General features: G+C 40.7%; 1 protein-coding gene across 1 annotated transcript; it reads right to left on the bottom strand.

Annotated features, from left to right (window-relative positions):
* Positions 1 to 16,694: 16,694 nt before the first annotated feature.
* Positions 16,695 to 60,764, bottom strand: xirp2b (xin actin binding repeat containing 2b). Its single transcript, XM_060930085.1, has 9 exons — positions 60,614 to 60,764; positions 56,549 to 56,703; positions 41,976 to 42,104; positions 40,467 to 40,538; positions 39,904 to 39,967; positions 38,936 to 39,030; positions 28,499 to 38,645; positions 18,947 to 19,077; positions 16,695 to 16,774 (listed from the first exon to the last, which is right to left on the bottom strand). Exons 2-8 carry the CDS (start codon positions 56,603 to 56,605, stop codon positions 18,986 to 18,988), a joined length of 10,656 nt encoding a protein of 3,551 aa, XP_060786068.1. The 5' UTR covers positions 56,606 to 56,703; positions 60,614 to 60,764; the 3' UTR covers positions 16,695 to 16,774; positions 18,947 to 18,985.
* Between the last annotated feature and the right edge of the window lie 11,325 nt (positions 60,765 to 72,089).

Genomic DNA, 72,089 nt, shown 5'->3' with positions numbered 1-72,089 from the left:
TATCTCTCCTGCTGCCCCCCCTTTTTTTCTCCCCCCCCTTCCTCTCTTCCCCATATCTTATTCTTTTTATATTTGTATATGTAAATACTTAATTTAATTTATCTAGAATTTTTTTCTCTATTTTCTATTCTCTGTTTATCCTGTAATGATGCTGCTAGAATCTTAATTTCCCTGAGGGAACCCACCCAAAGGGATCAATAAAGTTCTAGCTAATCTAACCTGTGTCTGTGTCCGTCCCCCCGTCTGTCCCTCTGAGTTACATGTCAATCCAGAGATTGAGGTGCTAACCTCTTCTGCTCCTCGGACCTGCCTGATCCATCCTGATGCCCTACGTCTGGCTGGAGTCTCATCACATCGCTCCTGTGGAGGATGTCCCTATATGGACAGTTGAAAGTCGCACTTGGAAGATGCTCTGGACACTTACAGTAATGCTGTTATGGCTGAGGAGTACAGTTGACTTGCTAACTTTAGGACTGCAGTTGTCATGAACAGTTTTGCACTCTAAGTTTCCATCAATGAACAGTTTATAATGTCAACAAAACAGACTTCATGTTAAAACTGTTAATGTTATAATCACACTATCTGTTATCACCCAAATGAGGATGGGTTCCCTTTTGAGTCTGGGTCCTCTCGAGGTTTCTTCCTCATGCTGTCTGAGGGAGTTTTTCCTTGCCACCATCGCCACAGGCTTGCTCACTGGGGCTAGACTAGGGATAGAATTAACTCATGTTTAAAGTCACTAAAATTCTGTAAAGCTGCTTTGCGACAATGTAGATTGCTAAAAGCGCTATACAAATAAACTTGACGTGGTTGATTTTCTAAATGGCTGATGCACAACCAAGCCAGACCTAGCTTTAATCTTTAGCTTATTGGATGTATTTTTTTCATGCCAGCTCATATTAAATCCCATCATACATTGTTTTGATCAATATATCTTTAGTTTGGCTCCAAAATATGGAACTTCATTCTTGTCAAAAATTGGCAAACTAATTGTACTGTTTAATACCATTGTTTTTCCAATGGCTCTTGTTCTTTCTTTTATTTTACCGAAAAAAAAACAGCTGTTGGTGTATGCTTTGTTATTGTCTTCTTGTATCATTTTCACAAGTATCTGGAAGTTTCAAACTTTCGTATGGTCGTGTTGTTAATCCTGTAGTCCACTTTGCTGGTCAAATAATGACCAACAGTACATATTTCTTGACTTGACCAGGAAAACACTGATGTAAACAAAGAGCTGTGTACTTATGTACATGGAGGGAATTGGAGACCTTCCAAAAACCAGGTTTCCTTCACCACTTAAATTTGTATCCTTCTTAGGCTGAGTGTATACTTGAAATGCATGTGGCAATGCAAGCATTGTTCACATATTTGCCTGCATACCTTGTGTATATCTAGAAGAATAAAAGTGGCATCTACGATCTGGCAGATCAGAGATGAAATACCTGCCTGGCATATTTTCATTTCAAACTCTAAAATGTTTAGAGATTTCATGGCAAGTATTCCAGAACACACATCTGTCTCTGTGCAGCAGCATGGAGATGTTAAACACAAGAACAAGCTCTATTAGTTTGTCTTTCCACCACCAAAATTGTTCATGACCTGCATCTCAAATCAAAAGCTATCACATTACAGTACTATTAAATGTATTTACTAATCTAGAAGATCCAGACAACTGGTATGCAGAAGAGACTTAAGTAGGTTTGAAGGCTACATGAGAGGTTTTTGACATTCAAATACTAATCTGGATAGGGAAATCTGTAAATGTTAATAGTCAGAAATATGCATACTGCATAAAATCTGCAATGTGACCTTTAAATGCATGTAAAGAACAACATTTACCCTGTGTCTGAAATCACTCACTACTCACTATATAGTGGACTATATAGTGAGTTTGCCATTTTGTAATGCTGTCCGAATGCATAGTGAGAATTATTACACCCTATATAGTGCACTCAAGGTAATCCACAATGCATCATGAAAAGCAGTGTACAACCGATGGTCACTAACCAAGCAATATATACCATCATGCATTGTGATCGCGCTGAAAAGAAAGAGAGGGAAAAAAGTGTGTTGGGGTGAATGAACAGAGGACGAAACACATTATAAACGGACATTCAAGTACAATTAAAAATAGTAAGAGAATAGAAAATAAGCTAAAATAGAATAAGACAGATTAAATTCAAGAATAAGAGTTACAGTGCAGAGTGAGGAATTAATCAAAAGCCTCAAATTTGATTTACTAAAAGGCAGCGGCAAAGAAGAAAGTATTCAGCCTTGATTTAAAAGAACTGAAAGATGCAGCAGACATAGTACTTTGTATTTATTAATGTGGGAAATGCGCTTAGTATAGTATGTATTTATTATTTTGAAAACCCACCAGCCGACTGATCTGGCACGTTTTAATTGTAATGATGTGTAATGATTAACAGTAATGATGTGAATAACAGCGTGGTGGAGTAGTGTCCAAAAGTGTTTCCCCTATGTTATCAATGAGCTCACTATATATAGTCCTCTATATAGTAATTCTCTATACAGTGAACAGGGAGTAGTGAACGAGTGAGTGATTTCGGACACAGGGTTAGTGTCATCCTAGAATTCGTGTCCCACATTATTCTGTTGAAGAAATATTATAATTAAAACAACAAGAACCACCATGGAGGGATGGGCCAGGATTTTTGTTTTTGTGAGCCAAAACTCACTGCAGTCCAAAAGCAAAGACTTTAATGGTGTGCGTGCATTCAAATTTTCATGCATTAATTATTCTTCTATTTAGAGATCATCCACCTTGTTGACTCCGATAACAGCACCATTTGTAGTGCCGTTTGGTTTATTCCAACTGAAGCGAAGTTTGTTGTTGTTTTTTCCCCCCAATTCTGATTGAGCTATTTGTAATTAGACTGCATGAAAACATAGTTAACAGCCAGGCAAATAGGCTACACATTTACAGCTGATTTATCAATTTTATAATCTAGGACAAGCTAAGCAATGGCAGGCAGCAAGTTTTGTACAAACAGACACTGGTGGAACTTCTATGTAATAATGCAAACTGGAGACATATTGATCAAAGGCATGCAGTCTTCAGTGAAATGGCACTGTGTGATGCCTTTCATTCATGTCATGAAGGAAGACGGTGTGGTGTGGTGCAATTGACTGAAGTGGAAAAGTCACTAGATTGGTTTTAGTCAGTATTCACTAACCTGGCAGGACAATCTCAAAATGCAGACATATTCATCAATGCAGGTTCATCTCATCTCATCTCATTATCTCTAGCCGCTTTATCCTTCTACAGCAGGGGTCACCAAACTACGGCCCGCGGGCCAGATCCGGCCCGCCACCCCCCTTTGACCGGCCCCCCAGCCCCTCTGCCCCCCATCACTTGAACCGGCCCTATGAGGCAATCCCCAAAAGTGGTCATGGCCTATTTTTTTAAATTGCTTTTTGGCAAATAATAACATGTCTGCATCTTGTATTTTGTTGATTTTATCAATTAAAATTGATATTTAGTTATAAAATGAACTATTCATATTTTCCGAATTTTCGTCATATGCTCGCGATCAAGCAGTGACAGGCAGCGCATGCGCAAAGAACTGTCAGTGTTCAGGACAGCAAAATGGCTAGCGGTAAGCGAAAAGCTGACAGAGAGTGCAGAGTTTTTAAACAACAGTGGACCACCGATTATTTTTTCGTTCAGTGTAAGGACCGTGCAGTTTGTCTTGTATGTAAAGAAAGTGTGCCGGTTTTCAAAGAATATAATCTGCGTCGTCACTATGAAACCCGCCACAAAGCAGGGTTCGAATTATAAATTTGACCCTATGGGGTTTCTATTTAAAAAAAAAAAAAAACAATGCATACTCGCTCTCCTGGACCCAGCGCACTTTTGCGCACTGCAGTGCACAGCTTTCACACACAGGCGCGGGCATGCACTCACGCACGCACACACACACACACACGGTGTTGCATATATACATATATATATATAGTTAAACAAATTATATATATATATATATATATATATATATATTGTTAAACAAAGGAAGATCGTTGTGAGCTAGAGGACAAGTCTTCTTCGGACTTAACTTCACATTCGATTTCGCAGGATGCAAATTTCAGTTTGCGCGCATAGTGGTGTGGTGGTGAAGTACAGCCGTACATGTTGCGGTTTAATAACACGTTCAATACAAAGTTATGGCTGCATGGTGATCGGAAATGAAATGAGTTTTATTTATATGGTGATATAGGCTATTCAAGCTTATTATGGTGATATATGACGTATTTGAGAGACTTCCACAGAAAATTAAGTTTGCTTCTTTCATGGGAGCCTGAGGGAATGGGAGCTCAGCTCCCATTGGCTCCCACATAATTCGAACTATGCCACAAAGAGTATGCTAGTTTGCGAGGGCAAACAAGAGAAGACAGGATTCGGAGGATGAAATGCGGACTGGCTGCACAACAGAATGTATTCCTTCGCCAAACCCAGATCAACCAGGCTGCTGTCCGAGCTCGCTATAAGGCAGCTCACCTACTAGCTACCCATGGAAAGCCGTTTACTGATGGGGACTTTGTTAAAGTATGCATGCTTGCTGTGGCCGAGGAGGTGTGTCCCGACAAGAAGGATGCGCTCAACGCGGTGAGTATCTCCGCACCTGCTATGACCAGGCGAACCGAAGATTTGGGGGACAACGTGTATGACCAGCTGAATGAGAAAGCGTCAGAATTCGAGTTTTTTGCTTTGGCCATGGATGAGAGCAATGACGTGCAGGACACAGCACAACTGCTGTGATCTATTGATCTATTGCTCATATTATTATAATTTCACTGTTTTTTTAAAATGTATTTATTTTATAGGCCTATTTATTTGACCTTTATTAAGTGCTGCATACAATTATTATTAATATTATTAATAATATCAACAGGCATACCTACAATTTATAATTTTCCACTCACCTTTGCCAGTGTCAATCACCTCAACTAGGCAGATGTTTCTTACCTTGACAGCTTTGATATTATTTTTATTAGAAAATAAATAAATGGAATATCAGTGGTATTTCAAATTAAAACAAAGTGTGAAGACTTGATTACTACTTTTGCAAACCACTAGTAAAGATAAACAAATATGTGCCAGGAATCAAGTGTTGATATAGTAGTATGGATACAGTAGTGGGGATGGCCGTGCCAGGCTAGTAATCTCTACTACACAATGAGGCCTGCTGGTGGTCATATTTGTCTGGGTTATACAATTCTATGTGATATAGCTGACCCGACCCCGGCCCCCCATCACAGTCAGGAACGACAATGTGGCCCCCAGAGAAAAAAGTTTGGTGACCCCTGTTCTACAGGGTCGCAGGCAAGCTGGAGCCTATCCCAGCTGACTATGGGCGAAAGGCGGGGTACACCCTGGACAAGTCGCCAGGTCATCACAGGGCTGACACATAGACACAAACAACCATTCACACTCACATTCACACCTACGGTCAATTTAGAGTCACCAGTTAACCTAACCTGCATGTCTTTGGACTGTGGGGGAAACCGGAGCACCCGGAGGAAACCCACGCAGACACGGGGAGAACATGCAAACTCCGCACAGAAAGGCCCTCGCCGGCCCCGGGGCTCGAACCCAGGACCTTCTTGCTGTGAGGCGACAGCGCTAACCACTACACCACCGTGCTGCCCTCAATGCAGGTTATATTTCTAAATGTAGATATATCAGCAAAAACTACATGTGTTTGCTTAGGAATAAATGCATGCATTTTGTAACCTGTGTACTTTTTTTTTTTATGAACGAGATTCTTCTGACTCCAGTGTGGCTCAAAGTGACTTGTGGACCCGAATCTGGAAGTCTGATTTTCACCTTGCTGTATCCAAGATCATGGAGAGCGAGCACATCTTCCGTCTCCATTTCGAACGCAGCACCTTTCCTACCTCATTGCTGCGGGTTAAGCCTGTGCACAGGGCTGCAGGGGTGACACTCAGATGCATGCACTTTAAAACAAGGCAGGACATCAGGCATATTTCACTAACAAAGTTGATAAAGGAGAAATAATGCACGCGTGTCCAGTATCCCCAGCAACTCCGTTTTAACTGAAAACCATCAAAGTCCAAACTACAGCCTGCAGGTCTTTCATTAACCAGGAAAACCACAGAAAGAAAAAAAAACATCTAAAACAAACCACTGTTACTCCATCAACGCTCATTTTATCATCAAACCAACCCAGAGATTTGAACATGACCCGACCCAATCACCGAGTCCTCCTCTCTACAGGTATTCGGATTTAAGCCTAAGCTTGTTTTTACAAAGCACTACTATACAGCAGGCATGCACGTACAGAAAGTGTGTCTAAGTCATTACAGCGGTGAAAAGAATATAGAATTTACCAGACAGATCGGTGCGCGTGCCGCCGCCGCCGCTCTCCTTATGGCGCCCTGCGCTCCGTTCGGCATCTCGGAATGACAGACACGCTGCGCGCGAGGAATGCTGATAGCGCGGCGCCCGCGACTCGCCCAGACAAGAACCTCAGCCAATCAGAATCGCTCCTCAAGATATTGCGGCCAATCCGCTGCTTTGAAACCTTAGCTATTTTGCATAGCAAGGTTGATTGGCGATGTGAAGTAATTCAAAGAAATTTGGAAGGTACTAGCTTATTTCCAAAAGTGTTCATTTAGGTTATGCAAAAAAAAAAAAAAAAAGTGAATGTGTTTATAACCTTACTGACGAAATGTACCCGATCACATGCCCAATTATAGTTTTATTTGACTACAGAGATCATCGCTATGGTGTGCTATTAATTCAGTAATACGAATAGATGTGCCTAATTGTACCAATGTCTGTTAGGTGAAATGAAGAGTTCAGCAGACTTCTTCAGATTAAACCACACTAATCTAATTAGGACACAGACAAACCTGACAGTGATGTCAGCCATCTTAAAGGAATAGCTCAGCTGAAAATTACATTCTGATTGAAATTTTCAGACTTCTGTTCCTTGTTTAGCCTCATAACACCAGCACAAAATGAAGAAGTAAAATATATTGGGCATAACATTTTAGTGAGCGGGCGGCACGGTGGTGTAGTGGTTAGCGCTGTCGCCTCACAGCAAGAAGGTCCGGGTTCGAGCCCCGTGGCCGGCGAGGGCCTTTCTGTGCGGAGTTTGCATGTTCTCCCCGTGTCCGCGTGGGTTTCCTCCGGGTGCTCCGGTTTCCCCCACAGTCCAATGACATGCAGGTTAGGTTAACTGGTGACTCTAAATTGACTGTAGGTGTGAATGTGAGTGTGAATGGTTGTCTGTGTCTATGTGTCAGCCCTGTGATGACCTGGCGACTTGTCCAGGGTGTACCCCGCCTTTCGCTCGTAGTCAGCTGGGATAGGCTCCAGCTTGCCTGCGACCCTGTAGAACAGGATAAAGCGGCTACAGATAATGAGATGAGATTTTAGTGAGCAGCATGAAGATGTAGTGGTTAGCACTGTCTCCTCGCAGCAAGAAGGTTCTGGGTTCGAACTTGCTGGTCAACTGAGGCCTTTCTGTATGGACTTCGTATGTTCTCCTTGTGCCTGTGGGTTTCTTACACAGTCCAAAGGTTAGGCTAACTGGCAGCTCTAAATTGACCTTAGGTGTGAATGTGTGTGCGAATGGTGGTTTGTCTCTATGTGTCAGCCTTGCGATGATTTGGCAACTTGTCCAGGGTGTATCCTCCAGCTTGCCCGGAAACCTGCACAGGATAAGCGGTTACAGATAATGGATGGATGATGGTATAGTGGTTGGCACTGTCTCCTCACATCAAGAAGGTCCTGGATTCGAACTTGCTGGTCGACTGAAGGCCAATTTATGCTGACAACCCAGTCCTCGCAGACGGTGTCGCAGACAGTGTCTGCGTAGCCCCCCCACCTTCGCAGACGCTCTGCGCGCACCTCCCAAAAATTGTGACCACCGCAGAAGCCTCGCAGACAGCGCCGCAGACAAGAGGGCTCTGATTGGTCCACTCTACCCGCTGTACACGCACTTCCGCTTCCCTACTTTCCCGGTTTTTGTTTTCACGACCGGCATTTTTAAAAACATGAGCGAAGATGGAGCAGCACGAAGAGCGGTTGATTGAGGAAGTGAGGAAGTACGTACATCTATACGACTCCAGTTCTAGTCATTATAAAAAAAAAAGTTCTAGTCATTATAAGTAACCGGAGGATAAACACTCCACTAACCACACCCACCAACTACTCCTAGCGACTTCGCGCCCCCTTGCGTTGTGCCAGTGAATAACATCGCGCACGCCTATTCCCCCGCTCAACAATAAATTACAACTGTCTGCGAAAAGCTATCTGCGAAAGCCTTGTCGCAAGAGCACGCAGAGGCCTTGAGGCTTTTCTGTATGGACTTTGCATGTTCTCCTTGTGCCTGTGGGTTTCCTACAGGTGCTCCGGTTTCCTCCCAGTCCAAAGACATGCACTTTAGGTCAAGGGTTACTCTAAATTGCCCATGAATGTGAATGGTTATCTGTCTCTCTGATTTAGTCCCACGATCAATGCTACTCACCCAAAGTCAGCTGGGATTGGCTCCAGCTCATCTGCAACTCTTCGTAAGATTAAGCAGTATAGAGAATGGATGGGATAGATAACATTTTAGGAAAATGGATAACATTGAGGCTCCAAAAGTCCAACCCCACATCCTCATGGAATCTCGTAATGACATTTTGTCAGCTAACAGAGAAATGGTGAAGCTGGAGGACCATCACTGGGTTAACTTTAGCGACAGAAACAACCATACAAGTTGTAACTCTTACTCATCTTAGACTAGCCAAAGATAGAAAGAGATGGAAGTCTGCTGTGGTCACCCTATGTCCCGACTGGGATGGGGTAGATTAAGTTAAGTAAATCAGGATAGCATTGCCACCTTACAGATCCAGGGTTGCCAGTTCGATCCTGAGCCCAGAATACTGTCTGTATCCAGTTTCTGTGCATGTTCTCCCTGTGTCCATGTCATTTTCTTCCTCTATGAATGTGTGCATGCACGGTGCCCTGCACTTCCTAAAGATAATTCAATAAATGATTGTAAAGGGAAACAAAGAACCTAGAGAACAAAATTTGTCTGTTGTGGGCCAAACAGCAGCACCAAAAGACTGGCAATTAGACTGTTCACAGTCATGTTTAATCTAAAGTGGAACAGGGGACATTGTGAGGATAATTCTATAATGAAATTAAGCTGCCTGATTGCATTTTTAATGGCTTTGATTCATCCACCTGTGAGTTGAAATAATACTCTTGTTCGTTGTGCTCCTAATTCATTCAAGGTAGAAGGAACAAGTGAATTACAACAGTGTTTTGGTGAAGAATTATCTGTAGTAATGTTGCACAAGTTTACAGACCGAGAGGGGAAATTGTATTGTACTGTACCCACTGTCAGGAAATTGCAGATACATGAAACTTTATCCTGATTTTCTCATCTTTTCCTACAATTAATTCCTGTTGTTTAATTGGAGCTCTGAGTAAAACCAATTAAGCTAAATTAAAAATTTCTCCCAAAGGTAACAGCTAGAAGTGTTATCACCAAGCAATCTAACAAAGATATACTTTCATACAATCTCTTTATATGTGATAATTGACTCTATGTACTACAGCATGACAGCCACTCAATGGATGATGGGGTTTGGCTCAGAGGTTGTGCTCTTGGAGAGCTTATGAAAGAATAAAGACAGTTTATATGGTCTTGAAATGGAGGATTATTGAACATGAAATGTACTCAGAGAGAAACCATTGAATTGTCAGAGAGAAGGCAGCAAAAAGTCTGAAATCAAATGGATAGGGTACTTTTGAACCTGCTCTTTATTCCCTAAATCCAGATGAACTCAACCACTATGGAGACACAGCAATGAGGATTACAGTGAACAGCTACAATTTTAATTTGAACACAGTTTGAACACAATATGCAAGACATGCTTAAAGAACGATCATGTTAGATTTAAGAGAAACATGAGGACTAACAATGAGATCAAGTTCTTAGTTTAATATTATATACAAAAAGTTGAATGCTAGTGAACCACTTGCTGAAGAAATGTGATGAGTTATCATTTAAAATAGCATATAATGAATAACAAGGATGTTTTTGATTGATGCTGTTATCTGTATTTAGTCATTGTTTATTATTGCAGGGTTTAAACTACTTTAAAAGCCCGCCATGTGATATGTAATACACTGTAAAAAATGTCCGTAGAATTAACAGGGAATTTATGTAAAATCATGACACAAAAAAACTGTAAATACAAAAACAATGAAGCAGTGTGTAATTTACATCAATATACTGTAAAACTCCTCACCAAATACCACTGTTAATTTAACAGTAAGAATATGTTGAATTGATCATATTTTTTTGTAGAATTTACAAATTGTTGTAGTTTAAACACAGACAAACTGTAATACTAAAACAGAATGTGATGGTTAAAATTACATAATTGCCCTGTTAAAAAAAATACAAAAACGGCCACTGTCGTGGCTCAGTCGACTAAGGCGCCATACCGTGAATCTGGGGACCCGGGTTCGATTCTGACCCAAGGTCATTTCCCAGTCTCTCTCTAGCTCATTTCCTGTCTCTACACTGTCCTATTCAATAAAGGTGAAAAAAGCCCCCCCCAAAAAATATCTGTCTAGTAGATCATTGAAACCAGCATACAAAAATCCCGTTGTTCTTACGGGAAAAAAACTGGCAGCTGGAGTCACCAGAAAAAATCCGTAAAATATACAGCAAAACGGTAATTGCTTTTACGGTACAGCTTGTACATTTTACAGTTAAATCCAGCATATAAAACACTGGACTTCTGTTATATTTGCTACTTTAAACTGTAAAATGTACATGCTGTGCTGTAAAAGCAATTACCGTTTTGCTGTATATTTTACGGATTTTTTCTGGTGACTCCAGCTGCCAGTTTTTTTCCGTAAAAACAACGGGATTTTTTTTACAGTGTATGTATATGTAAATTTTGTAGTTCTGTAAGTTCTCCATAGGCATATTTAGCCCAGAACTTTACAGTATATCTTTTGACCACTAAAAAATCATACCTATTTACACTCCATGCTTAGGAAAAAAAATTAACTGAGAACAATTAACTATTCAAATAACACTTGATGGGTTCTTTCTTCTAAGTGTGTGTGTGTGTGTGTAATACTCAATACTCTTGTTGGACATTAGTGGTGAGGTATTGAGTCTCTGTCATAAGACTGAGATGCACTTGATGGACATTTGTATTAAGGACTGGAAGGGACTTCTCAATAACACGTGTCCAATTCTCTACTCACCACTTCCCTATGGCCAGTCTTTAGTAAGAGATACAGTGCCTTGAAAAAGTATTCATACCCCTTGAACTTTTTCACATTTTTCCACCTTACAACCACAAACTTAAAAGTTTTTTATTGAGATTTTACGTGATAGACCAACATAGAGTAGCACATAATTGTGAAGTGAAATGAAAATGATAAATGGTCTTCAAAATTTTAAACAAATAAAAATATGAAAAATGTGGTGTGCATTAGTATTCAGCCCCCTGTACTCTGATACCTCTAAATACAATCCAGTGCAATCAATTGCCTTCAGAAGTAATCTAATTAGTTAATAGAGTCCTACTGTGTGTAATTTACTCTCAGCATAAATACACTTGTTCTGTGAAGGCCTCAGTGGTTTGTTAGAGAACACTGAAGAACAAACAGCATCATGAAGACCAAAGAACTCACCAGACAAGTCAGGGATAAAGTTCTGGAGAAGCTTAAAGCAGGGTTAGGTTATAAAAAAAATCCCAAGCTCTGAACATCTCAAGAAGCACCGTTCAATCCATCATTCAAAAATGGAAAAAGTATGGCACAACTGCAAACCTACCAAGACATGGCCGTCCACCTAAACTGACAGAGCGAGCAAGGAGAGCACTGGTCAGAGAAGCAGCCAAGAGCCCCATGATCACTCTGGAGGAGCTGCAGAAATCCACAACTCAGGTGGGAGAATCTGTGCACAGGACAACTATAAGTTGTACACTCCACAAATCTGGCCTTTTTGGAAGAGTGGCAAGAAGAAAGCCATTGTTGAAGGGACATTCCACCGAATGGGTGCCATTTGCTTGTTGTACCACTCCCAAATTAAACTTTATTTGTTATATCTTTTCAACACTGATTATAATAACACACATATTTAACTATTCAAAATGTGTAATGGTCAACCTCAGGCTACGTTATTTATTTTTTACAAGGTTTGGAAGTCAAAGATGGCTGCATACTCTTTATATGAGTAACAGGACTGAAAGTAACAGGACTGAGTTTTTAGCCTAGGATTAGCTAATACGTGGAATTAAGCCACATGGCGTCATTGCTAATAGCATGACCACAGCACATTCTAGTGATTTACCAAACATCTGTATTTTTAAAATAAACAAATATCATTTAAGAAATAATTTAAGTAACAGGACAGTATGTTGACATTGACCTTATCAGTCAAAGTTAAAAAATCATCAAATATACAGAAAAGTAAATGAGAGAACTAACTTTTGGTCTTCCCATGGTCTTCAGAAGACACAACTGATGTAACTTCCTGTTGAGCATGTGATTTATGGAATGTTCCAAATTTGTCAGATGGGGTAATATGTTTGGGTAACAGGGCTGAGTGAAAACCCAGGGACACGACTAAAATGTGTATTTTAACTAAGATATTGTGGATTTCTTATGAAAAAAATATATTTAAACCATGGATAGGATATGGACTCACACAACAGTGCAAAAGAAATACTGTTTCTGAAGGATTTTAATCATAATATTTCATAGTTAAGTATAAAGTTAGAGTGCGGGGACAGGTAACACATGCTATTTTTCAGTGTTTTAGGTAGTTTTTATTAATCCTTACAATTATATATTTTAAATTTGAAATCAGATCAATGTGTGGGACATTCTGCATAATAAGGAAATGTATTTTAAAGTACATTTTTATGTGCATTTATACATATAATTTTCTAGGGATGGAAATTGCACCGATTCGGTGGAATGGCTCTGAAAGACAGGCATAAGAAGTCCCGTTTGCAGTTTGCCAGAAGCCATGTAGGGGACACAGCAAACATGTGGAAGAAGGTGCTTTGGTCAGATGAGACCAAAGTTGAACTTTTTGGCCTAAGTGCAAAGCGCTATGTGTGGCAGAAAACTAACACTGCTCATCACCCTGCACACACCATCCCCACTGTGAAACATGGTGGTGGCAGCATCATGCTATGGGGATGCTTTTCTTCAGCAGGGACAGGGAAGCTGGTCAGAGTTGATGGGAAGATGGATGGAGCTAAATACAGGGCAATCCTGGAAGAAAACCTGTTGGAGGCTGCAAAAGACTTGACACTGGGAAGGAGATTCACCTTCCAGCAAGACAATGACCCTAAACATACAGCCAGAGCTACAATGGAATGGTTTAGATCAAAGAATATTCATGTGTTAGAATGGCTCAGTCAAAGTCCAGACCTAAATCCCATTGAGCATCTGTGGCAAGACTTGAAAATTGCTGTTCACAGACGCTCTCCATCCAATCTGGCTGAGCTTGAGCTATTTTGCAAAGAAGAATGGGCAAAAATTTCAGTGTCTAGATGTGCAAAGCTGGTAGAGACATACCACAAAAGACTTGCAGCTGTAATTGCAGCAAAAGGTGGCTCTACAAAGTATTGACGCAGGGGGACTGAATACTAATGCACATCACACTTTTCAGGTTTTTATTTGTTTAAAATTTTGAAGACCATTTATCATTTTCGTTTCACTTCACAATTATGTGCTACTCTGTGTTGGTCTATCACATAAAATCTCAATAAAAACTTTTAAGTTCATGGTTGTAAGGTGGAAAAATGTGAAAAAGTTCAAGGGGTATGAATACTTTTTCAAGGCACTGTATGTGTTTAAACCAATGGCAGTTGTGTACTTAATGAATTTCAGTACAAAAAATCAATTTGGTTTAATTATGGAATATGTTTGGTTTAATATGGAATAAGTTGCACTAAATGCAAACACATGCAGCGAAGCTTAACATCCATCCATCATCTGTACTACTTATCCATCAGGGTTACAAGGGAAGCTGAAGCCAATCCCAGCTGACTTTGGGCAAGAGTACAGCCTGGTCAGGTCACTGCAGGGCTAACACAGAGCTGGACAACCATTCACACTGACATTCACGCCTATGGGCAATTTAGACTAGCCAGTTGACCTAATCCGCATAGTTGTGACATAGCTTCAGACTCAGTCTTGAGTGTTGGTTTCCCCAGGCCTTGGTCTGCCATGAGTGATGTGTGTTCTCCTGTTTTCTGTGGACTGCAGGGTTCCTGTTGCTCATGTCAACATCGGGGGTGCCCAGTGCTCTGTGTGGCGACATTTCTGTGCTTACTTTGTGAATCCATGGCGTGGTGTTCCAAATACTGTTGCCCGGTGGCATTTGTACAGGCTTTGCGGGCCATACCTTTGTGTGCCTTTTAGTGGGACTGTGAGCATCTACACCACTGGAGTTAGAGCTTGACCACTTTTGGAGGACATTTCTTTTTTTTCCTGTTTGTCTTTGTATCTATAAAGTGACTTTGGGTGTGAGAAAGGCACTACGTAAATTAAACTTATTATTATTACTATTATGTCTTTGGACTGTGGGAGAAAACTGGAGTACATGAAGAAAACTCACACAGACACAGGGAGAACATGCAAACTCCACACAGAAAGGCCCTGGTTGGCCATGAGGTTCGACCCAAGAACTTTCTTCCTGTGAGTCGACAGTGCTAACCACTGCACCACCATGCTGCCCCACAGCTTATCATTTGCTGTTTAAAAGATTCTTAATATTATATTCAAAATATTGATGATTATGATTCGCATTAAACAGGTTTATGCAAATAGAAGAGTCAGCATGAACGACAATGATGTTACTGCAATGGGTATTTAAAATATTACAACTGAAATACACCAGTGATGTTTTTAGACATACTGAATATAAGATGTCTGCTTTGTTCATCTTGTACATTTCACTATTTAATGTAATAAAGGTCTTAGAAGATGACATGGAGGTGCAAATGGTATTGTTGCCCCCTCACAGCTGCAGGGTCCCCAGTTCAAACCTGTGCTTGGGTTGCTATGTGTGCACTGCAGAGTTTCACATGTTCTCCCTGTGCCTGCATGGGTTTCCCCTATCTCTCCAGTTTCCTTCTTAAGTGGATTGGCTGCATTGAATTTCCTATAGGTCTGAATGAGTTTATGAATATGTGTGCACGATGCCTTGAGCTGGACTAGCCTCCCATTTATGCACCAAGTGTTCCCAGAATAGCCTCCAGATCCATCGCAACCCTAACCAGGACCTCTTACTGAAGATGACTGAATGAATTAAAATGCCTGAGTAATGAATACAACATAGACATTGAACATAAGAGCTGTTTATTTGTCTTAGCTCAATAAATTTGCAAGATGCACTAATGACCCAGCCTGACCTGATTGAATGATCAGGAATGCTCTTGTACAAATAAAGACTATTCTAAAAATTAATGTCCTTTTAAAAATATTTTCTGTTTTGAGGAGGACACAAGTGACCAAAATAAACAAATACCAATTAGATATGACATTTACATAAGAAAAATATGTACTCAATTTAATCAGTTGCTACACTGCACCCCAGGTGCTTCCAAAGGCATGATCATATGGACAAACAGTCATGATAAAATCTAACCACAGCCAGAATATAAAAATAGTAGGGGTGAATTGAAAAAGCTAAAATTTGTATGATAACTGTACTCTCTCCATGGGCACTGTGAAAAGTTATACAGAATTTTTTTTTTTTTTGCCAAGCAAAAACAGTGACAATGTGCAGCACATACTGAGATCTTATGGCACGTTGTTATCCATTTCATTCCCCTCCAATTCTCTATCTGATCAAGTAACATTTAATTACTATTAAGTTTAACTGCAGTGTGAATTATCAATTTGTATGCTATTACTATCTTGCTGTCTCCATCCAAATTGTCTTTCACATTATTTCACATTCTTCACCATTTAATTTCTTTCTAACCACAAACCCTCAGGGCCTGCATTTGATGTCATTCTTCTTCCTTGTCACGTCCTCATCAATATTTACTACTTTCCTTCAATGCCCACATCATCCATTTTTCTTTTATTACTATCTCAAAATCATCAAAAACTATTCTCTTGCTCTCAGTGCTCATTCCTCTTTATTTATTCACCTGTTTTTAGACTTTCTGTAATTCCTTGGACCGTCTTATGATTCTTGTGTAGATTTCAGCATACAGCCATTGAAAAAATTAAGACACCATTTGTAATGGTGACCACTGAGGTGCAGCTTTCATAATCACCCAGACAACCTTAATGTCTTATGGATGGGGTGTAATAATCTGTGATTCTTTCCATCACTGGTTTTTTGTAGATTTTGAAGACTCATTCTTGGGAGGCCACACTGGTTTTACTAACTGTATATCTTGGTCCATGGTAAAGGTCTTCTTTGGTGGGTCAGTGTGAGGGGGCCACACTAAACAATGTTTATTTAATTTGGGGGGCATTTGATCAGATTTTTCTTGTACCTTAGATACTTTTTCATCGATGTCTGACATAGAACTGAAGTTGCTTTGTGAAAGGGAATGTCTCCAGTCATGTTCTTCAGAAATGGCATTCATTAAATTTCCTCCATTCAGCAATTCTTTTTGAGACCTTTGTCCAAATCCTTTATCAAAATGTCCTTTAGATTTGAAGAGCTGCTTATAATGTGGTGGGCAGTATAAATGTCCATGGAGAGAGACGTAGTTTCCAAGGCTGTTGATTATTATAAAGAAGAAAAAAAAAATCACAGATCAAATGTCATCTCATATCACCATCAGTCATATACAGTGATGCTTGAAAGTTTGTGAACCCTTTAGAATGTTCTATATTTCTGAATAAATATGATCTAAAACATCATCAGATTTTCACACAAGTCCTATAAGTAGATAAAGAGAACCCAGTTAAACAAATGAGACAAAAATATTATACTTGGTCATTTATTTATTGAGGAAAATGATCCAATATTACATATCTGTGAGTGGCAAAAGTATGTGAACCTCAAGGATTAGCAGTTAATTTGAAGGTGAAAGTAGAGTCAGGTGTTTACAATCAATGGGATGACAATCAGGTGTGAGTGGGCACCCTGTTTTATTTAAAGAACAGGGATCTATCAAAGTCTGATCTTCAGAACACATGTTTGTGGAAGCGTATCATGGCACGAACAAAGGAGATTTCTGAGGACCTCAGAAAAAGCGTTGTTAATGCTCATCACGCTGGAAAAGGTTACAAAACCATCTCTAAAGAGTTTGGACTCCACCAATCTACAGTCAGACAGATTGTGTACATCCATCCATCCATTATCTTTAGCTGCTTATCCTACACAGGGTCACAGGCAGGTTGGAGCCTATCTCAGCTAACTATGGGCGAGAGGTGGGGTACATCCTGGACAAGTCGCCAGGTCAACACAGGGCTGACACATAGAGACAAACAACCATTCACACCTACGATCAATTTAGAGCCACCAGTGAGCCTAAACTGCATGTCTTTGGAATGTGGGGGAAAATGGCGCACCAGGAGGAAACCCACACAGACACGGGGAGAACATGCAACCTCCACACAGAAAGGCCCTCACCGGTCGCTGGGCTCGAACCCAGAACCTTCTTGTTGTGAGGCAACAGGGCTAACCACTACACCACCGTACAGCCCGCAGATTGTGTACAAATGGAGGAAATTCAAGACCATTGTTACCCTACCCAGGAGTGGTCGACCAACAAAGATCACTCTAAGAGCAAGGCATGTAATAGTCGGCGAGGTCACAAAGGACCCCAGGGTAACTTCTAAGCAACTGAAGGCCTCTCTCACATTGGCTAATATTAATGTTCATGAGTCCACCATCAGGAGAACACTGAACAACTATGGTGTGCATGGCAGGGTTGTAAGGAGAAAGCCACTGCTCTCCAAAAAGAACATTGCTGCTCATCTGCAGTCTGCTAAAGATCACGTGGACAAGCCAGAATGCTATTGGAAAAATGTTTAGTGGACGGATGAGACCAAAATAGAACTTTTTGGTTTAAATGAAAAGCATTATGTTTGGAGAAAGGAAAACACTGCATTCCAGCATAAGAACCTTATCCCATCTGTGAAACATGGTGGTGGTAGTATCATGGTTTGGGCCTGTTGTGGTGCATCTGAGCCAGGACAACTTGCCATCATTGATGGAACAATTAATTCTGAATTATACCAGCAAATTCTAAAGGAAAATGTCAGGATATCTGTCCATGAACTGAATCTCAAGAGAAGGTGGGTCATGCAGCAAGACAACGACCATAAGCACACAAGTCGTTCTACCAAAGAATGGTTAAAAAAGAATAAAGTTAATGTTTCGGAATGGCCAAGTCAAAGTCCTGACCTTAATCCAATCAAAATTTTGTGGAAGGACCTGAAGCGAGCAGTTCATGTGAGGAAACCCACCAACATCCCAGAGTTGAAGCTGTTCTGTACAGAGGAATGGGCTAAAATTCCTCCAAACCGGTGTGCAGGACTGACCAACAGTTACCAGAAACATTTAGTTGCAGTTATTGCTGCACAAGGGGGTCACACCAGATACTGAAAGCAAAGGTTCACATACATTTGCCACTCACAGATATGTAATATTGGCTCATTTTCCTCAATAAATAAATGACTAAGTATAATATTTTGTCTCATTTGTTTAACTGGGTTCTCTTTATCTACTTTTAGGATTTGTGTGAAAATCTGATGATATTTTAGGTCATATTTATTCAGAAATATAGAAAATACTAAAGGTTGACAAACTTTCAAACACCACTGTACACTGCACTTATCATAGTAATTACATGTATTTTTATAATTCACACTATACAGGTTAGTCAAACTTTTCAAGATTTTAAAGTCATACGACAGTGTGTAAACAACAATATGGCATACCTTAATTTATTGTTGCAGTGTTCACAGAAGAAACAGGATTTATGGAACTTCTTTTTGTCTGCTATCAGACCCTCCATGGGATACACTCTCTTCCGACATACTGTGCACAGCTCCGACTTTGGAACTCGAATCTGAAAAGAGACGAACAAAACATAGTGAGTTAAACAAGTTAGTTTGCTTTCTGAGTCTTAGGTATCCACAGTGCTGGATGATAAGACAAACTAAAGAAATGCAACTAATTATAAAACGAAATGTTTACGGGAATATGCATACATTTTGAATAGTCTGTAAATATAGACTTGACTTCATTGAGGCATATGGTATAGACTAGCACTTTCTAAGCAGAAACATGAAAATGTTTCAGAATAGACAGTAGTATGTGTAAGTTTTGAGATACAGTGGTGCTTGAAAGTTTGTGAACCCTTTAGAATTTTTTATATTTCTGCCTAAATATGATCTAAAACATCATCAGATTTTCACATAAGTCCTAAAAGTGGATAAAGAGAACCCAGTTAAACAAATGAGACAGAAATATTATACTTGGTCATTTATTTATTGAGGAAAATTATCCAATATTACATATCTATGAGTGGCAAAAGTATGTGAACCTTTGCTTTCAGTATCTGGTGTGACTCCCTTGTGCAGCAATAACTGCAAGTAAATGTTTTTGGTAACTGTTGATCAGTCCTGCACACCAGCTTGGAGGAATTTTAGCCCATTCCTCTGTACAGAACAGCTTCAACTCTGGGATGTTGGTGGGTTTCCTCACATGAACTGCTCACTTCAGGTCCTTCCACAACATTTCGATTGGATTAAGGTCAGGACTTTGACTTGGCCATTCAAAAACATTAACTTTATTCTTCTTTAACCATTCTTTGGTAGAATGACTTGTGTGCTTAGGGTCGTCTTGCTGCATGACCCACCTTCTCTTGAGATCCAGTTCATGGACAGATGTCCTGACATTTTCCTTTAGAATTTGCTGGTATAATTCAGAATTCATTGTTCCATCAATGATGGCAAGCCATCCTGGCCGATGCAACAAAACAGGCCCAAACCATGATACTACTACCACCATGTTTCACAGATGGGATAAGGTTTTTATGCTGGAATGCAGTGTTTTCCTTTCTCCAAACATTACGCTTCTCATTTAAACCAAAATGTTCTATTTTGGGCTCATCCGTCCACAAAACATTTTTCCAATAGCATTCTGGCTTGTCCACGTGATCTTTAGCAGACTGCAGATGAGCAGCAATGCTCTTTTTGGAGAGTAGTGGCTTTCTCCTTACAACCCTGCCATGCACACCATTGATGTTCAGTGTTCTCCTGATGGTGGACTCATGAACATTAACATTAGCCAATGCGAGAGAGGCCTTCAGTTGCTTAGAAGTTACCCTGGGGTCCTTTGTGACCTCTCCGACTATTACGCACCTTGCTCTTGGATTGATCTCTGTTGGTCGACCACTCCTGGGGAGGGTAACAATGGTCTTGAATTTCCTTCCTTTGTACACAATCTGTCTGACTGTGGATTGATGGAGTCCAAACTCTTTAGAGATGGTTATGTATCCTTTTCCAGTGTAATGAGCATCAACAACTCTTTTTCTGAGGTCCTCAGAAATCTCCTTTGTTCGTGCCATGATACGCTTCCACAAACGTGTTGTGAAGATCAGACTTTGATAGATCCCTGTTCTTTAAATAAAACAGGGTGCCCACTCACCTGATTGTCATCCCATTGATTGAAAACACCTGACTCTAATTTCACTTTCAAATTAACTGCTAATCCTAGAGGTTCACATACTTTTGCCACTCACAGATATGTAATATTGGATCATTTTCCTCAATAAATAAATGACCAAGTATAATATTTTTGTCTCATTTGTTTAACTGGGTTCTCTTTATCTACTTTTAGGACTTGTGTGAAATTCTGATGATGTTTTAGGTCATATTTATGCATAAATATAGAGAATTCTTAAGGGTTCACAAACTTTCAAGCACTACTGTTCATAGGATTTTATTAAATATCTGCCGTAATAGTTGCAATGATTTTTTTTTAGTATAAAAATGTTCTAAATTGTCCTTGAAGATTATTCAAGTACAGTATCTTGCAAAAGTATTCATCCCCCTTTGTGTTTGTCCTGTTTTGTCGCATTACAAGCTGGAATTAAAATTGATTTTTGGGGGGTTAGCACCATTTGATTTACACAACATGCCTACCACTTTAAAGGTGCAAATTGTTGCTTTATTGTGACACAAACAATAATGAAGATGAAAAAACAGAAATCTGGAGTGTGGATAGATATTCACCCCCTTTTGTATGAAACCCCTAAATAAGGGCTGGTTCAACTAATTCACATCATAAGTCACATAATAAGTTGATTAAGAGCCACCTGTGTGCAATCAAAGTGTCACATGATCTGTCACATGATGTCTGTATAAATCAACCTGTTCTGGAAGGACCCTGACTCTGCAACACTACTAAAAAAGCAACATGAAAACCAAGGAGCACTCCAAACAGGTCAGAGACAAAGTTGTGAAGAAGTATGTATTGGGGTTGGGTTATAAAAAATATCTCAGGGAGCACCATTAAATCCATCCATCCATCCATCCATCCATCCATTATCTGTAGCCGCTTATCCTGTTCTACAGGGTTGCAGGCAAGTTGGAGCCTATTCCAGCTGACTATGGGCGAGAAGTGGGGTACACCCTGGACAAGTCACCATTAAATCCATTATCGCAAAATGGATTTAAATTTGCTATAATGGATTTATTGAATATGTCACCACGACCAACCTGACAAGAGAAGACTGCCCACCTAAACTCACAGACCGGGTAAGCAGGGCATTAATCAGAGATGCAACAAAGACACCAAAGATGTCTTTGATGGAGGAGCTGCAAAGATCCACAGCGGAGATGGGAGTATCTGTCCATAGGACCACTTTAAGCCATACACTCCACAAAGCTGGGCTTTATGGAAGAGTGGCCAGAAAAAAGTAATTGCTTAAGAAAACATGTTTGGAGTTTGCCTAACAGCATGTGGCAGACTGCCCAAACACATGGAAGAAAATTCTCTGGTCAAATGAGACTAAAACTGAACTTTTTGGCCATCATGGGAAATGCCACATGTGGTGCAAACCCAACACTTCCTATCACCCTAAAAACACCATTATTACAGTGAAGCATGGTGGTGGCAGTCATGCTGTGTGGATATTTTTCATCTGCAGGAATAGGAAAGCTGGTCAGGACTGAAGGAAAGACGGATGGCACTAAATACAGGGCAATTCTGGAGGAAAACCTGTTTGAGTCAGCCAGAGGTTTGAGACTGGGACGAAGGTTCACATTCCAGCAGGACAATGACCCTACTACTGCTAAAGCTACACTGGAGTGGTTTAACCCTTTGGTGACTGACCCCTTGAAAATGGTTCCTCCAGGAACCATGACATTTCAGTTGTCAAGACAATGGAAAAACTAAAATACAAATACAAGAGCATTTTGTTTTGTGCACAAGAGCATTGTGACGTATCTTTCTGTTTTTGTATTTTAGTTTTTCCGTTGTCTTGACAACTGAAATGTCATCGTTCCTGGAGGAACCATTTTCAAGGGGTCAGTCACCAAAGGGTTAAAGGTAAACATTTAAATGTCTTGAAATTACCTAATCAAAGCCCAGACCTCAATGCATTTGAGAATCTGTGGCATAACTTGAGGATTGCTGTACATCATCAACGCAACTCATCTAACCTGAAGGAGTTGGAGCAGTTTTGCCTTGAGGAATGGGCAAAAATCCCAGTGGCTAGATGTGCTAAACGAATAGAGACATACCCCAAGAGATTTGCAGTTGTAATTGCAGCAAAAGGTGGCTCTACAAAGTAGTGACTTTTTTTTTTTTGGGGGGGGGATTTGAATACCTATGCACACTCCAAATTTCTGTTGTTGTTTTTTTCCATCTTAATTATTATTTGTTTTACAATAAAACAACAATTTTTCCCTTTAAAGTTGTAGGCATGTTGTGTAAATCAAATGGTACTAACCCTCCAAAAATCCATTTTAATTCTCGTTTGTAACGTGACAAAACAGGACAAACACCAAAGAAGACGAATACTTTTGCAAGACACTGTACATGTCTGACTTGATCCATCAATTAGAATCAGATTTAAAAGTTATTAGCAGGAAAAAAAAATCTCACATTTAACATTCAGTAAGTGTTTGGAGTTCTGCTCTTTTTGTTCTCTCTGTCCTCTTATATCTCTTCTCTGGTTAAGTTATTTAAGATTTGCTGAATGTAATTAGTTTGAAAAGTTTTTTTGTTCATCTTTTTTTCCAAACTGATCATATCACTGTGTCCTCATTAAAATGAAGTGGAGATGAATGAGGTCATTAAAAATGGCTCTTCCAACTAAGCAGCAAACAAAATGCTAAACTAATAAGTGTACTCCTTTGCTTCAAGGGAAGATTGTGTCATGCAATTTAAGTATTGAATGTCACTAATTGTCTTCCTCTGGAAGCATGTTGAAATGGCAATACTATATGCGAGATAAAGCTTGAAAACAGATGAATTAAATCAACTCTAGGCATGCAGGAATCCACTTAGTTGTGAACTGTTAAATACAATGAGGGGAAATATGTATTCAGACACTATAGATGACTTGCAACCATGTGATCAAAATGTGCTACATCACGAGCGTCCGCCATGATGGTGGATATACAAAGCAACTAGGATGGCAGCTGCTGAAAGTGTGTCTGTAAAAAATGCTGAATTTTCTCAGTATTACCACGATTTGAATGATCGAGCAAAGATAGATATGTGTGGTTTTGACCCATATTATTTAAAAAAGTTAGGCTTTTCTGAAGATAAGACGCTTCTACCGACCATCGAGTACGAATACAGGTAATTTCGTTCCAAGTCTTTTTCATAAGCACTATTAATTATTTTATATTTCAGGTATTTGTTTATTTGAAAAAAGCAGGAACTCTCAATGGAATTTGACTGAAGTAAAACACATTTTTGTAAAGCAAATGAGTGCCATAGTATAGATCATATTAAATCTTTAGGCGCAGAGCAGCACTCTTGCGGGGGTTTCGTTCGCGAATCTGGGCCAAAGCACGGTCCTCCCGACCCAAGACCATGCTCTTTCCAAGGGGGAAGCTTAGAGGGAGGTGCCAGTCAAATTTGGCTTCGCTGCAAGCTCCGTTGGCAGAGTTATTAATTTTTAAAGCCTGCTGGATCATGTTAAATCTTTAGGCGCCGAGCAGCGCTCTCACAGGGCTCTCATTCATGAACACCGGAATACCTGAAATATAAAATAATTGATCGTGCATCTGAAAAAGACTTTGGACGGAATGTCTTAACTATTGGACCAAATGGTCACTGGACGAAGTGTCCTGATTCCCTCGTCTCCTCTCCGTACTAAGCCTCAGAGTTTCCTTGCCCTCTTTCCAAATCACGGATGGAATTCTAAAAAATCGGAACATGCCATGGTCATGAGTACCGTTGTGACCACAACCATATACAGCACAAAGATATGGCATAACTAAAAGAACACTTAAAGCAGTGGAAAAACAAAGAGTTGTGCATGCATGACTATGTTTTGTATGGAATGTTGCTTGACCCCTCATTTGTATATCCACCAACATGGCCAACATCCAGGTTTCTATTTTGCTTTGACGCCACTTGCAAGTCAAGGATTGTTTTGTTATTTAATATACACCTGTACATATATCCACTTATATTTACACAGATAATGTATTTTGACTTTGTCTTGTAAATGTTAACAAAAAAGTATGCATTTGTAAGCATAAACAAAAAAATAGTATGTTTAAAGGTTTTTTTTAATCAAAACATATATGTCAAGGTTGCATATGTAAATATAAATCAAGGTCTAGATATAAATGCTGGGGGGGACATCTCATGCAAATTGCATGTGGTGCCATTATAAAAGTTGTTGCCATCGTTGGTAAGATTTCATGCACCAAGTAACAATTGTGATGAAGGTGAAGGAGCTTCTTAAAATTCTCAGGGACAGCGTTATTAAACAAAACTTGAAAGGAAAAAGCCACAGAGCCATAAAAAAGACCTTAAACATCCTTGTCAACACAACTGGCTTGATAATATGCAAGTGAAAATTTCATGGAACTACAAATAATCATCTCTGGACAAATGAGGCATACACTCTTTCATGATAAGAAAGCCAAGAAAAAAGCCAGTAGTCATTCAAAAAGAGTTGCAGGATGACCTGAAAGCAGCAGGAACAACAGTTAGATAGAGAACAATAAGCAATGAACTTCACCAAAATTACCTTCATTCCTACAACCCATGCATAACTCATCTGCTAAAAAACAAAGCAATATACAACAGACACTGTTCAGACAAAACAAAAATAGAAGTCTTTTGCAGTAAGTCAGCTCATCATGCTTGGTGAAAGAAGGGATGTGCATTTGATCCCAAGAAAGGGAAGTACAGAGATGGGAACATCATGATATGGATCTGCTTCTTTGCAACTAGGACATTTCACATCAGTGAAGAAAACATTAATGGAGTATCGTAGCAGAAGCTTTTAGAGGAGAATTTTATCTCATCAGCCAGGTCACTGAATCTCCCAAGAAGATGGATGTTTCAACAAGACAATGACCCCAAACAGCCAAAATAACTCAACAAGGCCTTTCCAATGTTGAATCCCAATGAAAATTTATGGAGGTTTTGAAATTGTGAGTCCATCAGTAGAACCCTCATAACCTTGAGGAGTTGAAGACAATTTGCCAAGAACGATGAGCCATAATTGAACCACAATGCTGCAAAAAAAATCTAACCATAGATATCTCAAATATGTAATTGCCAACAACAGATTTGCAACAAAGTGCTAATTTTGTAAATCTGTGGTGTCTGAATACTTTTTTCCTGATCAGGTTTTTTTTTTTTTTAACTCTTTCACAAGTGTTCCATTTCATTGGTGGAATGGAAATTGACTTATCAGACATTTTCAATCAGTATAAATAAATTAATTATTTTATCATAATAAAATTATGATAATCTGGCATAAGATTAGTCAGGACACTGTTGGGTTTCTGTGTGTAAAGTCTTATGACTCTGTGTTTCGCTGCTGGTGAGCAGGCGATAAGAGGTGTGCAAGCCCCCTGCTCTGGGCTGAACAAACAATTGGACAAACATTTATCTCTGTACCAATGTTATTGTGAAGAGGTGTGAATACACCTCTTCACAATAACATTGGTACAGAGATAAATTGGACAAGAAAAAAAAGTAAAACCGTGTAAAACACCTTTACAACTTCCACAAAAAAATAACATTTAAACCTAGTAAAATAAATAGCAACAACTAGAAATCTGAAATTGTCACTGACAATTTTGAGTCTTCATCTGTTTCAAACATAAGATAACGTTAATGTTAACAGCCTTTTGCCGAGCGACAATCGCCTCACACCAAGTGCCATTTACCTCACAACATTTACCTAGCGCCTAAAGCTGTCTAAGGATTTGAATTGCCTTGCGCCAAGCGACATTCACCTAGCGTATCACTCCACAGATAGTTTCTCCAACACAGACATGCAGTTCTGTAATGTTCCTCTTCTTACAATAGATTTACACTACATCCAATCTACATTTTCACTGCACTATTTACCAGTTACACTTTTTAAAAGCCTGACGAGAACTTCTCTTCTTACATATTGACAACCAAACCTGATACAGTTCTCTTTTTAAAGAGAACTTTCTTGTTCTGTATCATTTTATAGAAACTCCATCTGATTGCCATTTATTTCCATTACAATATGCACTGAAGATTGTGTTTACTCCCTAAAGTATATGTACATGTAAACAGCTGATGAAATTAGTGCATTAAAAACTGAAAATGACTTATCTGACCTCGGAAAGTAGGTCAAATCCGACAGTTGATTCAGGTAGACTGGGTGTATATTTGGGGTAGTTTACTATAGCATGTTATCATCCAAAAACATTTCATGGTGAAAATTAAATTTTTGTCTATTTTGATAGTTTTTCAGACTTCTGAACTGGACCTAGACCTGAAAATATTACAGAAACATGCAATTTGACAGTAAGAATAGAAAGAGAATATGTAAATTATATATGTAAATAATACATTTCATTGATGTAGAGGTAATAGTTTAGGCTAAAAGTAGAGAAAACACCAATGCAAAGTTTTAAGCGATAACCGTCACATTTGGGAATTTTTGTAATTTTTACAGATAGCTTTTGATAAAATATATCAATTTGTCAATAATCTACAAAAGAATATGCACTAAAGAAAAAAATACAAGGTCATTATATGTAAATGTTAAACTATTTATATGATTTTTTTTTTAAATAGTACAATCAGAAACAGAAAAGAACCTTTTTGACCTCTAAAAGTAGGTCAAAAGTCAAATTTGACACTTGATTCTGGTAGAATGGGCACATGTTTGGGGTAGTTTACAATAGCAAATTATAAGCCAAAATCAATTTTTCATGGCGAAATGGCTATATTGACCTTTTTTGGGAACACACAAAATACATTAAATTCAATTTTTCGAAAACAGATAAAGACTTCTTTACCAAAGAAGAACCTGCACTGGTTCAGAGCAAATGACAACTTTTGGTGCCATTGGTGTTTTTGAACATGTTGTGTTTTTGGCTATTTAGGAAACAAACTGTTTTCGACCGCGGTCCAGAACGCATCACTTTCCACTTGACTTGCTTTGAAGCTTTTTGCATAGGAAATGAGTGCATTGTTTGTTTGTCTAAAATCTTGGGGGAAATCAATATATCTGTAGTAGATAATGTAATAAATAAAATCACATTTTCAATAAAAAACACATAAAATATGCTCTGTGACCATGAAAAATAGGTCAAAGTCACTCATTTTGGGTCAGTGAACTTCCGCTGTCCATGGCTACCAGTGGTTAAAATTTCATCCAAAACAGAACAACTTTTGGAAGAAAAAATAAAATAAAAATAAATATCAATAAAAACAATAGTCTTCATCTATGAAAGACTATGAAAGAAGACTAACAACAACAACAAAAACTGAATACTTGAATGTCTACTTCCATATGAGTCATTAATCACTACAGTGGAGTGTGATATCACAAATAAATTCATTGTTAACCACGCCCTAAAATAGGCAGAAATTAAATTTTTGGCCTCTGGTAAAAAGAGTGAAACAAATCTTTGTTTATGTTTTTGAAGATAGATAGATAGATAGATAGATAGATAGATAGATAGATAGATAGATAGATAGATGTGTTTAGTTATTTTCGTAAGTACAAAGTCAACAGACAATTATGTGTGTAAATTTGAAGTGGATATATGTGCTGGAAGTATATTACAAAAATAACAAAAACAAGTGTGTGGACACTGATATTCCCTCAGTGTATATATGTATTCTGAGTACTGTATAGACATGCAGCATGGGTGTGTTTAATTATAGTCTGCTTTGCAGGCATTGATTCTACTTCAGCTTGCAGTTAGTTTCCAATCCTATCATGCACTGTTAGCATGTTTGTCAGTCACGGCAATCTCTCTTTAATCTGTTAGCCAGTTAGGTTCCCTCACCTGAGACACTGTAGCCTAGGCTTTTAAACACGTTTTCACTCTCAGTCCACATCTCGTGGAATTTTTTCAACAATTCTTCAGCAGAGGCTTCAGGGGATACCTTCACCTCTGGGGCCTTTTTCTTCACAGCATCAGCATAAGAGAATGGAACATGCTGTGAGAGAACACTCTCAGAATGTTTTGATACAGTTGTTGTGCTTCTTGTCCCAGTTATCTTTGTGCCAGCTTCATCGACAGTGGAGTAATGCTCTGTAATGTTTTTTGTCTCTGAAAAGCCACATGGACCAGCTGATTTTCCCAGCATTATATCTTTCAGCAGAGGCAGAGGTGATGTTTGCTGGGAGATCTGCTGGAATGTCTGTTGAGGCTCATGCTTTGAATCTTGAGGCGTGGTTTTGCCAACTCTTGACATCTGCTCCTCCTGTTTGCTTTTCTGTTCTTTCACAGAGGAACTTTGCTCAGCCATTTCAGAAATGTCTTTTACAACCTTGATGTTATAGTCTGGTTTATCTAGGGTTTCACTGTCAATGCCAGACTGATCTAGGATGTCAGTAGGTTCTTTACTGGTGTAAATCTTTGTATCTGGGCTCTCAAATTTGTTGACCAGTCCAGATAAGTCCAGCTTGAGAAAACCTGGTTCTTCCTCTGGTACTTTAGTTTCACCATCTTCTCTATCCACTTCCACTTTAGCCTCTTCCACTGAACATTCAGAGTCTTTACACTCTTTTAGAATCTTTCTATCCTCAGCAGGTTTAGAATCAATTCTGACTTGACAATGAAATGTGGATGGCACTTCCACAATCTCAGACTTCTTCCCTGTAACTGGCTCAGGATGACGCGGAGGATCATGTGAAGGTCTATGAGAAAGTTTAGCCCCTTCTTCTGAACATTCAGAGACTTTACGCTCTTTCAGAATCTTTCCTTCTTCAGGAGGCTTAGAAACCATTTTAATTTGACAATGAAACATGGATGGCACTTCCACAATCTCAGACTTCTTCCCTGTAACTGGATCAGGATGATGTGCAGGATCAGGTGAAGGTTTATGAGAAAGTTTAGCCCTTTCTTCTGAACCTTCAGAAACTTTATGCTCTTTCACAATGCTTCCTTCCTCAGGAGGCTTAGAATCCATTTTAATTTGACAGTGAAATGTGGATGGCACTTCCACAATCTCAGACTTCTTCCCCGTAACTGGCTCAGGATGATGTAAAGGATCAGGTGAAGGTCTATGAGAAAGTTTAGCCCCTTCTTCTGAACATTCAGAGACTTTACGCTCTTTCAGAATCTTTCCTTCTTCAGGAGGCTTAGAATCCATTTTAATTTGACAATGAAACATGGATGGCACTTCCACAATCTCAGACTTCTCCCCTGTAACTGGCTCAGGATGATGCAGAGGATCAGGTGAGGATCTATGAGAAAGTTTAGCCCCTTCTTCTGAACATTCAGAGACTTTACGCTCTTTCAGAATCTTTCCTTCTTCAGGAGGCTTAGAATCCATTTTAATTTGACAATGAAACATGGATGGCACTTCCACAATCTCAGACTTCTTCCCTGTAACTGGCTCAGGATGATGCAGAGGATCAGGTGAGGATCTATGAGAAAGTTTAGCCCCTTCCTCTGAACATTCAGAAACATTATGCTCTTTCAGAGTCCTTCCTTCCTCAGGAGGCTTAGAATCCATTTTAATTCGACAATGAAATGTGGGTGGCACTTCCACAGTCTCAGACTGCTTCCCTGTAACTGGCTGAGGATGATGTGCAGGATCAGGTGAGGGTCCACGAGAAAGTTTAGCTGTTGCTTCTCTGAGCCTTGTTAGACTGCTAGCTCTCCCAAGAGTGGGTGATGGAGATGCTCTGTTTAAACGTGATGTAGGTGTTTCAGACCTGCGTGGTGGAGGAGTAGGTGGCATTGGTGGAGGAGATGGCGCTACTTTTTGTGGTGACTCGGTTCTTCTTGTGGATTCAATGGTGATAAATGTGGGTGAGGGTGAGCGTATTTTTAATGAAGGTGATGGTGATCTGGGGTCAGGAGGATTTTTGCTCTTGCCTTGCTGCTTGCAACTTTCATGAATGATTTTTTTCTCCTCTACTTTCTTTTCTGTTTCAAATTTTCTGGAGTCTATTGTGATTTTTGAAATCCTTTGAGCAGCCTTACCCAAAATAATTTTTTCAGATGTAGCTTCACATTCATGTTTTTCAGTAGTTGCAACATTCCTTTTGACATTCATTAGTTTTACTTGAACAATATTTTGTACTTGAGCTACAATTTCTTTGAGTTTCTCCAAATTATGGTCATCTACACCTGTCACCAAGCTATTTTTTTCCTCTGGTCCAATAAACCACTCTGGGATTTCATTAACTAATGTCTTCACACTCTTGAAGTCCATTTTCTCTGTAACGTCCTGTAACTCTGAGATATAAGACAGCAACTTCTGAGCTTCTGCACATCTTTTTAATGCTTCTGTGCTCTCTGTCAAAGCCTTGGAAGGCTCCCTTTGTGTTGGCTCCCCTGTCACATTTATGCTTTCATCTTTAGATTTCTGTTGGCTGTCAACCTGTTCTTTCTTTTTCAGAGAAATCTTGGCCTGTTTTTGAGACTTTGCCATAGTGCCCCGTTGCTGCAAGCTTTGCTGAACTTTACTCTCTGTGCTGGTGATCTCTTTGTGCACTGCAGTGTGTTCTCCTTGAGTGGTTTTGTGGGTCTGCATCACTGCAAATTCCTCTTGTGTCTGATGAGATGTCAGAACTGGAGATTTTACCTTTGAGGCGTAGGCAGGCTGAGGAAGAGTAGCATTACTTTGTGTTTGCCCTTGGGCTTGTTGAGCTGTGTCCTTATCCTTCTTAGATTTAGCTTTCTTCTTTTTCTTTGGCGCAGCAAAACCATCCTCAACCTGCTTTTGTGTGGCCTGTTTCTCCACTTTAATCTCTGTAACTTTCTTTTCTCTGTTCTCTCTCACCTGGACATTTTCTGGTGCCACCTTTACCACTTGAGTTTGAGCTGCTGGCTTTGTTTCTGTGCCATCATCTTTCTTGCAGCCTTTCTTTGCTTTTTGAACCTTTTGCTCAGCTTCTTTAATTGCATTGTCAATCTTTACCTTTGTAGGTTTGCCCTGATCAGTGGACATCTTTCTCTGCCCTGTTTTTACAGAAATGTCAGTTTTCTTAATGTCCTCGACTGAAGATATTTCAGCCAAACTATTATTTACAATATCTTTCTTGACACTTTCTATCTCAACTGCACTACTCACAGCGTCATCTGTAGAGACAATTGGATGACCTTTATCTTCACCGAGTGCCAGTACATTTGTGGTTACCTGTGCAGTATTGCTAATGACCATTTCTGACTGTTTAACAGAAGTAGAGGTCACTTGCTGAATACTAGTTGTCAATGACCTGTTTTTTTTCTTCTTTTTAGATGTGGTAGGTGTAGTCTGCTGCTGAACCGTAGTGATTTGAGATGTCTGATTAGAGATAATGGACTGCTTAGCTGAGGAAATCATGGCAGCTTCAGAAGGAGATTTTTTATTTGTGGTAGAGATTAAAGGCTTGCTTGGTGGAGCTTCTGAATGTGCAGTATTCTTGGATGAATCATATACTTCTAAGTCTGATGTCATTTTGGTCACTTTATTTTCAGTTTTCTCTTGAGAGAAATCAAATGGTATGCCCTGTTCAGAATGTGCAGTGTTCTTGCCTCCTGAGGAAGGCATTTCAAGGACTGTGCTGACGGACTCATACATGTCAATTTCAAAGAGTGGTGAGCTCAATGATGTGTCGCTCTCCTTTTGCTGCTGTCTGTATTTTTGCTCAGCCTTAATTAATGGAGTTTTGAAATTACTTATCAGAGATTTGCTTTGTGGTGGTGGTGAATCTGGTGGAATGAAACCCAAGGGAGGATGTGGGGACTCAGGTGGCTCCCCTGAAATGGATGACTGGATCTCAGATGAGACCAGAGTTGATGAGACTGATGAAACCATACATTCTGTCTTCGCTGTGCTGATATTTTTCACTGTGTCAGTGTTTGTAGGCAGTTTCACAGCTGATCCGGAATGTATATCCATTTTGTCAAGATGTATGGCTGGTTCCAACTTTGGCACCATACACAGAACTGGAGCTTTGACTGGCTTTACAGTCAATTTGTTAGGCTTGCTTGGTGTTATATTAGGAATGAGGTCTAGCTCCATCTGAGTTGGAGGAGGGGGAAGGAATTCTTGTTCAATTGCAGGAGGTGGTGGAGTAGGAGGGGGAGGTAATTGGTCAGGATCTGATTTTATTGAGTCACAAGGAGGAGGACTGGGTGGTGGAGGAAGGTCATTATCACCCTGGATAACAGGAAGAGGGGTAGGAAAGGAAAGGCTACCATAATCTGGAGGAGGAGTTGGAGGAGCAGGGAAGTCAGGCTCAGGCACTGAAGATGGTAGAGATGGTACTGGAAAGCTTTGCTCTCTGTCTTTGGTTTTATCTAATTTTATTTTACCTTTAAGGTTTGTTTTGAGGTTGCGGAATTCAGTTTTTAAAGTTTTAACCTCATGAGTTTGTAATATTGTTTTATGTTCTAGTACAGTGTTTTTTGGTGTATGTGCACTGGTTGTGTTTTGAGTGACGTGTGTGTTTTTCCCTTGAGATTTGGCTTCACTTTGCACGGATTTGCTGGTTACAAGTTTTTGCACATTCATTGTCTGACTGTTTTTGGTTAAATTCTTCGCTTTACTGGCAGTTGACTGGATGTCTTGTTGAGAAGGAGGATGGGATTTTGCTTTGGGAACTTTTACTTTTCTCATCGGTTTTCTTCTGGGAATCTTTGGGCTTGTTTGTTGTGCTGTTTCTAGCAAGCATTTTATTGTGCCTTTAACATCCCCTTTTATCACCTCCTCTTTCTCTGACTGCACCTGCTCCTGTGTCTCATATAGTGATTTTATTGACAGCTTCACATCACCCTCTGTGCTGGCCCTGCGTTGCATTCTGGGAGATAAAGGAGGTTCTAATAAGAGCTGAATTGTCCCTTTCACATTTCCCTGGACTTCTAACTCTTGCTGGTAAACCTTGCGCTCATTAGAAGCTTCTTGTAGACTCTGCAAGGCTGAATTAATGTCACCTTTTACAATTTCATCTTTCTCCACTTCTCTCACTGCTCGTTTGGCTTCCTCCAGAGATTTTAATACACCTTTAATATCACCTGGGACTAAATCTTCGATAACAATTTCAACTTTAGCAGTAGCCAAGTCTTTCAGTGATTTCAATGCTCCTTTGATGTTGCCAGGGATTATTTCAGGCTTTTCTATCTCTTTAGGATGCATTTGGGCATCTTGTAGAGACTTGAGGGCAGTAGATATGTCACCTTTTACAATCTCCTCTTTCTCCAGAACAACTGACTGATTTATAGACTGTGCCAGTGAGTTCAGAGTGGCTCTTAAATCACCTCCTACTATTTCCTCTTTCTGAAGATGTTCAATTGAAGGCTCTGTCATGAAAACCTTCACTGTGGTATGGACATCACCAGGCACAATATCTTCCCTATCCACTAGGCGACAGATTTTAGCCTGATTACGCATAAGGCTTTGTTTTGTCCCTCTAATATCACCACCAACAATTTCTTCCTTTACTTGCTTACTTATTTCTATCTCATCATGCTCTGCTTGGAGCTGTTTCAGGTAGTCCAGAGCCCCAGACTCAATACAGGTTGAATAAAAGCTCACATTTCCCTTTTCTGTGTCATCTACCTTAATTTTAACAATCTGTTCTGTGTCTGGATTATAAATTTTTTCAAGACAACCTTTGACATTGCCTTTGATCACATCATCTTTTTCAATATTGATATTCTCTTGTTTATTAAAAAGAGAATATATAGTCATGCGAACATTTCCTTTTTCATCCTCTTGAATAAGAATGCCATGCTTGGCTGTGTTCTCTTCTTTCAGTAGATTGTTTATGGCTTCTTGAATGTCACCTCGAATAATTTCCTCTCTTTTTACATTAATGCCAGTCTCCTGGTTGAACAGCTGTTCCACAGTGCTACTGATATTTCCTCTTTCCTGTGCACTGATAACAATTCCATTTTCTTTGGTGTCATGCCTGTAAAGGAGATTCATCATGATGTTCTGCAAGTCTCCTTTGATAATTTCTTCCTTCTGAATCTCAGGGGGCTCTTTATTCATTAGATTATACTTAGCCATGCGCACATCCCCAATCTCATCAGCCTCTATTATAATCCCTTTGGATTCCACCATTTTGTGACAGTATAGCTCATTAAGAGTTTCTTTTATACTTTTACCAATGATTTCAGTTTTCACTGCACTGTTCACATTGAAATTAGGTAATGGAGTAGTCTCAAAAAGCCAAGTTGTTGTTTTGACATCTCCCTTGGGTATTTCTTCATGAATGAGCTGCTTAGTCTCCCCCTTTTCACTGATGCTATTGAGTGGATTTTTCTCAAAAAACCACACGGATTGTTTAACATCTCCTTTGACTTGTTCTTCCACAACAACTGTCTCCATTTGGTTTTCTGTGTTTTCCCCATGGATCTGATCAATGGTGTGAGTCTCAAACATCCACTTAGCTGCTCTCACATCACCTTTATGAATCTCACTCATGCTAACGGTACGGACTAACTTCTGTGACATCAAGTCAGATTCAAAGCGCTCTTTGTTTGCCTTGACATCGCCCCCTCGAATGTCTTCCACAGTTTTAAAAGACATTTGGCTATGGTCAGTAATCTTGTCAAGAGGTTGGGTTTCAAATTTCCATCTAGCAGAACTGACATCACCTTTTAGAACATCCTCTTCGGTAACAGCTTTGATTAGGTGGACTTCATCAGTATCTCTAATGGAATCAAGAGGCTTTGTTTCAAATAGCCAGCGGGTGCCTACGACATCCCCTTTCAGTATCTCTTCTTTTGTAAGTGTGGTCACCTCATGGTAATGTCCTTCTTTGTCCTGGATAGCATAAAGTGGCTGAGATTCAAACATTATTGAATAATTTTTAACGTCTCCTTTCTCCTCATCCTCACAGATTATTCTGTGCAGATTTTTCATCTCTAACTCAGAAGAAATCTCTTGTATTTTGTCTAAGGAACAGGTCTCAAAAATGAAACGGCCCTTATCCACATTGCCTCCCTGGATGTCAGTCACAGTGCGTGTCCCCTTTATTTCATCTGGGTTCTCATGGATTGTATCTATTGGATGGTTTTCAAAGAGCCATTTGCAGTTTCCAACATTTCCTTTCTTAATGTCCTCAGCCTGGTCTGACCTCAACTGGCGCATGAATTCCTCTGAGGTTGAAGTCATGACATCAGAGGACTGGTTCTCAAATATGTATTTCATTCGTGATACATCTCCAGACTGGATATCAATCTCAGTCACCTGCTTAAAAGTGCATCCATCCTCTCCAGTGATGTTTTCGATGTTCTCAGTCTCAAAGAGAAAGCAAGCCGTACGTACGTCTTTTCCCTGAATGTCGTCTTGTTTTACAGTGCATACTTTCAATACAGTCTCAGACTCATCTCGAATGGTATCAAGCGCTTGGGTTTCAAAGAGCCAGGTGCAGGTTTTAACATCACCTTTATAAACCTCATTACTTCCTTTTTCACTACTGAGCTCAACCTTTTCGTTCAGCGCATCCATCGGTTTGGTCTCAAATAGCCACTTACAGGTCTTTACATCACCTTTGACGATATCGGTTGTCTCTTTAATAAAACACTCTTCATCTTCAATATTGCTGAAGTATTTGATGGCATCAAGAGGCTGAGTTTCAAAAAGCCATTTAGCTGTTTTGACTGTACCTGTTTCAACCTCTTGCTGAGTAATCCCTTTAATGACTTGGTACTTTCTTATACTTTCATCAAACTGGTCAACGGGACAGGTTTCAAACATCCATTTACAGGTTTTCACATCTCCTTTCACAATCTCTTCACGCCTCACAGTTTTCACTTCATGATAGTGGCCTGAGCTATCCTGCATAGCATAAATTGGTGTAGATTCAAAAAACTCTTTGTTGGATTGTACAGAGCCTTTGGTCACACCTTCAACTTGAATCTTCTGACTTTCATCATGTCTGCTCATATCATATGTTTCAAAGATTTGCATGTAATTTGTTACATCCACTTTTTCAATATCCTCTACATTCACTGTTCTAGTTATTTCCTTTTTTTCATCCCTAATTTGTTCTAGTGGCTGGCTTTCAAACACCAGTTTCTGGTGTTGTACATCACCCTTCTCCTCTTCAGCTGTCACTCTTTTTTTGAGTTTCCCCACTTCTGCAAGTTCCTTCAACTCATCTTGGGGAACAGTTTCAAAAATTTGTCTGGCACTGTGAACATCCCCTCCAATAATTTCTTCAGTTGTCACAGGTCTGGCATTTGAATCATCCTTTAATGTGTCCATAGGTTGAGTCTCAAATACCCAGCAATTCCTGCGCACATCACCTTTGTAGCTTTCTTCATCTATCTGTTCAATGTTAATCATTTTCATCACTTCCTTCTTTTCCTCTCTGATATCATCAAGTCTCTGGTTTTCAAATAGCCATTTCTGATGTTTTACATCACCTTTCTCTTCTTCTGAAGCAGCTATTTTATTTAGCTTTCCCAGTCTATCATCCTCATTTTGTATGTTCTCTAGAGGTGGATTCTTCATCATCCATTGTTGGTGTCGTAGGTCCCCTCTGTCCTCATCATTTGCCACCATTTTCTTCAGCTTTCCCACCTCTAGCAGTTCTTTCAATCCTTCTGATGGTGCTGTTTCAAATAAATGCCTTACTGTTTGTACATCACCACCAATGATTTCAGTGGTGATGGGTCTGGAGTTGGAATTATCTTTTAGAGAATCCATGGGCTGAGTCTCAAACACCATGCATTGTTTACGAACATCAGTTCCAAGAATTTCCTCTTTCTGTTGCCTAAGTATCCTTTCCCACTCTTCATTTGAAGAGCTCAGCCTTTTTGTTTCAAATAACCATCTTCCTTGTTTCACATCATCTTTAATATTGTCTTCCAATGAAATACTGGAGATGAGTCTAACTTCGGAAAGGTCTTTGTTGAATTTTTCAAGAGGCTGTGTCTCAAAAAGCCACCGTGATGTTTTGATATCTCCTTTCTCTGTCTCTTCACGACGAACACAGGTAATTTCCACTATTTGACCTGAGTGCTCCCTTAAAACACACATACACTGGGTCTCAAAGTGCCAGACAGTTATCTTAACATCAGCTTTAATCTCTTCCATGACAGATTTCAGACTTAGAAGGTGCTTTTCATCCATGGTTTCAGTATCACCCAGATGATCTATTCCCTGATTTTCAAACATGTACTGCATAGATTTCACATTACAGTGGGTTGCTTCTTGTGTGAAGACAACCTCTTTGGTTTGCTCATCATCACCATGCATCTTATTCAGTGAATCCATTGGCTTTGTTTCAAACAACCAGGCTGCTGCACGAACATCTTTTTTACCTATTTCATTGTAAGAAGCTTTCTTTGCATAATAACTAGTGTCTAGTTCTAACATGGGTTGAGTCTCAAACAACAAAGCAGTGTTTTTTACATCACCTCTAGCTATGATCTCTTGCTGAACTACATTTCTGCTGTCCTCATCATCATCTGAACAGTTCTTAATGCAGTCCAGAGGTTTATTCTCAAACATCCAGCGCACAGACTGTACCTCCCCTCTCAGGATTTCATCCCATTCCAGATATTCTCTCTCTGGGCTCCTGTTCGGGCTACTGATGCTGTGTTCAAACTGGTGTATGGCATCCTGTACATCACCTACCATCTCCTCTTCCATGTCCATCTCATTTACCTCATTATATAAATCTTGCTCCAGGTCTTTCCTAACATCAGGGTGAATGTGCTTGCACAGGCGCTTCACTTCCATTAGTTCTCTCTGTTTACAGTATTGGTCTTTGTGAATGATGTGCTTCTTTGGGGGTGTTGATTCAGGGGGCTCTGGGAAATCTATGTCTTCAGAGAGATCCTCCAGTAAATCTGGTGGTGGAGGAGGTAAGTAATCCAAGTCTTCATCATTAGAAGGCACAAATCTTAAATGCCATGAATCTGTTCCAGAAGCTTCTACTGTTTCATTTGATAGGATGGATATGTCATCCATGAAAGCCTGATGGAATACATTTACATCTGAGGCCTGCTGAGAATGGGTGACTTTACGTTCAGTCTTTTATAGGGAAAGAAAATGTGATTGTATTATTCAGCAGAGGTATCTGAGCTCATTTTTATCACAGCTAAAATGTCTGATATGATTGGGCAATCAAGTTTAAAAAATACTTTTTTGCCCTTTTTGCTCAAAGCTCTTTTTTTTCAAAGTAGATGGACATAGAAAATAAAAAATAATGGTCCTAATTAATGGTAATCAGTAGTATGATGGTTGGTAATTGTGTACATCCTGTACATGATATCCCCAAACAGAGAGGACTACGGAAAATAATTATAACAATGGGTAATTACCTTAATTTTCTTATTTGGGGCAGCTTCCTCAATGGTTTTCTCAAAGTGCCGTGCCAGTTCTTTGGCTGAAAGTTTTGGATAATACTCCTCTTCTTCTGCAATCATATACATAATACATTTTAAATTAGCCTTGATTACAGAAGTAACAATAGCCACTAGTTAATAGCTACTTAGTAAAGTGAAATAATTGTTTCATTACTATTTTAACCAGGAAACTACTACAATGGGCAAAGCAGTTATATACATTCATAATAAGCAGTCAAAATACCTATGAATATGCAAATTTGAAACACTCCGTCCTCAAAACCTAGGTTGCACAGCTCTAAATTTCATACTTCAGTATTACAAAAAGGCCACATTGGGGAAACAGCCTTTAGATTCAAGCTGTTCAGCCTATTATGTGGGATCCAAAATGGAGTTTACATATTTTGGTCCCCAAATGGTTTATTTTTAAAGAAGTACTGAGAATGTCTCTGCCCTAAATAGAGAAGTGTGATTCTAACACTGGTGGGTGGCACAGGTCTTTGTGTCAATCCTGATCTTGGATTACTCTCTGTGTAGCACTTTGCATGTCCTCCCTCTGCCGCCATGGTGTTCTTCTATGTTCCCTGGTTTCCTCCCACCTCCCAAAAAAACATGCTGGTATGTGGACTGGGTACACTAAACTAGCCCCAGGTGAGAATGAATATGTGAATGTGTGTGCATGTGTGGTGCCCTGTGATTGACTGTATCCCATTTGAGGTATCTCATACCCAGTGTTCCTGGGATAGGTGCTGTGTCCACCGCAACCCTCACCAGGATAAAGCGATTAATGAAGAATGAATTAAATAATTTAGCACTGTGGTACCATTTAAATGATTCTGAGTGCAGGAGTATGTTAAAAAAAATCCACTCTTTGTAATAAATAACTGAAAAATCTAGAATATTCTATGAAATATGTAAAGCTAAGACTCAATTTCAATTCTCACCATTCTCGCCATGATGGTTTTCAAGACTAGAGGCCAGCTCCTGGTGAACTGTCTGATGTGAAACCTGTTCAAAAACATGTAAAAATTATAACCTGGATTAAGTGCTAAAATATAAACTACATTCAGCCCCCAAACCCATAATCAGTGTTTCATGGACTATCCTACAGCAATTGATGTACATATTAAAGTATTGTTTGTACTACTGCAATTTCAAATTGTCTTTTTACTCGAAAAATCACAAAATATATCATGGCTTGGAGTTTGAAAGAGAAAATGAAAACAATGTTTTATTTAAAGAGCAGAAGCCATGGGCAATAAAGTTGCGTTGCTTAGGCTCATGTACCCCTAAAGGTTCCTTAGGAGTTTTAGAAGAGGTCTATCTCCAACATTTGGTATCTCTTTCATGTGTCATAAGGGAGTAGCAAATAGACAAAACATAAATGATTACAGTTCTTTAGAGCTCCTCAGAGATGTAAATTAGAGTGCTGTGATTGCCTGTGTAGCTTCATTATACTGCCTGTGTGGATTAGTCATTAGAGGTACTGCTTGAGGAGCATCTGTACCCTTTCGTCCTGTTGGGATTCTCCTCCTTTAATTCCTCTTCTCACTGATAGCTCAGATGAGTTTGACACTTCCTGGGTGTGATAGACAGTGTGTCAGGCAAGGTGAAGATGTACGCAAAGACATAGGCGCGCACACACACACACACACACACACACACACACACACACACAAATACTGTTTATCATTAAGTCTCAGTGTAGATATCGGCTATTAATTCACATAAACAATCTAGTAGGCAATTCATAGATGACTTTAAGGAATACAAAACTGCTTCACCAAACAGAAAAGGGTGTCTGTAATCACACAAACTAAGCAAAATTTTGCAAGTTTGTTTGCATTTATTTTTTTATTTTTATTTTTTTATGTGCGTGTTCAGCCCAACTGCAATCCACACAGCACCAGTTTATGGATGTGTCCTAAACGCCCAAACACTATACCAGTCAGTTGGAATTTGTAATCTATATGGTTAATAGTATCCATTTGGTGGTGATATTTTAGCTTTTGGCAATAAAACACATGCAAATGAGCACACACAGCTCTGTTTATTCTCACATCAACAACAAATCTCTCTATTTTATATGAAGTCTTAATCTTTTAAAGGCTTGATCGATTAATATAATCTGCACATCTCAAAACACATTATTCTTCTCTCCCTAGAGTCCAGACAAACTCTCTCTCTCTCTCAAACAGCCCACAGGAAAAATCTCCTCCACTAATCCACAGATAAGAAACTCCCATTCTGTCAATAATCAATTCAAGCAAGACTAATTAATGTTCTAATAGTGTGCATAATTAAGAACAATAGAGATGGCCCTTCATTAATGAGAAGCATACTGCAGTGACGTGCCAATCTGAAAGAAATCTTCATTCCAGGAGTGTCACCATCAGTCTATAGATCTGGCTTGTGAATAAATAAACAATATAATTTGTTTTACTCAGGCTCACATAAATTCACTCAGAGTGAGACAAAACAGGACAAGCAGGTAGAAATGCATACTTTGCTGTAAACTCCCAGAGCACTTTAGTGCCTGTTGTTGCATTTGCAAAAATAATAGAAGTGAAAAAGGCTTTTAAAGCCTCCACTCTCATTCAGTATTCTTTTCTCGAGAGCAACATGTCAAATGCTGCAGGGAGTGGGGCATGCAGGAAGAAAGCACTGGTGTGGATGGATGGCTTGAATTTGGATAGGCAGACTACGATATTTTGGGATTTGGGTCTCTTGCATCTGCTTTTACATTTTCTATCTCTTACTGCGAGTCATTCAGACAGGTGCTGCATGCATGCAATTAGCATTTGTGAATACTAAAAAGCTAAGTGTAGAATGCATCTTCAGCACTTTATGCCACATACATTTTTTGTCTTTTTTGTGGAGTTTTGGTTTCAATATTATGATTAGAATTTTTATTATTAGAATTATGGAATAAAATTTTGTTTATGCCATTGCTGACATGCTCTGTAATCCATACTGTGGTTATGTGCAAACTGTTAGGAAATTATTGTGAAATTACCTGCATTGATCTGTGTGTGGAGTGAAACTGTGTAACTGTGCGAGTGGAAGACCTCTCTTCACTCTCAAACTGTCTGCGAATGCTGGCCAGTCCTCCAGGCACAGAGCAGATATCAGCTTCCTTCATGACCTAGTGAAGTCGAGAGAGAGGGAGAGATTAACACTAAAATTTTATAGTGGGTCATACCATTCTTTATTTATTATCACAAATCGGTAATCTGCACAGTATAACTGCACTCACAGGCATAAACACATCTTTATTCAGCTCAGCAAACTGACAGGTTATAAAGCTGCAAAGTGAGCAGAGTAACCTGTCAGGGCAGAGGTGGCCTATAGGACCAGAGGTAGTCTGTAGGGGGCAAAGGTGGCCTGTAGGGGACAGATATAACCTGTGGGGGGGGCAGAGGTGGCCTATAGTGTCCAGAGGTAACCTGTAGGGGCCAGTGATGGCTTATAAAGATCAAAGGTAACCTGTAGGGGCTAGACGTGCCATATCAAGGTCAGAGGTAACCTGTAGGGGGAAGAGGTGGCCTTTAGAGGCCAGAGGTGCTCTGTAGGGGGCAGATGTGGCCTATAGAGGCCAGAGGTGCTCTGTAGGGGCAGAGGTGGTCTATCGAGGCCAGACCTAACCTGTAGGGGCCAGAGGTGGCCTGTAGAGGTCAGAGGTGCTCTGTAGTGGGCAGAGGTGGCCTATAGAAGCCAAACGTGCCCCCTAGGGGGCAGAGGTGGCCTATAGTGTGCAGAAGTGACTTACAGGATGCAGAGATGGTGTAGAGAGGGCAGAAGTAGTGTGTAGAAGGCAGAAAAGGGCCGATAGTGTACAGAGGTGGCCTATCAGCACAGGTTGTCAAGAGGAGGCAGAGATGCCCTATAGAGCTGTGTTGCTATGCTATTTTAAAAGCCCTGCAGAAAGATATATATGAAGTAAAGTGTGAGGGAGAGTGCCAGGTTTGTATAGAGGTGTGTAATACCCACAGTGACCATCTGTCATCACTTTTCACTCTCGAAACTTTACAAAGCCATCAGCTGCAACCACAAAATGTATTTAGACACATTTCGCCCTGTATCAGGACTGAAGTCTTTAGTTTAAGGTGCTCTGAGTTTGGCATGTCACAAGCAAATGGTGGCAAGGCCAAATTAATTTGTCCAAAAGGGCAAATATTCAAGAGCAAAAACAGCAGGTCTGTCAAAAATCACTGATAAATAAGGCTGTAGGGACTTGGGACATGGATAGAGATCCAAAAAGCAATCTGTATAACAGTAAACAAGGGGAAAATGAAATATTTATAATGAACTGCTAATCCAAGTTCTTCATCTCTATTTCTTTTCTCTCTCTTGCATATCTTGATTTCAGCTGTTCAACCTCATGTTATCAGCACTGTCCTTTATAAACGTATAATGCTGGCTAAAACAGAAAGGTGTCACCACTAACTTTTTCAGCAGTTTGTGCTACAGTAGCTCTTCTGGACCAGCTGGGATTGAACCATATGGGCTAGCCTTCATGGCCCATGTGAATCAATGAGCCTTCGACACCCATGAGCCTGTCACAGGTTCACCAGTTGTCCTTCCTTGGAACACTTTTGCTAGGTACTAACCACTGCATACCAGGAACAAGATGTGCCATTTTGGAGATGCTCAGACCCAATCATCTAACCACAATTTGGCCCTTGTCAAAGTCGCTCAGATCCTTACACTTGCCCATTTTTCCTGCTTTCAACATATCAACTTCAAGAACTGACTGTTCTCTTGCTGCCTAATATATCACACCCCTTGACATGTGCCATTGTAATGAGATAATCAATGTTTTCTTCATCAAAAAAATTCCTATGCAGGGATTGGCCAAGGATGGCTCACATGACATGAAATAGTTCCACCATTTATAAAGCACTGTATCAATGCTATATTGTATCAAATACAGTGTGGATAATTGTATCAAATGCAGTGTGGATAAGACAGGGGTGATGTGGTCATATTTTCTAGTTCTAGTAAGGACTATTGCTGCTGCATTTTGAACTAACTGGAGCTTGTTTATGCACTTATTGGAACATCCAGACAGTAAGGCATTACAATAATCCAACCTGGAGGTAACGAAAGCATGAACGAGTTTTTCCACGTCACGTAGTGAATTAAATTTCTTATCTTAGCAATATTTCTGAGATGAAAGAAAGCTATCCAGGTAATGTTATCAATGTGAGTTTTGAATGAAAGACTGGGGTCAATAATCACTCCGAGGTCTTTTACTGCTGCATGTGAAGAAACAGAAAGGCCATCCAGAGTTACTGTGTAATCAGAAAACCTACTTCTAGCTGCATGTGGTCCTAGTACAAGTACTTCAGTCTTGTCAGAGTCAAGCAGAAGGAAGTAAATAAGCATCCAGTGTCTAATGTTCTTTACACATTCCTTAATTAAGCTGGTGTCTCTTGTCAGGTTTTGCAGAAACATACAACTGTGTGTCATCAGCATAACAGTGGAAACTAATACAATGTTTACGAATAATATCACCCAGAGGTAACATATATAAAGAAAAAAGCACTGGACCCAAGACAGAACCTTGTGGAACACCAAACTTTACCTCAGTACATCTAGAAACATCACCATTTATATCAACATACTGATAACGATCAGTTAAATAAGAACTGAGCCAGGAGAGGGCCATTCCCTTAACTCCCACAACATTTTCTAGTCTATCCAGAAGAATGGAATGATCAATGGTATCAAATGCTGCACTAAGGTCAAGCAACACAAGCAGCGAGATCAGACGCCAACAGTAGGTCATTTACTACTTTAACCAGAGCTGTCTCTGTGCTATGATTAGGTCTAAATCCTGACTGATACATTTCATGGATGTTATTCCTATGTGAATATGAGCATAACTGCTGTGCCACAGCTTTTTCAAGGATCTTGGAGGTTTGATACTGGCCAATAATTGGACAGCTGACAGGGATCAAGGTCGGGTTTTTTAATCAGGGGTTTGATAACTGCTAGTTTAAAGGATTTGGGTACATAGCCAATTGTAAGAGAAGAATTTATTATTTTTAGAAGCGGTTCAGGTACTTCAGGTATTATCTGTATGAATAGACATGTAGGTAAGGGATCTAGTACACAAGTTGAGGCTTTTGATGACGAGATTAATGAAAGTGTGGCAGTGGGGGCATGGTCAAGCGCCGGTCTGTGACAGGAGGGCGGAGTCAGGGAAGGTAAGTGGCAGAATCACGACACCTGATGTCAATTAACCTGTGTTTGTGTGTGTCTTCCCAGTGACTGCGCCCTACTTAAGGATGGAGAGTGAGAGCAGAGGGCTCATCCCCGAACCAGACGCCGGTTGTGTGTGTGTGTCTGTGTTAGTCACTGATGTTTCACTGAAAAGTGTGGCAATAAAAGCCTTGTTTACGAACCTGATCTCTGTCCTGCCGTCCTCTGTGCTCCACCCTTCGTTAGAACTGTTACAGTGGTGCCGAAACCCGGGACCTGGAGCGCAGCAGCCGATCAGCCCCATGGAGTCCTCCCCGTTTGCCGAACTGGCCCACGCCCTCACCACGGCCCAGCAAAGCCAGCACCAGGCACTAGTCACCCACCGAAAGGAACAGGAACAGCACTTCGAGGCCCTGGTGCTGGCCCAGCAAGAAGATCGTGAGGCATTCCGGCACCTCCTCGTGTCGGCGGGGTCCATCAGCGCTCCCACCGCGGGGCCATCCCCCCTCACCCTAACCAAGATGGGCCCGCAGAATGACCCCAAGGCATTTATCACGCTCTTCGAGCAAGTCGCGGAGACCTCGGGGTGGCCGATGGAGCAGCGCGTGGCGCGCCTCCTCCCCCTGCTAACGGGAGAGGCGCAGCTGGCCACACTACAGCTCCCCGTCGACCGCCGGCTGGCCTACGCGGACCTCCGCCGGGCCGTCCTCCAGCGTGTGGGGTGCACCCCTGAGCAGCAGCGTCAGCGCTTCCATGCTTTGCGCTTGGAGGAAGTCGGCCGGCCGTTCGCGTTTGGCCAGCAACTCCGGGACGCCTGCTGGCGGTGGTTGAGGGCCGACAACCGCGACGCCGAGGGGATCATCGACCAGGTGGTACTGGAGCAATTCGTCACTTGCTTGCCAGCAGGAACCGCGGAGTGGGTCCAGTGCCACCGCCCGGCGTCACTGGATCAGGCAATTGAGCTGGCGGAGGACCATATGGTGGCTGTCCCGGCGGCAGGACAGCAGACAGTCTCTTCTCTTCTCTCCTCTCCTCTTCTCTCTCTCCCTCTCCTCCTGTGTCTCGTCCTCACCCCATTCCTCCACCATGGAGGCGGGGGCCGGCGCTACCTGTGCTGGCCTGCCGCACCCGCGTTGCCCTCCCGTGTCTCTCTTCTGTGTCTGTCTCCCCCCCCCCCTCAGGTGAGTGAGCCCCAGAACACCGGTGCGGAGAGGAAGCCCGGGTCGGTTTGCTGGCGCTGCGGGGAGCCGGGTCACCTCCAACAACAGTGCACGGTAATGGAGGTGGGCGCGGTGGTTCGGATCCCCGACGCGCCAGGAGCCACCCTCGATCGGGCCGGAGCGTATCACATACCGGTGAGTATTCAAGGGGATACATATCAGGCTTTGGTGGATTCTGGTTATAATCAGACCTCATTTCACCAAAGCCTGGTGCAAAACGAGGCATTGGGGGGAGCACAGGGGGTGAAGGTGTTGTGTGTGCACGGGGATGTTCACAGCTACCCTTTGGTGTCGGTCCACATTTTTTTCCGAGGGGAAAAATTTATAGTGAAGGCGGCGGTTAATCCTCGCCTTACCCACTCTATAATTTTGGGGACTGATTCCTGGGATTTCGGGATTTAATGACACACTTAGTGAAGAGTGGGTCCTGCCATTTAACAGGGGGAGGTCCCGGTGTCGCTTTGGCGGGAGCAGCTGTCGCAGAGCTGTCTACGTCATCTCCGCGTCAGAGTGAGGAGTCGCCGGCCCCTCCTCTCTCTGTTGGGGAATCCCTCGCGGATTTCCCATTAGAGCAGTCGTGAGACGAGACTCTGCGGCATGCGTTTGACCAAGTGAGAGTAATCGATGGTCAAACGCTCCAGCCGAGCACCACCCCGTCCTTCCCCTACTTCGCGATTATGAAGGATAGATTATACCGAGTGACGCAGGACACTCAAACTAAAGAGCGAGTCACACAGCTTTTAATTCCGAAGAGCTGCCAGGAATTGGTATTCCAGGCGGCTCACTTTAATCCCATGGCTGGACATCTAGGGCAGGATAAGACACTAGCCCGAATAATGGCCCGATTCTATTGGCTGGGGATTCGCGGCGATGTCCGTAGGTGGTGTACGGTGTGCCGCGAATGCCAGTTAGTAAATCCAGCAGCCATTCCAAAAGCGCCTTTGCGCCCTCTACCGTTAATCGAGACCCCGTTCGAAAGAATTGGGATGGATCTCGTCGGGCCATTAGATCGGTCAACACGAGGGTACCGGTTTATATTAGTTCTGGTGGACTATGCAACGCGATAGCTGGAAGCCGTGCCTCTTCGCAATATCTCAGCACGCAGTATTGCGGAAGCACTCTTCCGTGTCATCTCCCGCGTTGGAATCCTGAAAGAGATTCTGACTGATCAAGGCACCTCATTTATGTCACGAACACTGAACGAACTGTCTGGGTTGTTGGGTATTAAGCCGATCCGCACCAGCGTGTATCACCCACAAACGGACGGTTTAGTTGAATGGTTTAATCGCACCCTCAAGAACATAATTAAAAAATTTGTAAGTGAGGACGCACGTAACTGGGATAAATGGCTCGAATCCTTGTTATTTGCAGTGCGAGAGGTCCCCCAAACCTCCACGGGGTTCACCCCGTTTGAATTATTATATGGGCGTAAGCCGCGTGGCATTTTAGATGTGCTGCGGGAAAATTGGGAGGAGGGACCTTCACCAAGTAAAAACGAAATTCAATACGTTATTGACCTGCGCGCAAAACTCCACACACTCATGCACCTAACCCAGGAGAATTTGTGGCAGGCCCAAGAACGGCAAACCTGCCTGTATGACAAGGGTACGCGCCTTAGAGAGTTCGCACCGGGAGATAAAGTACTCGTACTGTTGCCCACATCGAGCTCTAAATTAGTCGCCAAGTGGCAAGGACGCTTTGAGGTCACACGGCGAGTCGGGGACGTCGACTATGAGGTGAGGCGAACAGACAGGGGTGGGGCGCTACAGGTTTACCACCTCAACCTACTCAAACTCTGGAACGAGGAGGTCCCCGTGGCGCTGGTGTCGGTGGTTCCAGAGAAGGCGGAGCTGGGGCCGGAGGTTCAAAAGGGAACAGTGGCATCGTGTACCTCTTCGGTCCCCTGTGGAGACCACCTCTCTCTGACCCAACTCGTGGAGGTTGCCCAGTTGCAGACCGAGTTTTCAGATGTGTTCTCGCCCCTGCCCGGCTGCACCAACCTCATAGAGCACCACATTGAGATGCCCCCGGGGGTGGTAGTGCATAGCTGCCCTTACAGGCTACCCGAACACAAGAAAAAAGTGGTTCGGGAAGAACTCGAGACCATGCTCAAAATGGGCATCGTCGAGGAGTCCCACAGTGACTGGAGCAGCCCGGTGGTCTTGGTACCCAAGGCTGACAGGTCGGTCCGGTTCTGTGTGGACTATAGAAAAGTCAACGCGGTGTCTAAATTCGACGCGTACCCAATGCCTCGTATTGATGAGTTGCTCGATCGACTAGGCACTGCTCGTTTTTATTCGACACTGGATTTAATGAAGGGATATTGGCAGATCCCCTTGACTCCACTATCCCGAGAAAAAACGGCCTTTTCCACACCGTTTGGTTTACACCAATTCGTCACACTTCCGTTCGGGCTGTTTGGGGCACCCGCTACGTTTCAGCGGCTGATGGACAGGGTCTTCCGCCCCCACACCACCTATGCGGCCGCCTACCTCGATGACATCATCTATAGTAATGACTGGCTGAGGCATCTCGAACATCTGAGGGCCGTCCTTAGGTCGCTGAGGCGAGCGGGTCTCACAGCCAACCCGAAGAAGTGTGCGATTGGGCAGGTGGAAGTATGGTATCTGGGCTTCCACTTGGGCAACGGGCAGGTGCATCCCCAAATTAACAAGACCGCAGCAATTGCGGCCTGCCCGAGGCCCAAGACCAAAAAGGGGGTGAGGCAGTTCCTGGGGCTGGCTGGCTATTATCGGAGGTTTATACCTAATTATTTGGACGTCACCAGCCCGCTGACTGATCTCACTAAAAAGGGGACACCAGATCCGGTCCAGTGGACGGAGCAATGCCAGCGGGCTTTTTCTTAGGTAAAGGCCGCACTGTGTGGGGGGCCACTTTTACACTCCCCTGGCTTTTCTCTCCCCTTTATATTACAGACGGATGCGTCGGACAGAGGGCTGGGGGCTGTTTTGGCCCAGGAGGTGGAGGGGGAGGACCGCCCAGTCCTATACATCAGTAGGAAGCTGTCGGTGCGTGAGGGGCGCTATAGCACAATAGAAAAAGAGTGTCTGGCAATCAAGTGGCGGTCCTCGCCCTCCGTTACTACCTGCTGGGGTGCCCTTTCACCCTCTGTTCGGACCACGCGCCCCTCCAGTGGCTCCACTGCATGAAGGATGCCAACGCGCGGATCACCCGTTGGTATCTGGCACTCCAACCCTTTAATTTCAAGGTGGTCCACAGGCCGGGGGCGCAGATGGTCATGGCGGACTTCCTCTCCCGTCAAGGGGGGGGGTCGGCTGCAGGCCAGACGGCTGCCCGGCCTGAGTTGGGCGGTGGGGGTATGTGGCAGTGGGGGCGTGGTCAAGCACCGGTCTGTGGCAGGAGGGCGGAGTCAGGGAAGGTAAGTGGCAGAATCACTACACCTGATGTCAATTAACCTGTGTTTGTGTGTGTCTTCCCAGTGACCGCGCCCTACTTAAGGATGGAGAGTGAGAGCAGAGGGCTCATCCCCGAACCAGACACCAGTTGTGTGTGTGTGTCTGTGTTAGTCACTGATGTTTCACTGAAAAGTGTGGCAATAAAAGCCTTGTTTACGAACCTGATCTCTGTCCTGCCGTCCTCTGTGCTCCACCCTTCGTTAGAACTGTTACAGAAAGTAATTCAGTTTCTTTTAGGGGAGTAAAACATTCTAATTGATGATCTGATACAGTTATATTGTTAACTACAGGGTCACTTACATTGTCTGACCTTAAATTAGTAGATTGAATTTTTTGTCGGATATTCTCAATTTTGTCATTAAAAAAATTCATGAAGTCATTTTTTTTTTTTCGTTTCCGTTTCCGGTTGAGAGTACGTCGTGCGCATTCTGGCTGCCGCTTCTCACCAGAACTTTTTTTAATTTTATTTTTCTCTTTTCATTTATTTATTTATTTTTCTGTGTGTTTGTGTAGTTTGATGTTTGTTTGAAGGTTTTGTCTGCCGGTGGTGGTGTAGCTCTGGACCTAGTTTTGGGCGTCGGTTCCCTCCAGGCCTTGGTTCGCTGTGGGTGATGCCTGTGCTCCCAGCTATGGACTGCAGTGAGCTCGTTGCTCATTTTACATCATGGTTGTCCAGCGCTCTGTGCTTTAATGCTTGGTGTGATGTTGCTCGGTGGTGTCGCGGTGGCTGTGCAGGCGGTTTGGACATACCAGCGCTCTGCATGGCGGTGCTTCTGTGCTCGCTTTGTGGATCCATGGCGTGGTGTTCGAGCGATGTTGCTGACGGCGTCACGGCGGCAGTGCTGGAGATGTGGGACTCATTTTCGTGCGCCTTTTTGGTGGGACTGTGGCTGCTACACCACGGGAATTACATCCTGACCCCTACTTGGTGGACTTTTTACTTTTTTTATTTATTTATCTCATCTCATCTCATTATCTCTAGCCGCTTTATCCTTCTACAGGGTCGCAGGCAAGCTGGAGCCTATCCCAGCTGACTACGGACGAAAGGCGGGGTACACCCTCGACAAGTCGCCAGGTCATCACAGGGCTGACACATAGACACAGACAACCATTCACACTCACATTCACACCTACGGTCAATTTAGAGTCACCAGTTAACCTAACCTGCATGTCTTTGGACTGTGGGGGAAACCGGAGCACCCAGAGGAAACCCACGCGGACACGGGGAGAACATGCAAACTCCACACAGAAAGGCCCTCGCCGACCCCGGGGCTCGAACCCAGGACCTTCTTGCTGTGAGGCGACAGCGCTAACCACTACACCACCGTGCCACCCGCCTTATTTATTTATTATTTATTTATTATTATTTATTTTTCCTTGTCTATAATTGTAAAGCGTCCTTGGGTTTCTTGAAAGGCGCTATATAAATTTAACTTATTATTATTATTATTATCATTATTACATACTACAGGTATGCATGTGTCTATAGTGGACTTATTCCTGATTAATTTTGCTACAGTATTAAATAGGAATATAGGATTATTTTTATCTTCTATTAGGGAGGAGAGATATGTTGATCTTGCAGCACTAAGAGCTTTTCTATACTTCAGGAAGCTCTCCTTCTACACTAATTTGAACACTACCAATTTTGTTTGACGCCATTTACATTCCAATTTTCGAGTGGTCTGTTTTAATGTGCGAGTGTCATCATTATAACAGGGTCCTAATTTTTTGTCTCTGACCATTTTCCTTTTAAGAGGAGATACATTATCTAAGGTATGGCAGAATGTTGACTCTAAGCATTCAGTTGCCTGATCAAGTTCTGCAGGGGCTGACAGTGACCCAATCAAAGTTGATAACTCTGGGAGATCATTTATAAAACTCTGTGCAGTAGTTGACGCGAATGTACGTTTAATACAGTAGCATGATGAGGTGCAAATATTATTACTCAGACATAGTTTGAATAAGATGAGATAATGATTGGAGATAACTTCAGACTGTGGAAGTATGACTATATTGTCTACGTTTAACCTGAATGTTAGTATTAGATCGAGGGTGTGACCACCATTATGGGTCAGTCCTATGACATTCTGATTAATCCCTACTGAATCTAAAATGTACACAAACGCTGTTTTTAAAGGGTCTTCTGGGTTATCGAAGTGAATATTGAAATCTCCGACAACTAAAGTTTTGTCTAAGGAAATAACCAGATCTGAGATAAAATCTGCAAATTCAGAAAAAAAACTCAGAATATGGCCCTGGGGGCCTGTAAATAATAAGTAATGGAATTAACTGGGTAGACTTATTTTTTGAGGCTACATACATTATATGAGTATGAAGAACTTCAAATGTATTAAATTTATAACCAGGTTTTTGTGTTACACCTAGATAATCATTATAAATAACCGCAACGCCTCCTCCTCTGCCAGTTAGACGAGGCTGGTGTACTGTATATAACTGTATCCAGGAGGACTCGCTTCATTTAATGCTATATATTCATTTGGCTTAATCCATGTTTCAGTTAAACAAAGTATATTAAACTCCTGATCAGTAATGAGTTCATTAACCATTAGTGCTTTAGATGAAAGAGATCTAATATTTAATATTGCATTGGCTCCCAATCAAATATCATATTGATTATAAAATACTACTATTGACCTTTAAAGCACTAAATGGTCTCGCACCACAGTACCTGAGTGAACTTCTGCTCCTCTATGACCCGCCACGCCTACTTACAACCCTGATTCCAAAAAAGTTGGGACAAAGTACAAATTGTAAATAAAAATGGAATGCAATGATGTGGAAGTTTCAAAATTCCATATTTTATTCAGAATAGAACATAGATGACATATCAAATGTTTAAACTGAGAAAATGTATCATTTAAAGAGAAAAATTAGGTGATTTTAAATTTCATGACAACAACACATCTCAAAAAAGTTGGGACAAGGCCATGTTTACCACTGTGAGACATCCCCTTTTCTCTTTACAACAGTCTGTAAACGTCTGGGGACTGGGGAGACAAGTTGCTCAAGTTTAGGGATAGGAATGTTAACCCATTCTTGTCTAATGTAGGATTCTAGTTGCTCAACTGTCTTAGGTCTTTTTTGTCGTATCTTCCGTTTTATGATGCGTCAAATGTTTTCTATGGGTGAAAGATCTGGACTGCAGGCTGGCCAGTTCAGTACCCGGACCCTTCTTCTACGCAGCCATGATGCTGTAATTGATGCAGTACAGTATGTGGTTTGGCATTGTCATGCTGGAAAATGCAAGGTCTTCCCTGAAAGAGACGTCGTCTGGATGGGAGCACATGTTGCTCGAGAACCTGGATATACCTTTCAGCATTAATGGTGTCTTTCCAGATGTGTAAGCTGCCCATGCCACACACACTAATGTAACCCCATACCATCAGAGATGCAGGCTTCTGAACTGAGCGCTGATAACATCTTGGGTCGTCCTTCTCCTCTTTGGTCCGAATGACACGGCGTCCCTGATTTCCATAAAGAACTTCAAATGTTGATTCGTCTGACCACAGAACAGTTTTCCACTTTGCCACAGTCCATTTTAAATGAGCCTTGGCCCAGAGAAGATGTCTGCGCTTCTGGATCATGTTTAGATATGGCTTCTTCTTTGAACTATAGAGTCTTAGCTGGCAATGGCGGATGGCACGGTAAATTGTGTTCACAGATAATGTTCTCTGGAAATATTCCTGAGCCCATTTTGTGATTTCCAATACGGAAGCATGCCTGTATGTGATGCAGTGCCGTCTAAGGGCACGAAGATCATGGGCACCCAGCATGGTTTTCCGGCCTTGACCCTTATGCACAGAGATTCTTCCAGATTCTCTGAGTCTTTTGATGATATTATGCACTGTAGATTATGATATGTTCAAACTCTTTGCAATTTTACACTGTCGAACTCCTTTCTGATATTGCTCCACTATTTGTCGATGCAGAATTAGGGGGATTGGTGATCCTCTTCCCATCTTTACTTCTGAGAGCCGCTGCCACTCCAAGATGCTCTTTTTATACCTAGTCATGTTAATGACCTATTGCCAATTGACCTAATGAGTTGCAATTTGGTCCTCCAGCTGTTCTTTTTTTGTACCTTTAACTTTTCCAGCCTCTTATTGCCCTTGTCCCAACTTTTTTGAGACGTGTTGCTGTCATGAAATTTCAAATGAGTCAATATTTGGCATGAAATTTCAAAATGTCTCACTTTTGACATAGATATGTTGTCTATGTTCTATTGTGAATACAATATCAGTTTTTGAGATTTGTAAATTATTGCATTCCATTTTTATTTACAATTTGTACTTTGTCCCAACTTTTTTGGAATCAGGGTTGTAGATCAAAAGGTGCAGGGTATCTGCTGGTACCTCGTATAGTGAAGGTTACATCAGGGGCAGAGCCTTTTCTTACAAAGCCCCACAGTTATGGAACAGCCTTCCAAGTAGTGTTTGGGAATCAGACACAGTCTCAGTGTTTAAGTCTAGGCTGAAAACATATCTGTTTAGTCAAGCCTTTTGTTCATGGTGTTTATGAGGTAAAGGTGTAGATCTGGAGGGTCCTCAGGCATAGAGTGTTTTGGTAAACTGGGATGTATGGATGCTGTCAGTCCCCGCTCACTTGCTCACTCGAGTTTGTTGACGGTGTAGTGACTGGCTGCTTTATGTCCTGGGGCTCCCTCATGCCTGTGTTACCTTCTGGCTCTCCCCTTTTAGTTATGCTGTCATAGTTAGTTGCCAGAGTCCCTGCTTGTACTCAGTGCAATATGTATACTGTCTAATGTTGACCCGATGTATGTTTATGGTACCCAAAATCAGCGCCGCTGCCTGGGTTGTCCATTGTATTGTACTGTTGCAATTCAATAAAAAAATAAAGTATACTGTTCCTACTTATTAAGGTGACATTGGGCATACCTAACAACCTGTGTTTTCTCTCCCTCTCTCTCCCCTCTCCCCCCAAATCTGTCCCTCTGAGTTACATGTCAGTCCTGGGATCGAGATGCTGACCTCTTCTGCTCCTCGGACCTGCCTGATCCATCCTGGTGCCCTATGTCTGGTTGGAGTCTCATCGCATCGCTCCTGTGGAGGACGACCCCATGAGGACAGTATAAAGTCACACTTGGAGGATGCTCTGGACTCTTACAGTCATGCTTTTATGGCTGAGGACTACAGTTGACTTGCTAACTTTAGGACTGCAGTTGTCATGAACAGTTTTGCACTCAAGTTTCCATCAATGAAGAGTTTATAACATCAACAAAACTGACTTCTTGTTAAAACTGTTAATATTATCGTCATGCTGTCTGTTGTTGCCCAAATGAGGATGGGTTCCCTTTTGAGTCTGGTTCCTCTCCAGGTTTCTTTCTCATGTCGTCTGAGGGAGTTTTTCCTTGCCACTGTCGCCACAGGCTTGCTCATTGGGGATAGATTAGGGATAAAATTAGCTCATGTTTTGAGTCATTCAAATTGTGTAAAGCTGCTTTGCGACAATGTATTGTTAAAAGCGCTATACAAATAAACTTGACTTGACTGTATCTCGTCTCACTCATCTCATTATCTCTAGCCGCTTTATCCTGTTCTACAGGGTCGCAGGCAAGCTGGAGCCTATCCCAGCTGACTACGGGCGAAAGGCAGGGTACACCCTGGACAAGTCGCCAGGTCATCACAGGGCTGACACATAGACACAGACAACCATTCACACTCACATTCACACCTACGGTCAATTTAGAGTCACCATTTAACCTAACCTGCATGTCTTTGGACTGTGGGGGAAACCGGAACACCCGGAGGAAACCCACGCGGACACGGGGAGAACATGCAAACTCCGCACAGAAAGGCCCTCGCCGGCCATGGGGCTCAAACCCGGACCTTCTTGCTGTGAGGCGACAGCGCTAACCACTACACCACCGTGCCACCCTGTATCTCGTGACATAAAAAAAAAATGGATATGGTGTGAATCAGTCATGGTATATTCTGGATATACCATGAACTGACATCATAGTTTCAAGCTCTATGGCAGACTCGAGTAACAGCTGTGGCTCCGTGAACATTTCTGTGTGTGTGGATGTACATATCATCATGCCTCACGAGGTGGGCGATAGCATGGTACATTGCACATGTGTAGGTCAAAGGTCACTCAGATCTAAACAACAAACATGGCTGCCTCCAATGAGTTTATGCTGAGATTCAATCTCATAAACAGAAGTTAATAGTTAACACTTTTAATCTGGACTTTTTTGATGAGGGATATAAATCAAATATACCATGCACTGAGAGACACCAGTAATTATGGATTCTCTGAGGTGACTGGCATAGTACTATTTTCTTTGGGGCTGCACCCCTCACAAAATAGTACTATGCCAGTCATCTCAGAGAATCCATAATTTCAACCACAGCCTCTCAGTGCATGGTCTATTTGATATATATATATATATATATATATATATATATATATATATATATATATATATACACACAAATAAATACTACTACTACTACTACTAATAATAATAATAGATAATTTGTGTGAAATAGATATATTCCAATTTCTGTTCAGCTCCGTTTTGGGGAAAAAGTCATCACTTTAATACCTTGTTTGTATTCACGCACACACTCTGTCTTGTATCCAGATAGGTTTGCAGGACATGAATCATAGTCATAAACACTGGGTTCAACTGGTAGAGCTGTATTTGAGTGTGTTTGTGTAAGTGTGAGCCTGTGTACCCCACTGGAGAAGCCTGGTGTGTCCTGCTTGGAGACTGCAGCTTGGTACATGGCCATGCGGTTCTTTAGAGGGATGGGTTCAGAGTGAGGCCTGCTCCTCTGCTGCTCTGGTGCCTCAGGATGACCAGTCCTGGGTACCACCACGCTGCCTGCAGCTACACACACACACACACACACACACCAAATAAGCAATACAATATTAGTGGAAAGAGGCCACTCTGAGACACCCAATACACAACTATATAAAACGGATCTCTACTTTCTACAGTGGAATATTTTTAGTAGTGAGACCCTCCATGATAAATAAAAAAACGTAAAACTGTGAATACAAAACATTATGAAATATATAAAATAAGTGGATGATAAATTCCATAACATATAACACAATGTTACATCATGCTCTTTGCAAGTTGGAAAATCCGGTCGTCTAAAATTAAATATAGCCTCACACCATACAAGGAGTCGATATTCTAAGGGCAGAGGATCCTTATATCCTTGCACTCTGCATTTATCAGAGGTTGTTGGGGTGTAAGGCACATGGATGTTTACCTGAGAAATCTCATTTTGCCACAGTAACACAGTATGCAGAAGTTAAATCTAGTCAAGAAAACAGACGCTATCAGCCATGTTTTAAAGCATTTAACTCGATGTTGTTGGCATATGAAGTCACTTTGTTACTATATCCAGCTTATACTTGCATCATACAGGACACTGCCAGGTTGAAATGAGACTCCAAAGGATCAATAATGTCTTCCATCTTAATTAAGTATTCAAATCAAATGTACGGTACTCAAATCAATTGTACAATAGCCCACTGACAGTCCAATTAAACATGTGAGATTATAGATTTATGTCTCATTGCCTGTTGTAAAACATCATTACGATAATGAGCTGCTGGAAGCCCACACATTTCCATACCTTTGGGACACACACACACACACACACACACGATTATTCTCATTACCTGAGGAGAGTGAAAGATACATTTGAGTCCAGATAGACGACCTGTTTATGCATGCTTTTTTCACAGATGCACAGCATGAGAGAAAAATGCTTCCTTTGTGCTAAAGCAAGCCAACTGCACTGACTTACTCAGTAATTAAGTTGTGGTATTGTTTCTGATCTGATATGGTGCTTAAAAAAAGAGCACAGTTCTACAGCTGTCCTGACATCATAATTAAAAGCAGTGACAATGTTTACTCTTTTACAGAAACTATGAAACATAATTCTATGTGGCCATATTCCAGTCCTTTGACATTTTCTCCTTCAAATAACTGTATAAACAAGCATGTAAATGCTTTACAAAACATCTAGAACAGGAATACAATGATGAGGAATGCACTCCTGCCAACATGATTCGTGTAAAAAAAACAACCCTCTTCGATATTTCAGTCATTTTCAAATGTAAAATTCAATAGCTGGGGTATAATTTCAGAAGGTGCGTAGGCCAGTAATATGCTGTAAATATTAAATCTGTATGAGAAGAGTGGTCCAGATTCCTTTTAGTAATACCATGTAGAGGATTTTTTCCCTGCACTTTTTGTGCCCCTTATCCAACACAAACGTTATTCATTTTTTATAAATATGATTTGTGTGTAGACCATCCACCTCATACAAATTTGATTCCTTCTGATACTGCGTGCAGTTCAAAAGATACAGTTGTAATAAACTGTTAATGGTGGTATGTTGAAAGTAATGCAAATTATGTGCTACAATATAAATAATAATGGTGCTACCATTTTACTTCATTTCTTAAAAAGCTGCTTTAAACACATTTCCTTGCTCAATTTTAACAAGGAACGAATGGTTACCTTCCTATATGGTTACATTATATTTTACACCCAGTTACATAATAAAAATAATAATCTGGTTCATACTGAGTGGACCAGCTTTAGGAAGACGAAGACCATTTTGTAAAATATGTTTTACAATAATGATGGTATGTTGTTAACTACATATTGATTAGTAATCAAATGAATCAAACTGTATTTCTATGCCTTTGCTACAGTAATATATGGATGCAATCAGACTAAATAAAAAATATATATATAAATGTTAAAAAGTAGGGACAAAATGTCTAGCACACTTATTATTAACATTATACGGCCTGTCAGAATAATTCAGGAGAACACAGAAGGTTTATATCAGTCAGACAGGCAGTTACACAGCAGGATCTACAGTCTACAGTCTAGCCCAGTCAGACCCACTCTATCCTTCCTCATAACGTTCCAGAAATGATAAAATCCAATATATTATATGTTACTGGACATGACACAGGACCTGGATTGAAGGCTGTATAAATAAGTAATTGAAAGACCCTTCAACATAGCTTGCATGCCAAAATGTGTGCACAGTTCTGATAAATAGCCTGCACAGTGCTTGAAACGCACAACATTCACTTTGCTAGTCATTATGGCTTCCCTGGGTCTAGACCAATCTCTGACCCTAAATTAGACCCACTGGCACTGGAGGCATGTTAGAAAAAAGCAATCAAACTGTCAAGAGAAATGAGTCTAGTACACTGCATGGCAGGAAATAAGTGATTGCTGTTACTTATAAAAATAAAAAGTTAAATGCTCCTAGTGTTTTTTTTAATTATTATTATTACTTTTTTTTGTACATAGAAGAACATGGTAGTCCCAAGTCATCAACATGTGACCTGAAAAGGTCTGTTGTGTCAAATTGTGTCAATAGTTCTTGGCTATCTTGTGACAAGTAATATTCAGTTGAGAGCTCACATAACAGAAATGTGAAGTAATCTAGGCGCCAAGTAGCTGCAAAAATAAATCTAACTTATTTTAAACCAGTGCAACATGGAGACTCGGGTTTCCTGTCTGGGACTAGACATGAGGGAGCCTGGGTGCGGTTAAAACCAAAAGTCTGGTTCACTGAACTGTTGGTGATTCCAGTTTCTTTGAATTGTTAAATATTTATGTGAAAAGAGAAGGCAGTAAAATAATTTTTTTGAGAAAATAACATCGGTTGCATTGTAAGGATCTGAATATTGACATATGATTGCATTATAGTGGTTATGACACGGAGAATACACAATTCATATGATAATCTGTTTAGAATGACCATACTGCATAATTACTAAAAGTAATAGGAAAGAATAGATACCAGACAAGAAGAGAAACAACTATCAAGTAGTGATATCATATCACATTCATTTCTCATCCGATGATGTATTTTATGCTGTGAATATCCATTACGTTGTGAAAACATAGGTCATGCACATACACATTGGACCCAAATTGTCTTAATGCATGTGCCTCTGATGTTTTGCATAACTTGGCAATCAAATCTTGCAGGGTGTCAGTTTGGCTGCTAAGAATGTCATTAGAAGCGAAGCTCAAAGCCCTTTCAAACTACAAGATCTAGTAGTTCCAATACTTACTTTTACTACACAAAACATGCTAGTTTGTCCTCGAATATCAAAAGCTAGTTTTTCTCTAACCAATATAATTTGCATTATACTTCAGTCACAATTATTAACTAACCCCCAGTGACTAACTATAGACTGTCTAGACTACCTAGAAGTTGTCAGTCACACTAAGAAGTACATTTAGACTGAAAAGACTTTTCAGTAGAGGATCCCTACTGATATGTCAGTGTTATTGTATTCTGACAACCCTGTCATACTTAAATAAAATAGAATTTTTGTTTATGTATGATCCAGTAAGTAGCTCAGTATAGACAAGACAGGCTGTCTTCAATCAAACAGGCTGTTAAAATGCCAGTGTAACCCAAACCACAGGGCAAAGGAATATACATAATCTTGACAAGTTTGCGAACTTTCATGAGTTATATCAGACCTTATCTCCCCAAAACACCTGTATAGTTTTCCACTCTCTGAGTGTATTAGAGAATTGATTAATGCATCAGCCGCCGCTGGGTCTTTCATCCCAGAAAAAACATGCACTTCAATCAATAAAAGCACCACTTATTTACACTATTTATATTCCTAAACAGCTACAAATGTGTCATCTGGCTTTGTCACCCTCAAAACAAAATTAATGTTTGAATAATTATTACTAAATAGATTTGTTGTTGATACTGACTCACCAGCTGCTTGTAGCTCTAGCTTAAATGGCAAAGTGTGAAGTGTGACAGAAATCCACAGATTGGGTCAGTTGAGCTCAGCCTGGCCTGCAGGTTATCTAATGTGCCAGAAGTCTTGTCAGTCCTGCTGTGGTGGTGGAGACCAGCTCCTCCAGCAGCCTCACTACATTAACTCTGTCCAACAAGCACTAAGGGACAACTGATTTTATTGCTGAGCCCTCTTCTCTACTGACTGCGCAATCCCACATACTGCCACTGAGGCTATTTTTAGAGCATTTTTCCCCCCAATGCCTTCCATGTTCAGTCCCTGAAATTCGCTTCCCTGAACTTCCTGTCCCCTCCCATTCTCTAATAAATCACCACATGCATTTTTGTCAATAGAGGTGACATGATGCTACAAATGGGGTGGGTGTAAAACCAATAAGGTTCTTCTACTGAGGTCCCTGCCCAAATTAGTTCTCTCTATTATGGCGTGTCCAAATGTAATGCATTAACTTGATCAAACTATGCATTGTCTTTTACTGCAGTTTGTTTTCATGGACAGCCTACTAAAACTGTCTGGTTATTATTGTTTCGCTCATTACTTTAACACAATATAGCATCAAGCTCCATGTGAAGTGTTCTTTTATATCTGCTTTCAACAATGCCTGTGTCCAGCATTGGAAATAGCATGAAGCTGCCTGTTCAAACAACGTCTCAAAGCCAACACGGATCCCAGCGGAGCAGGCCTGATAGAGGAAGGTGTTTCAGGATTTTAAACTGGGCCACTTTTATAATAAAGGCTCTGAATGGATTCAAACTGTGCAGCTGAGACCCCTGAGGCCCAGAGAGAGGAAATAGGTTGTCCTTTCAGTTTCAGCTGGATGTTCGGTGGCCTAGGGTATCTTCTTGAGGCCCCAAAAGGAAAGCAATTGTTTAGTAATGCCATAAGATCTGACTGTCTGTAGTCTCCATATTGTACACTTCTTCCCTTGTTCCTATAAGCAAAACTGGACCTTTTTGCTCGAAAATAGTCTCATAACAAGAAACAAACTGTCTGAATACCTCCTAGTATTGAGTGGGAGAGGGCATAAAAAGCATATAAGATGAAGGGGAAGAATAGTGTGAAACTAAGAATAAATATAATAAATATACATACATACAGTGTACTACCCAAGATTTGGGACACTTTTCTATTTATTAAAAGAAATCCTAACCCACTTTTGAGTTTCAATTACCTGAATCAATCCATTAAAAAAAAAAAGGAAAGGGAAGGAAGGAGGCAGCGCTGACTAATGGAATGGCCTGTTCAGTCACCTGAGCAAAACCCAATCGCTCCAATTGCTCCTGCTCTGGGAGGAACTGGGTTGAAAACTTTGAGAGAAGGATCCATCCAGCTATTTAATAGACATGCCAGAGCACCTGTGAGGAATGTCTGGGGTAAAAAGACTGCAGAATTTACAACTGATAACAGAAGTTTTCTTGATGTGTAATTGTCATAAATATTAACATATCTGATGTTGTTAATATGCCCTGTGATGAACTGGCATCCCATCCAGGGTGTATTCCAGGCTAAACTCCCTGATTTCTTTCCTATATTATAATACAAATAAAAAAATTTCTATTGATATGTATCATTTTTATATTATAATCCCTTCATTTTAGAAGACAAGTAATTGATATCACTTAATGTTTATATTTAATATTTTACTATTTGATATTTATATAAAATATTCATATTTAAGATTGCTTAATATTAATATTTAATATATTTATCTGAATATTTTTATAATATAATTTTTTTAATAAAAAGGTCATGTTTAGTTTGCATTCTCAAATGCTTAGTAATCTATGATTGCTTAAATTTTGCAACCCATAGAGCCTGTAATGTAGCTATTTTTAGCCTGGGATGTGGCTGGATGAGCTTATGCGATCATGCGTTGTTCGTCCGTCATCTGTCGTTGTCTGTAGTCGTCGTCCATCCACAATTTACAAAAATTGCTACTCCTCCTACAGGATTGCTCAGATTTTGATCAAACTCACACACAATTTCCCCCAGGTGGGTGTGCATAAAACTTGTCAAGATGGTAGCGCCGCCTGTCATATTTACAATTTTATGGGCGTCTGAAATTTTTGGGTGACTCATCACATTAAATACTACTCTTCATAAACTGCTGGGATGTTTTCACTGAAACTCACCAAGAAGACTCTAAAGATACATACCAACAAGAATTGTTCACCAGGTGGCACCACCTATCATAGATGACACTACAGAGGGGTCATGTACAATTTCACAGAAATTGCTACTCCTCCTACAGGAATGATCAGCTTTTGATCAAACTCATATGGATTGTTTGTTTCCCAGGTTGGTATGTATAAAAGTTGTCAAGATGGTGGTACCATCTATCATATTTAACATTTTGTGTGTTTGAAAATTTTGGGTGGCTTGTCACACCAAACACTACTGTTTGTAAACTGTTAGGATGTTTTCACTGAAACTCACCTAGAAGACTCCATCCATCCATTATTCGTAACCGCTTATCCTGTACAGGGTCGCAGGCAAACTGGAGCCTATCCCAGCCGACTATGGGTGAGAGGCGGGGTACACCATGGACAAGTCGCCAAGTCATCACAAGGCTGACACATAGAGACAAACAACCATTCACTCTCACCTTCACACCTACAATCAATTTAGAGTCACCAATTAGCCTAACCTGCATGTCTTTGGACTGTGGGGGAAACCGGAGCACCCAGAGGAAACCCACGCAGACACGGGGAGAACATGCAAACTCCACACAGAATGGCCCCCGGTCGGCCACTGGGCTCAAACCCAGAACCTTCTTTCTGTGAGGCGACAATGATAACCACTACACCACTGTGCTGCCACCCAAAAGACTCTAAAGACATAATCCAACAAAAATTGTTCACCAGGTGTCGCCACCTGCCATGGCTGCGGCTACACAGGGGTCATATACAATTTCACAAAAATCACTACTCCTCCCACAGGATTGATCGGATTTCAAACTCACACATAACACCAGTGGCCAGTATGAGCTACAGCCTCATTGATGCTATTTTTAGTTTCTTCTGTTCCTGTCCTGGGGGTTTCTGCCTTCAGGAAATGAAATGCAGCTATTACAACTGATAGTTTCAGTGAAGTATAAATCTGATGTCTGTCTTCAAAACTGTTTGTAATTAAATCATGATAAATCATCTGAAATAATGTCATACTCATTAGTTATGGTCTTCATGCTCTATTCAACAGGATTTCCTCCCCATTTCTCCCTAATCCCTAAACTTGTCAAACCCTACCCAACATCCAGTTCACTCCAGCACACAACAGCTCCTAACTGGGAAGGGAGAAGGCTAATGTACTTCCTCTGAGACTTGTGTAGCCAGCAGACCACATCTTTTTTAACTGCTGCATCACAGGGCAGCATAACACAGCACTATCTGCCATGATTTGCCGACATGAGCTCACAGGCGCCCACAATTAAGCGCAGCCAAATTTGCTCCTTTGGCTCACAGCCATGGATGGCTGCGGCTGTAGATTGGGATTCAAACTCACAATAGTCTGATAATTTTTCTGTCGCACCACTTGGGAGCCCTCCTAAAATTGTTTTTTGTTTGTTTGTTTTTAATTAAAAATGACTTTTTTTTTTGATTGTGTGTTTTTGCAGCCATACCTTCATGTCATTCTTCTAGTCATTGTTTCATTTCTAATCCAATTTCTTGGAATCTCATAAACCCTCTAATATGCAGTGTTTTGGTTAGTTCTCATGATTTTTTGAACAGTTTTTTTAAAATTATTAAACACTACTTTTCAGTTCCTCACTGTGGTCTTGTTTTGGATGTCTTGTTGTGTTTTTGCTGCTGTACCTCCACTTCAATTTCCCTGTCACTGTTTCATTTCTAATCAAATTTCTTGGAATAAAGAACCAATATAACCAACTTGCTCCTTTATATACACAATATAGGCTGCACTCTAAAATGTGAGAACTTCTACAAAATAAAGGTCCTTTTGGGCTACAAATAAATTTATTTATGTCACAAATGTATCATCATTTATCATGTCACCTTCAGACATTTAACACAAAAGCTATATTAATAGGGTTAATCCAGTCCCAATAACCCTTCCATCCATCCATCCATCCATTATCTGTAGCCGCTTATCCTGTTCTACAGGGTCGCAGGCAAGCTGGAGGCTATCCCAGCTGACTATGGGCATGAGGCGGGGTACACCCTGGACAAATCACCAGGTCATTGCAGGGCTGACACAGAGACAAACAACCATTTACACCTGTGGTCAATTTAGAGCCACCAATTAGCCTAACCTGCATGTCTTTGGACTGTGGGGGAAACCGGAGCACCCGGAGGAAACCCACGCGGACACAGGGAGAACATGCAAACTCCACACAGAAAGGCCCTCGCCGGCTGCTGGGCTCGAACCCAGGACCTTCTTGCTGTGAGGTGACAGTGCTAACCACTACACTACCATGCCGCCCCAGTCCCAATAACAAGAAGCAATTTTTCACATACTTCATGCAGTCATCCCTTATAGCCCTCTTTTTCCTGTCAACATCCTTTGACGGTTACTAGTACAGTGAAGTCATGCAGAGACTGCAGCCAAGTGTATTACTTTACCTTCGTGTCCTCTTTCCTTGCTTCCAAACAGCTGTCTGTCTTTAACACACATGCTGTCTTCTTCTCTCCTGGACCCCTTTCTTTTCTCATCACTCTCATTATCCTTCACTGAAGCTCAGTGGTGACTACCATTACATCCTCTCTGAACTGTTACATATGACTGGTGACATGGAGGAGAATGAGAGAGATGCAGAGAGTGAGATGCAAAATGAGAAGGAACACAGCCATCACAACAGAGAATAATGAGCTACTTGCTCTCCACTATATTGCAGTTAGCTTGGAGAATGTTTGACACCTCTTTTGTCTTTGTCACAGTGACTGTAACAGGCAGGACCTTCAGGAGGTCAAGGTTTACACAACTTTTACAGCAGATTGAATAGGTAGTGACAAGGGTTGGGCATTGCATTGAATCCTGTCACTCTAGCATTATCCAGCTCCTAATTTACTGCCCTGAAGCTCTGTAGTCGTGTGGACTGCATACACATTGGTGTTTAGTGCTTCTCAGCACCAGCACTCTTAGTGATTGGCATATACAGTAAGGTGTTACAAACCTGAATATTTCAAAGGAATATGGCTTGTAACTGTCATAATAAATATTCTGTCCCTCCAAGATAGAAGCTGCAGGGGACCAATTGTTTGAAAGCAGATTTGATCTGTTTGGGGGTTTTATTGGATTATGATTAAGTCTTAACTTTATACCTTGCCAAGGTTGCACTACAAACACTAGATAACTAGTAGCATGTAAAAATGATCATAGATCAAATCTTTGTTGCACAGAGTGACATCTTTCTTTACCCATTCATTAACAGGATCCAGCACAAACAGGAAATACTACCTCACATAGTTGTAGTAATAGATTTTGTCACATAGCAATATAGTTTGTGTTTGTCGATCTTACTGTTAAATCTTTACTTCGAGGAAGACCTTTCTGCCAAATACTAAATGTACACAGGAAATTTGCCTGAGTAAAATTTACTCAAATTGAAGAAAATTTTACTCTATGCCAGATAACATTTGGTCCCTCTCTAAAAAGAGTAAAAGTTACTCTTTTGATAGAGCTGTTTTTCCAGAGTTAATTCTCCTCAAGTCAGTGTTAATATTTTACTCTTTGTGGTGGTATTTGACTCTATTCAGTGTGTCTTGAAATTAACTCTTGTACTATTTTACTTGACCGCAAGTTGGCCTAGTGATTAGCGTGTCCACCTCTCGACTGGGAGAGACTGAGTTCTACTTGCAGTTGGGTCATACCAAAAACCATCATAAAAATGGTACCTACTACCATCTGGCAAGGCATGCTGCAATACAGATGCAAGTGGGGAGTCAAACTCTCGCGGTTGCCAGAGGACCGGCCCCCCACTGCAACCCTAGCTGTATCGGCCAGAGGCCGAGGGCTATGGAAACAGAGATCAGTGCCGCACCCATACGCCTTAAAGACAGAGGTGGACAGTAACAAAGTACATTGACACTTTTTGAGTATCTGTACTTTACTTGAGTATTTATGTTTTTGGCAACTTATGACTTTAACTTCACTACATTTGAAAGACAAATATCGTACTTTTTACTCCATTTCTATCAAGATCCTCATTACTCATTACTATGAAGCAGCTTTGAAAGTGGATGTTTTTTTTTTCTTTTCTAAAATGTGATTGGTTTTTTCGCAGGTGATGCTGACAGCCTGTCAGTAATCACTAGGGTCATGTCACATCCATAGACTGGATAAAATCAAGATCAATGATTTCTCTGCAGCATTATTTGAACACGATCAGTTGATGGCAGAATGGAAGGTGGCGGTTCTTCTGGGGAATGCACGCACCCATGGCTATAGCTAGAACCCATTTTTCAGTTTTCTGAAAGAGTTAAAGATTAATTTCATTTTAAATGTTTGCTTTGTTTGTCTAAAATGAACCACATCATGGCCTACAAAAACTCGCTGTCCGACCTGCGGAAGCATATTGAGGTATATGAACATTTTATTCCAAGAGAAAGCTTGCAGTGAAGCTGTCTGTGCTTTTAGAGCTAGTGATAATGCTGCAACAGCTATGCAGTCTGGTTAGTCAAATTGCTTTCTATGGATTTTCCCGCCAAGTTTCCGTAGCCTTGTCCACGGCTAACGCTAACACATAGCTAGTTAACTTGGACACTGTAAGTTAGCATGTAAAAACGGAGTTACGCTAACATGAATAACATTAACTTATCTGAAGTGCTTTCAGAAATATGTTTGAGCATAATCTTGCCAAATAAACAAAATGTAGAAATCTTTCTTTTCTAGAAATGTTAGCTACCCAATGTGATTTTGAGTTTGAAAAGCGTTTGCTAGCATGTCAGGTGGAGCTTCACTGACTAGCTAGCTTCACGTTAAACTGCCATGATTCCACAGGCAGATTCATATGTGCATGAATACATATGCTTGTGTGTGCACGCGTGCACACACACATGCACGTATGTGCGCGAGACCTGTGAGATGGACCGTATTGTACTAGTCAGTCACAACAAATTGTTGGAATTTTTTATTTTGATTTCAGATGATGGTCTAGCATTTTTTTCGTCTTGCTGAAAGCAGTGCTGCTGTTGGCCAGTTATTAAGCTCGAGGTGTGGCCCTGGGTTTTAATCAGGTTGGATTGTCAATTTTATTTTCTGGGCAAGCTGCATTTACAACTATTCCACTGTCTTCCTGATTAACATACACATACGGTACATGTGTGCGCACACTGCCAGAGCTGGGTCAGAACCCTACTACTACTACTACCCTACTACTGCTAAGGGACTACAGGCGGAAATTAGCATGCACTGCTATAACCTGGTACAGACATCTGTCCTTACTACAAGGATAATGTTTAATTTGTACACTGTCCCTTTTAAAAATAAAATAAACTCTAAACTATGCTACTTTGTTGGGGTGGGGACGAGTGTTACAATTTTTTTTAAAAATGAAAAAGACAGTGGTACTTTTTCAGTTCAGTTGTGTTTCATTTTGTAACATTCTACCAGGTGTTTATTCTACAGGTTCGACAAGCAAGTCAGTGAATCCAGTCGGTTGCTTCAGAGGCATTAGGTTTTATAAGCGTTGTGGCAATAATACAACAATGCATTGACAGAAAATGTACTTTTAATACTTAAGTATTTTTAAAAGCAACTACTTCAGTACTTTAACTTAAGTAAAAATTTGACTGTACAATTTTCACTTGTATCGGAGTAACATTTGACCAGTGGGATCTGTACTTTGACTTAAGTAATTTAGTTGGGTACTTTGTCCACCTCTGCCTAAAGAGTTGGTTAGTACTGGGACAGGAGACTGCCTGGGAAGACCAGATTCTGGCGTGAGAGGGACTTTGACTTGACTTGACTATTTTACTCAGTTCAGAGCCAGAACCAACTCTATTACTCTGTTACACAATTACTCTGCAATTTTGCTCCCACTCCAAATTTTACTCTCTAAACTCAAACTAGAGCAAAATTAACTATTTTTGAGGAAAATGCTTTTAACTCTGGAAAAATTGCTGTCATTTTTCTTGTGTAGGTAAATGACCAAAATCCAAATCATGTTCAAAAGTTAATTCATATGCACAGATATGTGCTTGCTTTCTACTTCGGGGAATGAATACAAAGTTACATTAAAAGAAAAGCTTTAAAAATAATCAGGGGCAGCATGGTGGTGTAGTGGTTAGCGCTGTCGCCTCACAGCAAGAAGGTCCGGGTTCGAGCCCTGTGGCCAGTGAGGGCCTTTCTGTGCGGAGTTTGCATGTTCTCCCCGTGTCCACGTGGGTTTCCTCTGGGTGCTCCGGTTTCCCCCACAGTCCAAAGACATGCAGGTTAGGTTAACTGGTGACTCTAAATTGACCGTAGGTGTGAATGTGAGTGTGAATGGTTGTCTGTGTCTATGTGTCAGCCCTGTGATGACCTGGCGACTTGTCCAGGGTGTACCCTGCCTTTCGTCCATAGTCAGCTGGGATAGGCTCCAGCTTGCCTGCGACCCTGTAGAACAGGATAAAGCGGCTAGAGATAATGAGATGAGATGAGAAAAATAATCAGACATATGCTGTCTGTTGCCAATCATCTCAATAAGCAGTAAGCTACAGAGAAAAATGTTAGCTGCAGCAGCTACTATAAAAATAGTAACCTTCAAAGTGTAGCCTAGTGTGTGTAATATCACAGCCAACATCAATCGAAAACATAAACTCTGTTTCCCATGATCCTCAGCAAATCACATTTCAATTTGCATTAAATCAATAAACTTAGTATTCCAAGACCCTAAGAGTTAAAAAAAAATTGAGAATCACCTATCATATAAGGTTCATGACCACACACACACAAACCTTTATATCCGTGACAATCTTCAGTCTTTAGCAAGGTTTCACTTCTGTTTTTCTGCTATTGACAATACTGAGCCTTTTATTATAATTGACATTCTGGATTTGACTAGAGCTTAGTATGTCCTAGTCTGGTTTATTCTGTTTATTGATCACCTGATCACCCTTGCTTGTCTTTTACTCTGAGTTTGCTTCACCCTTTGGATTATCTGATCGCTGATCTTTTAAGAGGCATGCATTTGGCAAGGTTGAAACCTTGCCATCTTGATCTCTCTGATTCATGTGTACCATGACAGTGTATCTAAGTGACTTGGTAATCCAATAGTCTCATACTGTACAGAGAAAAAAAAAAAACTTCCGATAGGAGGCCATTACCATTATCCTTCTTACAAAAAACAAGATGCAGTTAGAATCAAAATATAGTTTTGGTATCAGTAGTGAACTGTTGAAAACATGATAATATCATCATGCAAAACAAAAAATGCAAAATCAACACCAGTAGGACAGAAAAACAGAGCTGGGAATAAAAAACAACAGCCAGAAACATGCCGCAGGATTGCATAACAATGAAAACAAAAAAATCTTACAAAGAATTGCTGGAACCAGAGAGTATTTATAGTCCAGAGAGATTTTACCTGATTTGTGGGTGCTGCCATAATCAGAAGGCCAGGAAAACAAACTGGTATAGATATTTCAAGAGGAGCAAGACACACTAGAAAGCAATGTTTGTTTGTTTGTTTGTTTGTTTGTTTGTTTGTTTGTTTGTTTGTTTGGGGTTTTTTTAAACAGTAATGTATATGTATATTGAAATGTGATTTTAAGTGATTGTAAATGATGGAGCAATTATTCCGAGGGTAAACAGAACAAATTACTGAGAAGATAAAGATAGATATCAGGATATGTTTAAAATTCCCTCCTCTAAAACAGCAATATGCTGTTCATATTACATAGTACTAGTTGTTAATATTGTTGCTAAATTAATATTAATTAATTAACTGATTAGTAGAGTACATTACTGATAAACACTCTGTATCACTTCTTGTGAAAGGTAAAGGAGTGTTACAAAGACTTACTTCTCCAACACATTCCCTTAAACGTCTCATGTGTCCAAAACCCAACAAAAATTAAGCAATAACCTTGAATAATAAAAAAGTGAAGTGATAAATAATTAAAGTTGCCAAACAATAAAAGTATTTCAAGATGAAAGATTCCCATTTCACCTTTGCATTTATATTTTACAGTTTATACCCAACTATTACATTATCAGATCCAAATGTGAATGCCTGTAAAATATAATGCTATTTATTTTTCTTCAATCAGGTGAACAAAGAAAAGAAAGCACACCTAAACACAATAACAGCATCACCTTCTAGGCCAGAGTCTTTATTTTAGACTGTTTAAGCCTTCATTTCCAAGTAATGGTGGAACCATGGTGAGAACAAATTAGTTACTGTGATGAATCTGCTTTTCCTTTCTATTTTAATGACTGTTATGACTGTGCAGCATAATTAGATTTGCAATAATAATAATAATAATAATAATAATAATAATAATAATAATAATAATAATAATAATAATAATAATAATAATACAACTGTAAGTTTAATATATGCATATAAATATCCATCATTTTATATTAAATGTCAATGATGTCCTGATAGATAGATAGATAGATAGATAGATAGATAGATAGATAGATAGATAGATAGATAGATAGATAGATAGATAAAAATTACATGCAAGTAAGACAATATGAAAGATGTTTTGGATACTTACACTAATGCTTTTATGGCTGAGGACTACAGTTGACTTGCTAACTTTAAGACTGCAGTTGTTATGAACAGTTTTGCGCTCAGGTTTCCATCAATGAAGAGTTTATAACCTCAACAAAACAGACTTCATGTTAAAACTGTTATAAATGTTATAATCATGTTGTCTGTTATCACCCAAATGAGGATGGGTTCCCTTTTGAGTCTGGTTCCTCTCGAGGTTTCTTCCTCATGTCGTCTGAGGGAGTTTTTCCTTGCCACCATCGCCACAGGCTTGCTCATTGGGGATAGATTAGGGATAAAATTAGCTCATGTTTAAAGTCATTCAAATTCTGTAAAGCTGCTTTGCGACAATGTTTATTGTTAAAAGCTCTATAAAAATAAACTTGACAATATACTAATGTACAATTGAACTAAATACATGAAACTAAAACCAAGGATAGCACAACAAAGTGTAAAACACATTTCCATTGTGGTCCTAAGAAAAGTTTCAGGACTAACAGACTCAAAAACTCCTTTGTCCCTCATGCCATCAGACTGTACAACTCCTCTCTGGGGGGGAGGAGGGGTAACAGGAGGACAGAGGATGGGAAGGAGCAGTAGCCTAGCCTAACAATAAGCAATACCGGACAATATGGAATATAATGTGCAATACAAAGTGCAATATCTCTCCTGCTGCCCCCTTTTTTTTCCTTCCTCCCTCCTCTCTCCCCCATATCTTATTCTTTTTATATTTGTATGTGTAAATACAACCCTGATTCCAAAAAAGTAGGGACAAA

The sequence above is a fragment of the Neoarius graeffei genome, chromosome 9 (genome assembly GCF_027579695.1).
Source record: "Neoarius graeffei isolate fNeoGra1 chromosome 9, fNeoGra1.pri, whole genome shotgun sequence".
NCBI lineage: Eukaryota > Metazoa > Chordata > Actinopteri > Siluriformes > Ariidae > Neoarius > Neoarius graeffei.
This window is presented reverse-complemented; position numbering and strand designations above follow the sequence as displayed.

Excerpts from the sequence above, each read along its gene's own strand:
- xirp2b (XM_060930085.1), bottom strand. The coding sequence starts at position 56,605 with ATGGCCATGTACCAAGCTGCAGTCTCCAAGCAGGACACACCAGGCTTC. Across the intron at positions 39,968-40,466 it reads AATCCCAACAGGACGAAAGG|GTTTCACATCAGACAGTTCA; the intron begins GTACAGATGCTC and ends GTTTTTGAACAG. Across the intron at positions 38,646-38,935 it reads CCCCAAATAAGAAAATTAAG|ACTGAACGTAAAGTCACCCA; the intron begins GTAATTACCCAT and ends TCCCTATAAAAG.